At 40.8% G+C, this 70,659-nt stretch overlaps 5 protein-coding genes and 1 long non-coding RNA gene across 13 annotated transcripts; 5 read left to right on the forward strand and 1 right to left on the reverse strand.

Moving 5' to 3' along the window:
* The first annotated feature begins 1,348 nt into the window (after positions 1-1,348).
* On the forward strand, positions 1,349-6,848 carry LOC110950962 (uncharacterized). The gene is made up of 3 exons (XR_002595684.2): positions 1,349-1,638; positions 3,133-3,225; positions 4,459-6,848. It is a non-coding gene; the product is annotated as an uncharacterized LOC110950962 (long non-coding RNA).
* Positions 6,849-8,140: 1,292 nt separating this feature from the next.
* LOC110950964 (transcription elongation factor 1 homolog) lies at positions 8,141-10,777 on the reverse strand. Its single transcript, XM_022193847.2, has 3 exons — positions 10,647-10,777; positions 10,477-10,547; positions 8,141-9,463 (listed from the first exon to the last, which is right to left on the reverse strand). Exons 1-3 carry the CDS (start codon positions 10,760-10,762, stop codon positions 9,399-9,401), a joined length of 252 nt encoding a protein of 83 aa, XP_022049539.1. The 5' UTR covers positions 10,763-10,777; the 3' UTR covers positions 8,141-9,398.
* pld6 (phospholipase D family, member 6) lies at positions 10,712-20,218 on the forward strand. 2 transcript variants are annotated; one of them, XM_022193846.2, is made up of 4 exons: positions 10,712-10,838; positions 12,639-12,817; positions 16,365-16,594; positions 19,209-20,218. In XM_022193846.2, exons 2-4 carry the CDS (start codon positions 12,639-12,641, stop codon positions 19,448-19,450), a joined length of 651 nt encoding a protein of 216 aa, XP_022049538.1. In that variant the 5' UTR covers positions 10,712-10,838; the 3' UTR covers positions 19,451-20,218. The 2 variants fall into 2 exon arrangements, with proteins under 2 accessions (XP_022049538.1, XP_022049537.1); XM_022193845.2 differs by lacking the exon at positions 10,712-10,838 and adding an exon at positions 11,257-11,395.
* A 1,694-nt stretch (positions 20,219-21,912) lies between these two features.
* On the forward strand, positions 21,913-29,714 carry rab3da (RAB3D, member RAS oncogene family, a). The gene is made up of 5 exons (XM_022193848.2): positions 21,913-22,095; positions 24,359-24,592; positions 27,624-27,742; positions 28,627-28,751; positions 28,859-29,714. Exons 2-5 carry the CDS (start codon positions 24,359-24,361, stop codon positions 29,044-29,046), a joined length of 666 nt encoding a protein of 221 aa, XP_022049540.1. The 5' UTR covers positions 21,913-22,095; the 3' UTR covers positions 29,047-29,714.
* A 913-nt stretch (positions 29,715-30,627) lies between these two features.
* tspan34a (tetraspanin 34a) lies at positions 30,628-47,809 on the forward strand. Of its 7 annotated transcripts, none has more exons than XM_051945805.1 (8): positions 30,628-30,687; positions 43,549-43,628; positions 45,235-45,450; positions 45,781-45,855; positions 45,991-46,101; positions 46,225-46,362; positions 46,467-46,559; positions 47,316-47,809. In XM_051945805.1, the coding sequence occupies exons 2-8, from the start codon at positions 43,572-43,574 to the stop codon at positions 47,364-47,366; spliced, it is 741 nt and encodes a 246-aa protein (XP_051801765.1). In that variant the 5' UTR covers positions 30,628-30,687; positions 43,549-43,571; the 3' UTR covers positions 47,367-47,809. The 7 variants fall into 7 exon arrangements, with proteins under 7 accessions (XP_051801765.1, XP_051801766.1, XP_051801764.1 ...); XM_051945806.1 differs by having other exon boundaries at positions 30,644-30,687; positions 43,546-43,628; XM_051945808.1 differs by lacking the exon at positions 30,628-30,687 and adding an exon at positions 42,014-42,051.
* A 7,540-nt stretch (positions 47,810-55,349) lies between these two features.
* On the forward strand, positions 55,350-56,537 carry dand5 (DAN domain family, member 5). The gene is made up of 2 exons (XM_022190585.2): positions 55,350-55,805; positions 56,123-56,537. The coding sequence occupies exons 1-2, from the start codon at positions 55,350-55,352 to the stop codon at positions 56,420-56,422; spliced, it is 756 nt and encodes a 251-aa protein (XP_022046277.2). The 3' UTR covers positions 56,423-56,537.
* Positions 56,538-70,659: the final 14,122 nt, after the last annotated feature.

Consider the following 70,659-nt stretch of genomic DNA (forward strand, 5'->3'; position numbering starts at 1 on the left):
TAGCTCTGAGTTTTAAAGTGCAGCATCTTTACAGACCACCAAATGAGGAGAGAATTTTAAAAGGAATTAGTGCCAATCCCATGCAGCATGTCTGCTGAGGAAGATCATCTATCGAATACAGAGGTCCCATTAGCAGTAGGATTTGGAGTAGGAACACACACATGGACACAAACACACACCCTTGCACACCACAGGGAATATAGAAACCTCTGCTGAGACCCCGCAGGAAACAGCCTTAAAGACATGCAGTCCAATTTGAGTGTAATATGGTTTCAGTGCTAATGAACACGCTATTTCTGCATCTGATGTATGTATATTAATATATAATATGACAGTGTTACACAGACTCCCAGAAAATGCTCAGCTCTGCACAAGATAATCCCACTACCGCTAATAATAATAATAATACCTTTAATATTCTAACACAAGTCATTAAAAAGGAATTTGTAACACTGTGTGCTTGACAAAACATTAAATAGCACATAAAATAGCAAATGCTATCGGAGCATTACGGAAAAAATAGTTATTAAAAGAGATGAATTTCAATTAATTTTTTTAAACAAATCAAACAAGGAATAAATAAAGTAGATTTGATGTCAAATACAATAAATTGCAACAACCCAGCAATAGATCCTTAAATTACATCAAACAGCTGCAAAAAAAATTTGTTTTGTCCATTTTATGGTAAAAAAAACCAAAACAAAACAACACAAACACTACAGATATATTGTATTGCATTACACAGTAAGAGATTTTTTTCCTAAACTGATTCTGAGACCAACAAAAGTCCTTTACACGCCAAACTATGGATTCTAAAATGGTCACTGGAGTTGAAGGAATATTTTATTATATTAAAGTGCCTCAAAATAAAAAGAAAAAAAAAGAAAAGCAGACTTTGGTTATTTATTGCATGGCTGTTGCACAGGATTGCATTGTATTTTACAGGTCTGTCCACCCCCATTATTAAGAACACTGTCAGACTGTAGGAGTCACAGAGGAGCTATTAAGTCGGGGGGTGGGGGGGCAGTGTAAAACACCAAAAACATTATAGTTGTGTTATAATGCCTCCATCCTCTATCTGGCCCTGTGTGCTGTCAATGAAGCAAATGAATCACCCAAAATCTCACGCATGCTAACCCCTGAAACTCCATTTTATCATCATTGCTTTTTTTTTTTTAATAGGGCCTACCGGTGCTCCATCATGGACTCCCCGGACCCCAGCTTAGGAACCGCCGCACCGTGGGGGCATGCTCCTCTGGCTGGAAGGGCTTGGATGGAGGAGGGCATGGACAAGAAGAGGAGGAGGAGGAGGAGGAGGAGGAGGAGGAGGAGGAGGAAGAGGATCAGAGGAGGAGGAGAGAGGTGAGAGGTTGCAGATGAGTTGGGATGCTGATGCTGCTTGCTGCAAAGTCTCCATCGCTCCATCCCTCCCTCGGAGAGAATGGAAAAAACAAGGAGTGGTTATGTGATTCCCCACGAGCAGGAGGAGGAAGACGAGCGCATAGTGGAGAAAGGAATAGCAGGGAGGGAGGGGGGGCGTTTCCCTGCACAGCATCGCCTATTCTCACACTTGAGCATGGATACAATGTATGGCATATGGAAGCGGCTTCTTCGCTGACAGAAAGGGTGGACGCAGCGGTAAGTTCAGTGTTGTTATTCTCGCTGTTATTTTCCACGAGGTAGGAGAAAGAAAGGAAGAAAGAAAAAAAAACCTGATTTGGATACAGTTCAGAGCGCGGCGGTGCTCTGGGTCCAATCACTTTAGATCTATCTTAGTAATTAAGAGGTATTTGTTAATAATCCCTGAAGTGAAGATAAAAAAACAAGACTTTAAGCTTTAAGGGAAGCCGGTTCGTGGCACAGCCTGGCATGAGATTAACGCCCGATGCATTTGTCGTTGGCACGCTTTATGATTTGATAACTAAACAGGTTGGTCCCAGCAGCATCACTCCCAAGTGCCTATCAAATGACTTGATGAGAGCTGCACCTGCACACAGCTTCATATACAGCATGCCAGTATCTCCTTTGTATCCTGATGGATAAAAGAAAAAAAAAAGAGATGTTCAAATCTCTTTCACACTCCCTGCAAAGGGTTAAACATTCAATCCACGCTTGCCACTCTGAACTGGGTTCTCCTTGTCAGTGGAAAGCGGATGTATTTACAAACAAAGAAAGCTTAATATCCAAGCCTGTCACGTAGGGGACAGGTGCTGGCTATCTGCGATTTTTACAGTGGTGTGTGTGGTTGTCTGCTTATCTGGGCTAGTAGGCCAACTGGAGTCTATGCATTAAGGCCCTTGCAAAGATTAAGGAAAACCAAAAGTGTCTCTGAAAGTTTGGCCCAAAGGCAGACAGTTTCCTATTCTGCACTCTAAGGCTGAATTTGTTGCAATGGCCATCACTGGGTCATTTATTTTTTGTCTGTGTAGTGACTATTAGACTCCACAGTGTAGCCAAAATGACTGTAAAGATTTGCTGTTGCAGGCATAAGCATAAACATCCTCATAACAGCGCCTTTAGTTCCAAGCAATTAAGCAGTAATGTGCAAGCAGCAGCGCGGCATCAGCTTAGTCTTCGTCTCCATCTCCAGCCCCGTCTTGTCTTTGCCCCCTGGCACAGCCACTTTTGCTTCTGTATCCCATCTGAAATACCAGGTACATTAAAGGATTGATAAGTCTGTTGCGTCAGACATAAATATGAAACACAGACCGATTTTCTTTCATTAGGCCCTCCAGCTGGAGCCAGTTCACTTTCAATCAAGTCAATTCAGGAAATGGATTTTCTTATAAATGCAAACCAGATGTCTTTCGCCATGAAATGAACTTCTTACCCGATCTACGCGACAATTATCGGGGATGGAGGTATAATCATAAATATATGGATGTGGCAGCAGTTTACATTAAAACTGAGGTGACAAAGGTTCAAACTGCAACTGCAGGCACACCCATGTGAGAGTGCCGTGCGATCATAGCTTCCACATGCACGACTAAAACCACACCGAGGCATGTCTTCAAATTAGGCAAAGACATTTCAGTGACACTGAGCAGCAGACTGATCCTGTGTAGTGGAGAGGGCAGCAGCAGGGTGTATTTTTACACCAGATCTCTGACACCTACATACATCTCTTCACAGCTCTTGGTGAGAACAGAAGACATGTCCACTTGAGTTGTCATCATCCAGCCCAGACATGGACAGTTGGGATGGAGGAAGAGGCAAGAGGAAAGAGTAAGTGAGAGGGAGAGGGGGAGAGAGAGAAAGAGAGAGAGAGAGATGAGGACAGAGAACACTAGATGGGTGTAGGTAATGAGGGAGACGTCGAGATCTTCTTCACATGATGGCACCAGCTAGTTTTGACACTTCCCTTACAATGACAGCAGGTTAGGTAGTAGACTAGCGCCGGCGTGAGAAAGGTGAGAGGATTGTTAGTGGCAAATGGGAACTTTCAAGGGGTGTCAGGTTTCATGGTGTGCAGCTTTGATAGGGGAAGAGATGCAGGCAATGATATATGCATGTTTGCTCCTGTTTGTGTCTTAGCGGACCAACAAACTGATTTGGGGAGAAGAAAGCGGGGACAAAAGGGCAAACGCAGGCCAAGAGTGGATTGCAATGATTAAAGAGGAAGGGTTGAGAGGAAAAGTGAGAGAAACAAGGAGAGACGGTCAAGTCATGTTTGTAAACTAGCCTGAGTTTTCCAGGGGGAGCTGTCCGTGGTGCTGATGAGACCCCCCCCCCCCCCCCCAGATCTCCCCCACCCCTTTTCGCCCAATGGCTCTCCTTTCTCCCTCCTTCTCTCCTCCTTAGCTGTTGACTGACAGCTACTGTGTCTCTAATTGGCAAGTGTGGATAGGGGAGAGAGTCGGGCTTATTCTCAATGGGACAGACCAAGAGAGGACGAGAGAGAAAGAGTGTTGAGGTGGGGAGGACTTAGTGGGGGGAGACACAGCCGGGGAGTCTTCCAACAATAGTTGAGGAGACAAAGATATGAGGATAGATGGTGGGAAGGAGTGTGGGGGGGTGGGGGGTGGGGGGGTGGAGCGACAGTAGGTGAGGAGGAGGGGATGGAGGTAAGGGCTGAACATCTGTCTGGTAATCTCTCTCTCCCCTCAGCGCAGTGTAACACACACTGACACCTATTTGATAATTGGCGAGCCTTCCCTCTCCTCAGCGCTTGGCTAAATGGTTGCTTGATACCAGGGAGAGCAGAGGGACTAGCTGTTGGCAGTGTAATCTGTTTACTTGCTGCAGCTCAGGTAAAGACACATAACAGGCTGTCTGTGTACAGTAGAAAGGTGTGTGTGTGTGTGTGTGTGTGTGTGTGTGTGTGTGTGTGTGTGTGGCCACTGTACAAAGCTTACAACCGGGTTATTAGTCTGACAGCATGCTCAAGATGTGACTGCGTGTCCTGCTGCATTACCATTCATGGATATAATATGATCTCTTTTATCTGTTTTATCCTAGGTGTCGTCTGCAAAGCTTTCCCTCCGCACAGACCCCCGTCTTTCTGCAATTATTCAGAGTGCAGGAGCTGAAAGGATGCACACAACAAGACAAAACAAAAGGAGAGTGAGCACCAGAGCCGAGAGGAGAGAGAAAGGAGTGGAGGGGAGGAGGAGGAGGAGGAGGAGGAGGTGGGCATCTTTTGCTCCGGTCTCGACCACGGGTATTCTTGGGTTGATAATACAGATGTGGATGTTATTGCTTGAGAATACGCGTAGTCGAGTGGAAGCTTAATCGTCAACACTGGACCAAAAGCAGATCGAGATTCAGTACGCTACAGAGGCAGAGACTCGTGTAAATGTACAGCCAAGATGAGAACAGGCGTTTAGTGGGTTTTAATTAAGCAACCAGAGGTGACTTTTTTTAAATTTATTTTTTAATGGGAAAGGCTTATTTTGTTCAATCAGAGAGGCTTTTAAATAGAATGCAATCAGACCTAGCCAGGTGCCCAAATCAAACCCAGCCACTGAAAAGGTTTTATCATCGTAGATTTATCAACCATGTCGCTCTTTGCACCTGTGGAGGAAATGAGTTTGCGGCCAGATCCAGCCCCTCCTGCAGAGGCGCTGCTGGGGAAATCTTGCACCGTGCCACTAAGCTAAACCCTCAGGCATTAGTTCAGGGAGCTTAACACAAAAGTCTCCAGACTCAGACGTTAATTCCAAACCTTCTTGATTACATACCCTTGTCATTCACTCACGCACACAAGTGATCCTATAATCTTATCAGTTGATTGGTGTCTCTCACAGCCCTTCACACTCAGCACTGAACATTTTCCTCAAGCTGAAAGGAAATTTAAAGTTTGCAAAATTGGTGCTAGGGAGACAGTTTTTGGGTCTTTGGACTTCAATGACTGCGATGTTATGGGATGGTACATTATAGCTGCACACAGTCTCTCATTCCTATTTTTGACTACCCAGCTCATGCTAAAAATGTGTGAGAGTTTGATGCCTTTAGCAGCAACAGGAGACAGTAACACACGAGGACATGTCGAGGCTTGCTCCCGTAGCTGACATTTCAACATTCAACTGAGCTGACTGGCTGTCATGATGGAGATTCAGATCTATATCCACACACACACTCAACTGCATGAGGATTCACATAATCTGCATGCCTGTAGGGAAATAAGGGATTGATGAATATTATGAAAATAGGCGTAAAGATAGATCACGTACATGTGAATGTGCACACATTGCAGCTAGTAGGTTCACTCGGTCCGTGTGCCAGTGGGGAAATAAGGAATTGACTGATTTTATGGGTAGCTATTTTTAGTCAGAATGATGGATGTTTATGTCTTTTATTGATCAAGTTGAGGTGTGGGTTTGAAGAATTCTTGGACGTTAGGGCATGCTGATTAATCAGGTAGCATAGGTGTTGGAATAAAACATCCTGAATTACATTTTTGGTACATTAGCATTATTGCAAAGTATTATAAATTAGAAAATCAACATTTCATTGCAAATTCAGCACTACATTAGCATCTGGTTGTGTGCATGATAAATTGCACTCTTATCATTTACAATTCCATGATTTCTTACCCCTGTGTAAGCAAATCTGTTACAGTGTGTGATTATAATTCATACAAATTCCACTCCAACGTTGCATAAACTTGTTGATTGGGCAGAGCCATTCCTGTGGTTTTTGTGTGCATGTGTGTGTGTGTGTGTGTGTGCTTCCAAGCAACAAAATGACTATTGTGAGCACAGCTCCAGGTGCCTAGCAACCAAATCGCTGTTTCCTTGGCAACAGTTGCCTTGCACTCACTGTGTGGGTGATTGGCAGCCTTGACAACAGAGACGGAGTGACACTTGACCTCGCGTGCTGAATGGGAGAGGAGAAAGAAGGAGCGAGAAATAGAAGAGAGGGGGAGGCAGTGGGAGGGGATGTGCAGAGACAGAGGAGAGACTAAGTGATAATCACTCTCCATTGTAATCATCCTCCAGCATGTTTCATAAGGCGTCGTCAATACCTCTCCAGCTGGGGTCCATCATCAAACACAATGCACAGTGCAGTGCGCGCATGCACGGACACACTCTTCCTGGGTGGAGAGCCCAGGCCGGCACTCCACATCTCATCTATTATCACTCAGCTCTGCCTGGCGCACAACCTTGCTACACTGTGTCTTCTTTCATTTGTGATCTGCTACATCCTGTGCTCTGTTGGGGATGAATGGATACTGGACTCCTGAAAATGTGTCACAGCCGCAGATGCCACAGGAGAGTAGATCAGGAGCTGCATACAGAGACAATTTAATTTGTAACAGGGGTTGCCAGTGTCATTGGCACATATAAATGTAATTGCTGTAATTATTAAAATGTGTTTTTTGGGGTTCTCGATCTACCCACTGCCTACCTGGGGGTGTCTCATTGTACAGGGTTTTATCAAAAAGTGTTTTTCTAAATGGCCAACAGTCCTCTGTGTGTGGTGATGAATCAAAACTGGAACAGTACAAACACAAAAAATCCCGTATTTGGAAGCAGAGTCCCTTCTTTCATCTCATTCAACTTTTAGGATTCAATCTGTATTTTACTCAACAGTACATAGCAGTAGTAACAACTCAAAAGCACAGCAGTTTGAGCTTAAAATCCCAAGAATGAGTGTGCATTTTGTACTATTCTGTGCTAAATATCAGTTTCTCAGGTCATCTAAGGGTCAAGTGTCTTTACTCTGAGGATAAACCTCCATTTGTCACCATACTGCTGTTCAGTATTACATTAGGTTACATTAGAGCTATTTATTGTCTTTGATAAGAAAAGATTAAATTTTAGTATTACATCAAATTGAACACATACATCAATGTGTATTATATTTTAGCACAATGAAGAAAATGGGACAATTCTATTTTGTTGTCAACAAATCCTGTGAAAAGACCAATTCTGTGTATTTTTTGTACAGTCATACCATTAGCTTTCCCCACTTTATGTTGGAGAGCTGGAAGAGGCTCCACCCTGCTCAGGTCACCAGCAACAACCATGCATGGCCAAACTCACAGCTGAACTGTAAATCACCAATTAACCTAAAAGGCACGTCTTTGGGAAGAAGTCAGAGCATAGGGAGACCAAGCTAAACTCCTCAGTGAAGAGCCACAGCTGACCAGTAGGTTTAACATTGTTCACTTGTACCATAGTCACCCTTTGTTGAAACTATCCAAATCACATCTGTCTGCAGTTCTGTTGCACTGGGTGACTTGTTCCTTCCTCAAGAACTGGACAGTAATGTTTAAATGCACTATTCTGCTCCCTGAGCACACCAAATTACATGTGTGGCTAAAAAACATCCAGTATTCACCCGTTTTGGTAAGATGTACTGAAACTATAATGCCTTGTGTTTTTGTAATTTACTGAGCATTTTTTAAAAATATAACTAAATATCGTTGACCGGTTTGTTAGGATTTAAGCGTCAGTACAAATTAATTATATAAAGCTGAGTGCTATGAAGAGGGAAGCTATGTATCAGCTTAATGTTTTGTCTTTTCATCACATTTACTGACAGTAAAAAATACTGAATAATGCCAGTTACTGTTTAATCTTTACCAGTGTCAGAATAAAATATACTGAGTTCAGTATATAACAACCGAAACAAGCAAGATTTACTGACATTGTCAGATTTCCCCTTTACTTCTTCAACCACACTTGAAATTCCATACATTAAACAAAAAATGTTTTATTTCATGCAGAACAATGAAGGCTGCATAGAAAGATAATCACTCAGTGTTTAAAATAGATCATTTATATTTCTTGAAACGTTTTATTTCATGAACGTGTGAGCTAAACACATTCCATCAACTGAGAAACAGAATCCATTAAGACGAATTCAAAACCAATGAACTTAGCAGCTAAACATAAATGTTATCATTTTTGATCCTCTCTACAGTGGAATGACCTAATGCTGCCACACAACTCTCTTAGTGAGACTGAGCAGAGATGTTCGTAATTATTACTGTTAACAAAACCCGTAGCATTATGCTTGACTGAGAGTGAACAATATGGACTCTTTAACATAAACAGACTTGAATCAACTCCTGCATTTACATGAGATGCTAAAAACAAACTGCTAAGTGTGGAAATCATCCAGCATTACTGTTGGCTTGAACTGTGTTAACATCCAATCCAAGAAATTCACTCCTACCTAGACTTGGTAAGGTCTGACAGTGCAGCCTACCAGAAAACATTTTCCTCTCCAACTGGATCCTGCTGCCAGTGTCAGAGCATGATTGAGAATGAGTGTATGCAAAACTTAATGTTTTCAACTTTCAAGTACACCTACTCACTGTTCTGTTTTTAGACTCTTCCAGTCAAGATCAACATATTCATGTGTCTTTCTCATCATGATAACTAAACAGATACGCTACTGATTTCACATGAAAACTGTCAAGATGGGAGTCCATTCTCTCATCCCTCAGGAGGTCTTGCATGCGCTTAGGTTTGTACTTCGCAATTATAAGTAAACTAAATATCTGGAAAAAACTTTTTCTCTACAACACAAAACACTACTTTAACTTTTTAAAGCCTGCATCCAAAGCATCTGTAAGATCCATCCAAAAAAAAAAAAAAATTTAAAAAAAACAGACAGGCCTGCTGAAAGTGTGACGATAAATCTGGGTACACTGCATAGAGCAAATTATGTAATAAATCTTGAGAGTCAGAAAGTGGTCTGAAACCTTACACAGAAAGGGGAGAACTGAGAAGACAGCAGAAACATTTCACAGCAAGTTTGTCCCAGTGATATCATGAGTGAGACTTCTGTTCACATGGCGGTAAATCTCAAGTGGCCACAAAATCTGTGAATAATCAAAGTTCCAAAAATGTCCTCTGATCGGCTTGATCCCAGTGGGCTTAGACCCACCAACCACCTGCTCATCTTCCCCCCCCCTTCCCGAGAAGCATCCAGCTCCATGAGGGCTACTGGTTGGCTGCTTCACAGGCGTCTATCCAGTCACTGTACACATCAACCGGCTCCGACAGATCTGAAGAATAATCAAGGATAAAACGGACTCTGTTGCTTCAGAATAGGAGTTTACTTTGAAAATTATTATATGAAGGAGGAAAGTCACAGCACCTTCTCAGAAAGGTTAATGTTTGGTATTACACCGAGGGTGAGCAGTAATCCCCAACTGTAAATTCTTACGGTAAAATTCACCAGCACATTCTGAATGCAAGTCATTTATCAGGCAAAGGATAAAATGCTACAAATTCAGAGTCCTGCTCCTTTTATAATCTAGCTTTTTTTTCCACCAGCCTCTGTAAAACAACACATTTTTTCCTTATTTTGTTAAAATCAAACTGTAATCTTCTGATGAGTCTTGGAAAATGAGGGGATATCAAAGTATAAATTGAGCTGCAGTTTTTCCAATATAAACAAAATAGTTTGGGGACAAGGATGGCCGGGGGAGAATATGAAGAGAAACTGAGAGGAACAAATATAATCCACACAGGGAAATTAAACAAACAAGATTTTTCTGAAGCAGTAGTGCTGACCCTGATGGTGTTTTGTTTTAAGTTGATTCCACTATTATTGTTAATAATTGATTTTAAAAAAATGTTGTGTTGGGAATTCTGAACACTTTTTGGCAGGTGACGAGGGGCAAGAACCTTTTTTTTTCGGTTTTCATCCTGCATCCATCCAAAAGGAACTTGCCTGAAAGAGTGAATTAATTCTAAACCACCTGCTAACACCTTGTTGAAAATTCATGTCACTTGATATCATCTGAGCAGGCATCGTGACAGCTTGGCCCATTCTCGGCGCTGATGATGGCTTTGGAATGTCATTAAAAGTCTCCAGAAAACCACAAGTTGATATTATTTTGTCAAACTACTGTTCCCCAGATTAAGAATTAACTTTAATGCTCAAAGCTAATAAAATATTTCTTAAAAACGATGACACATTCAAATGCACCTTTACCGCTCTGCCTCATTACTATTTTATGGTTGTACCAGAAAGGGAGATGTCACCTAAAATTTAATACGTGAATAAGGATACAGGTAATGGGGGTCTGGAACTCCTCCAAGCAGACTGTACATGATATTATCCCAGTATTTCTGCTCCTTTCCCTGTTGAAAGACAAAGGAAAAGATAAGTTAGAACCCTGAGAAATCAAATGATGATATTTTAAACTGCCACGTTCAGAAGAGTAATAATTGGAGAATTACATTTTGACATCGCAGGACTTCTCGTGGTTGCAGAAAGGACAGGTGAATTGACTTTCCAGATCCCCCGTCATCTTCTTCTTAGGTGGAGGCTTTCTTTTGGACTTGCGGCGACCCATTGCACACAAACTAAGTCACGCCTGAGCGAAAGACAAAAAGCAAAAACTTCTTCAACAAAGACAACTCGTGATTTGAGTGAGTAACACCAAATATACTGACTAGAAAACAACTGCAGCTGGCAGGTACTGTTCATACTGTTAGCAGGCTAACGTTAGCATGTTTGTTGTTGATCTCTTGGAAAGCACAATGTACCTCACGGTAACAAACATACGACTCAAGTGGACTCAGCTGAGAAACCAACCCCATTATATCTCGGCTACCCGTTGTTATTAAACACGTTGTGGCTGCTGAACGTTATCTAGTAAAAGTTTAATCTTGTTTACCTTTCTTTGCTGAAAATACACGTTGCTAAAGTGAAGTGAATCGGCTTCCGGAAGACCCGGCGCCGATAACTGTTCGACTTCAATGATTGGAGGAGAACGGCTGCTTCTCGGCCTGCTATTGGCTACCTGACGTGTCAGTTAAGTCGATGACGAAACGGAGTCTGACGGAGCCTCCTCCCGCGTGGTGGCGACAGAAGCTAACTCGGGTTTCGTGGTGTTTCCTGAAAATTCCCACTCTTTTTGACGTTTTGTCTCTGGTTATCCAAAATCTGGAAACGCCAGCCTGTTAGCATCAACACTTCACGGCAGGTTAGCTCCACTTAAACGGTGGTTGCATCGCTCTTTCCTCAGTGTTTAGTGTTGATGTAGTACAATAACTTAAAAACCATCAACACTTCCTAGTCAGTGTCTTTGTTGAACATGAAAATAGTCTTAAGTGTTGGCTTGGATACTATTTAGATTTGGCCAGCTTTGATTAGCTTGGTTAACTGATTATATGAGTTTAGCACTAGTTAGTTAATGAAATTCAAGTCAATACCCCAATTCAAATTTTCCTAATCTGTATGTGTTTGTGGTGTCCCTTAGCTAAAGAAAGAAAAATGAGAGGTGATGTTTCTTTCTTTCTTTTTCTTTTTCTTTTTTTTACAAGAAACTAAACATTATAGCAATATCCATAGAGTTTTTGTGCACATATTTTGTAATTAATGTACAGCTTTGGAAATAATCTTTAGACCACCTACTGTCTGTATAAGGTATAACAGGCCTTTCTATCATATGAGTAGATATCCCAGGATGCTTTGGAAAGGTCTGATATTAATTCAGAACACACGATGAATTATGCTTGAAATATGATTTATTAAACTTAGACAATTTCAAACTTAACCCTAAATTTATTGTTCTGTTTATTTTGTGCTTCTACATTGTGTTTGAAGTCAATAGACAATACAATCTTAATTGTCACTCCACGATGCCTAAAAGAGATTTGCGAGATGATGAGAAAATAGACATCTGCTTAATAAAGAGAGAGGCAGCAAGAGAGTCATTGTTCATTGGCCTGGGATCACAAAAACTGCTGTACATTACAACCTTAAGAAAAGAAAGGCAGTATTGCTCCAACAAGAACTATAAAGGAAGAGGCAGAAATAGTGGTGTAATCTTTTTTTTTTCCAAAGCTGTACTTGGTAGAGCGCCAAACAATAATATTTTCAGCACAGAATGATCTGCTGATGTTTTGTTTTGCCTGTAAAATGTCTGAATATTGTGACAAAATCCCATTATCATTTCTCAAAGTGGCATTTTCGAACAGACAACAACAAAAAGATATTAAAGTTGCAAGAATCTGAATCCTCGAAAGTGAGAAGCTGGGCTAATCCATCATTCAGCTTTTTTTCAGCACTGCAGAGCGTTTATGCAAAGCAAATAGTGTGATTAGAATTTTGCATGAGATCTGTATGAAAATGCGCATAAGCACTAAGACAGAGCTAATTTTATGGTCATATAAAGACAAGGTTTTCGTCATGCCACATGTTAGGCTCATATTTTATGTTACTAGATGTCGATGATGTGGACAGTGAAGGTGGTCGGCCTGGGCGTGGTGGCCCTCTCTCTCAGTCTGGAGCTGCTTGGCTGGCTCTTCTGTCGCCGTCGGCCAGAAAGAACCCTCCACGAAGTCCTCTTCTTCCCCTCAAAGGTGGCTTGTGTGGAGCATATCTTCACTCCTGTTTCAACTCAGTAGGTGAAACATAATTGCTCTATTGCATAATAGTAAGCTATTCATTTTTTCCTCTACGTCACGTTCAGAAGTGTTGGGATCGTGGCCAATGATTCAAAAGTTCACGGCCTCAAGTGCATTCATTAAGTCATTCCAGTCAGTGCATTTACCGTTCTTCATACCACACTGTTTTTAACTCGGTAGGATCAACCTTTTCTCTACTAGAAAAATGTCTTTACATTAAATTACTAAAAGTAAAGCACGATCAACACAAGATTTTGATAAATCGCAGATATTCTTGTGTGTATGCATATATACACTGACTGGCCTCTTGATTTGGTACAGTGCCTATCATAAGTATTCACCGCCATTGATGTTTTACCCTTTTATTGCTTTCATAATCAATCATGGTCAATAAAATTTAGCTTTTTTAACAAAAAATTTCATTGGAAAAAACTCTTTAATGTCAAAGTGAAAACAGATTTCTATAAAGTAATGTTAATGAAAGAAAATTATATAAATGAAAATAATTGTTTGCATAATTATTCACCCCCTTCAAGTCAGTATTTAGTAAATGCACCTTTGGCTGTAATCACAGCAGTGAGTCTGTGTGGATAGGTCTCAATCAGTCTTGCACATCTGCCCACTGCAATTTTGTTCCATTCTTCTTTGCAAAACTGCTCAAGCTCTGTCAGGTTGCGCGGGTATCGGGCATGAACAGCCCTTTTCAAGTCCAGCCACAAATACTCTATAGGATTGAGGTCTGGGCTTTGACTCGGCCACTCCAGAACATTTACCTGGTTCTTTTTTAACCATTCCTGTGTAGCTTTTGCAGTATGTTTTGGATCATTGTCTTGCTGGAAAATAAATCTTCTCCCAAGACGTAGTTCTCTTGCAGACTGTAAAAGATTGTCCCCCAAGATTTCAGTGTATTTTGCAGCATTCATTCTGCCCTCTATCTTTACAAGCCTTCCAGGTCCAGTTGCTGAGAAACATCCCCACAGCATGATGCTGCCACCACCATGCTTCACAGTGGGGATGGTGTGTTTTTGGTGCTGTGCAGTGTTTGGTTTCCACTAAACATGACGTCTTGTCTGATGGCTAAAAAGCTCAATTTTGGTCTCATCAGACCAAAGAATCTTCTTCCACTTGACCATGGAGTCTTCCACGTGCTTTTCAGCAAACTCTAGTCGAGATCTAATATGACTTTTCTTCAACAGTGGCTTTCTCATTGCCACTCTCTCATAAAGCTTTGACCGGTGAAGAACCCGGCAGCAGTTGCTACATGCACAGTCTCTCCCATCTCAGCAGCTGAAGCTTGTAACTCCTTCAGAGTAGTTGTAGGGGTCTTGGTGGCTTCTCTCGCTAGTCTCCTACTTGCACGGTCACTCAGTTTACGAGGGCGGCCTGATCTAGGCAGATTCACACAAGTGCCATATTCCTTCCATTTCTTGATAATTGATTTCACTGAACTCTGGGGGATGTTCAGTGCCTTGGAAATTTTTTTGTAACCATCCCCTGAATTGTACTTCTCAATAACCCTTTCCCTGAGTTGCTTAGAGTGTTCTTCTGTCTTCATGGTGTAATGGTAGCCAGGAATACTGATCAACCACTCTCTGGACCCTTCAGACACAGATGTTTTACAACTCGTTTACTTGAAACACACCCACACCAATCAGGTGATCTTCATTTCACTAATTGTGAGACTATTGGCAACAATTTGATGGGCCTCTATTGAATTAGACCATAAAATTAAAAAGAGGGTGAATAATTATGCAAACAATTATTTTCATTTATATAATTTTATTTCATTAACATTATAGAAATCTGTTTTCACTTTGATATTAAAGAGTTTTTTCCAATAAATTTTTGTGTTAAGAGAGCCAAATTTTATTGACCATGATTGATTTATGAAAGCAATAAAAGGGTAAACCATCAAAGGGGGTGAATACTTATGATAGGCACTGTACATCTGTTCAGTTGCTTGTTAACATAAAGAGCTAATCAGCCAATCACATGGCCACAACTCAATACATTTAGGCATGTAGACGTGGTCAAGACAACTTGCTGAAGTTCAAACCAAGCATGAGAATGGGGAAGAAAGGGGATTTAGGTGACTTTCAGTGTGGCATGGTTGGTCTGGGTATTTCAGAAACTGCTGAGCTACTGGGATTTTCAAGCACAACCATGTCTAGGGTTTACAGAGGATGGTCCGAAAAAGAGAAAATATCCAGTGAGCGGCAGCTGTGTGGACGAAAATGCCTTGTTGATGTGAGAGGTCAGAGGAGAATGGACAGACTGGTTTGAGATGATAGAAAGGCAACAGTAGCTCAACTAACCACTCATTACAACCAAGGAATGTAGAAAACCATCTGCGAACGCATAACACATCCAACCTTGAAGGAGATGGGCTACAGCAGCAGAAGACCACACCAGGTGCCACTCCTGCCAGGTAAGAACAGGAAAGTGAGACTATGATTCACACAGGCTCACCAAAATTGGACAACAGAAGATTGGAAAAACGTTGCCTGGTCTGATGAGTTTCAATTTCTGCTGCAACATTCAGATGGTCAGAATTTAGAATAAACAACACGAAAGCATGGATCCATCCTGTCTTGCATTAACAATTCAGGCTGCTGCTGGTGGTGTAATGCTGTGGGGGATATTTTCGTGGCACACTTTGGGCCCATTAGTACCAGTCGAGCATCGTTTAAAGACCGCAGCCTATCTGAGTATTGTTTCTAACCATCTCCATCCCTTTTAGACCACGGTGGACCCATCTTCTGATGCTACTTCCAGCAGGATAATGCACCATGTTACAAAGCTCAAATCATCTCAAACTGGTTTCTTGAACATGACAATAAGTTCACTGTACTCCAGTGACCTCCACAGTCACCAGATCTCTATCCAATAGAACCTTTGGGATGTGATGGAACGAGAGATTGGTATCATGGATGTGCAGCCGACAAATCTGCAGCAACTGTGTGATGCTATCATGACAATATGGACCAAAATCTCTGAGGAACGTTTCCAACACCACATTGAAAGTATGCCACCAAGAAATTAAGGTGGTTCTGAAAGCAAAAGTAGGTCCAGTCTTTTACTAGCATGGTGTACCCAATAAAAAGGTCCAGTGAGTGTATTTGTTAGCTGTGCTTTGAGAAGGGAATATTTTAGACCCAGTTCATTGTCATTAACTTCACTAGCAGGTATATTTCACAAATCAGCTGGCATCTTACCATGAAGACACCATTTGACTCCGCACCAACTGTCTGCTCAGTTGTGATGTCTACTCTGCTACATGTGCTGCAAACACAGCTAAGAGAATTGTAAAAAAAAAAAAAACTGGATTTGGAGGTGCACTGCTGGAAAAACTGTAACACACATTTGAATTTAACTAATGCCTCTTTTTCTGCGTTATATAAGAAACACATTAGGTGGAAAATACAGCAATAGATATAGATTTGTTTTAGGCTAGACAATATATCAGTCTGCTCAACTATAAAGCCAAATTTTGGTGAAGTGACCAGTGAGTTAACTACAGTTTTTTGTTTTCTGTACTTCCAGTCCCTGTCTTTGCTCATTGCCTCACGGTGTAGAGACCTCTTTCTCCCGATTTCTCCGCCACCTCCTGTCCGCCACCTCCTCACTGGACTTGTGTGTTTTTGCCTTTTCCCACATGGCCCTGAGTAGGGCTGTCCTGACACTGCATAGCAGGGGTGTAACCATCCGAGCTCTTGCTGACAAAGATTACGCTGCCATCACCGGCTCCCAGATAGGAGTGCTCCGCAAGGCTGGTAAGGGGAACACATCCATTTAATCATTATTAAGAATATGTCCTCATGATGTGTGGCTCAAAAAAAGTAATGTGACAAAATGTCTCTATGTCATGAAATTTCATAAATACAGAGCAGGGAGCCATATGTAGCCCTCGTGGAGATATTATTAGTTTTCAAAAAGGTCACACCAACCTTTGCTATTTTATAGACACATCTCACTTGAGATACGGGAAGGATGACTCTGGTCTTACTCACGAAAAGGTGCTCACTCTATGTTCTTAGACTTCAAGGTTCATTGTCAGTAAGTCTCCGAGGGTTCTTTCATGGTGAATAGAGAGATGAAAGGAGGCGTCTGGGTGAATGGCGGTTGCCACTACAAGCCCTCCTATGAGTCACAGTAGTCGTGCTCTGAAAGATTTTGTGTCACGTGCCTGACTCATGTTGTTTCACTTTCTTGCTCAGTCATCTCTGCATTTAATAAATTACTGCCACCGTATATTGTTAAGTAAGAATTAACTTAAGTAAGTAGGAAATTGGCAACCAGACTGCAAATGTTATTAGGCAAAGTGTTTTAGAGTGTGTGTGTGTTTGTGTGTTCTGACTGCAAACCCCATGACAACCACTCTGCGCCACAGTCAACTCCCCTTTTCATACTCTAGCTGAGATATTTTGTCTTTATTGTGCAGAAACCTTTTATCCTGAAATTGCTGATTGGAACTGGCACCAGCACACTAAGCTCGCAGTCACTGGCTGAAGTAATCCCGAGTATGTTTGTGAAACTTGTCCCTCAGGAAGAAAAGACATTCGCTTGATGTGCCCAGACTCTGAAAATGATCTTAACGGTACATCTTCTGAACTGTCTGTGTTCTGGGGTCAAAATCGGAAAGACATCCACCTCTTATTGCCAGTTACATTTACTTTTTTTCCCATCATTTCTGTCTCTCTTCACTTTACTAAAAAGCCATTTACACAGAGCGATCAGAGAGGCCTCGGGGACATGTTCCCTGGACGAAAATTGCTGCAAAAATTGATTCTTAAAAACACATTTCTGGTAATTGTTTTTCACTTTTTTTGATCAAATGGGGCATGCACTTGCCCTTTCAAGAGAAATCTTGAATGTCTTATCTCTCTCTGAGATTAATCTGCGGTATAATCTACAAATTACTCGTCTGCAGGGTGATGCGAGCTGAAGTCAGATATTCTACTAAAGTAATGCTCTTGTTTAAAGCCCCTTTCAGACATGCACTCCTTTCTATTAATGCGATGGCAACCAAACAAGCTGGTTTCATGTCTGAATGAGCACGCTAGCAACGGAAATCTTATTACAGCACATCGACCCAAGTAGCGTTTATGCATCACTCTGAGCATGGCACAAGTCTGAGCTGCATAACATTAATGGATAGGCACACAGATTCAATGAGCAATGTGGTCCTGAAGGAGCAAGAAGAAAGTCGCTTAGGTAAGTTGTGTTGGTAGTGTTATTGTCGTTTCCCACTGGCACACAATTAACTAGACAGTTTGACAAGCTTGCTGTTGATTTAAGTTCAGTCTTTTGTTCATTAGTAGCTCCTTGAGCCTGGATGTGATGTCCAATCTTGTGCATATGGCTATTTTTGTGTGCATACTATACGTCTCCATCACTGTTGTAGATATTTCCGAAAGAATCTGTGAGAAATAGCAACTTAAAATTGATTTGATTTTTTTGTTGTTTGTTTGTTTGTTTGTTTTATTTATGGGTAATTAGTAGTCGGGAATAACACAACACCTGACACTCTTCAATTGTAATAGCACCACTTGTTAGATCCTATCCCTGCTCGTACTGCTTTGTCCTGTCCTGCCTTTGTTTCCCTTGCACATCACTGAGGTGTAGCACTGCCCTCCCTGGCTCATAATAGGGAATCCTAATAAAGAGTATCAGCTTAGCTTTCACGGAGGGCTGGTGATGGTCACACACATGCACTAAATATTACAAATATTTAGCTGCAAGTCTAAAATATGCATTAATCTCATAAAATGTTAACACCCCTTCTGTGGAGGTAAACAATGAGAATGAATGCAGACCGGAAAAAAAATTGACTTGATGACAGAATTCCGTCATTTCAACAAATTGCTGAATTCAGTAATGTTATGTCCCATGTCTGGAAAAAGCTCAAGATAGTTTATTTTCAATATAAATGAAGGAAGATTTGCGCAGAAGATTTGAGAAGACAGCACTCGTCCAATGCTATATCAAACTAATATTATTTACATGCTTAGTTCATGTACAATAGCTACAGACGTTGCACTGCCAAATGATATGAGTAAATCCACCTCAGTTGGGCTTTTAAAGCATTCCCTCCACAGACATTATCTTTGCATTTTACAACACGTCTGGGTTATCTGTGTCAGCAGAGTCCATTTAGAAGCTTTCACACATTATTAGCTTTTCAGTCATGTCAGAGCACCTAAAATATTCATTCGTTCTGTTACATTCTTTTGAACACCAACATTATTCTTTATGTGTTCACACGAAGCACCTTCCATCGCCGTGTGCAGAAGTTCATTGATATCGGTGCACAACCAAGTTCACAGAAGGGATCAACACAGATACTGTATCCAGTAAGACACTGACAGAATTTACCTTGTACTCCAGGAATCTGTGTGCGCTGCGACGTGGGCTCCGTGTGCATGCATCACAAGTTTGCAGTGGTGGATGGCCGGCTGCTCATCACCGGCTCCCTCAACTGGACGCTGACAGCAGTGCAGAACAACATGGAGAACGTTCTCGTCACCGACGAGCCGGAGCTGGTGCAACCCTTCATCGGGGAGTTCCACAGGTTATGGGAGCTCAACGATCCGGCCCGATACCTTCATTCAAGTGACCGAAAAACCTAACCAGGATGAGTCAGAGTTCATGAAGCTTTCAGGCAGAAGACGTATGTGTGTTATCTGTTCAGTCAGCTACCACAAAATGAGTCCAGGATGGATATTTTGTTGTTATCAAGATTCTATGTGAAGTTTTTCTCACGCAAGATTTACTGTAGAAGACAATACGAGGCTTAAGGCTTTTTTTATGTTTCTGACAACTACAACACGCTCATGTGATTTATAAGGTCATATCTGAAGCCAAGAGTTCTTGTTTATTACTCGTTTTATTGGTTATTGCTTTATTTTTCTCAAGAACAATGCCTCTGAAACAGTGTGTGTTAGATTAGCGTGAGGTAGTAGTGTTGCGTTCAACAGCCAGGCAGACATTAGCATGTAGGCTACACAGCATAGATCTGTTCCCCATCTCAACAGAAATCCTGTGTTTCTGAATGTGAAGTAAATGATGCTTATGTTTTGCTAGGTAAGAACATTTCTTAGTTTATGTTCAAGTTTGTGTGTTTTATGGTTTGTCACAGGTTGACAGAAGTTCTAAGGGATCTCCAGTTGGATGATCAAAGTGATATTTTTTTCTTTTACAATAATCTGACATTTAAGAGGAATAGATATAATACAGTTTAAGAGTGTCATTAATTCCTTTATTAAATCTACCTTGTTTACAGTGTAAGTCAGAGTTAAACTGGCTGCTTACATCCAGTATATTGTTTATTGTGTGCAGTCTCAGTGGCTGTATTTTGCTGAGCGCCAATAAAAACCCTCTTTCTCTGTGCACTTTCACCAGGTCTGTTGCATCATTGCCCCTGCAGGTGTACTTTTTCTCTTGCTCTAACATGATTTGTTTTGTTTTAGTTGCTCAGAAAGGGCTCACAGCAGTGCCATTATTTGGAGTTTCCGAATAAGGAGCCCTGATCTGGTTAGGACATGATTAATCCGTCTGGTTGCATGACTCCTTCAGTCGCTCCCGGTCAGGTTGACGCTTGCAAATGAAGGTCTGAACTTGTTTGTCTTACTTAAGACTTGTATTATTCCAGAAGTTAACACATTTTGAAACTCAGGGTTGTAAATTGCGATGTTACGCTTTATGAATCAGCTGCTAAAGGGAGCAGTGTAACTGAGAGGTCATGGGTTTTGGATGCGTAACTGCTGAGTAACTCCTGTGCCTTTCAACACATCTGAACGTCCAGAGAAGTTTACTACTGAGAGTGTATCAAGCAGCCCAGTGACTAAACAGAATTACAGAAATTTGTAACCTTCAAAATAAATGTCCAGTACTTGCTCTGAAACAATAACCTGTCTGTTGCAGGAAATTCAATCAGTAATAATTTTGATCATTACCCATTTAACCCATTTATGAGACATCCATGTCACATGTAATGGATGAAGCTTCTACTACATGAACATGTTCTCTTTTCTGTCACTGCAGATTGAAAGTGTCTTAGATTTTAGATTACTGGTCTGACCAGGCAATTTGAAGATGTCGTAGATAATAGATATTTTCAACTATTTCCCATCAAATTATAGTTTAAACAATTCATCCTGTAAATGGAATTTAAAAAACAGTGAGAGTATGCGATGATGAAAACCATTAGTTACAGTCCCGCGTCGTTTAAGTTCATTCTGCTTGGAAGCCTAAATTCCCCTGCTGCCTCAAAAAACTGCACTAAGGTTGATTAATTAGCTGAAAGTCATCAAAACGTAAAATTAGTGGAGTTAAATCAACTAAACTTAAGAAAATGAGACAATCAACTAGTCACATAGACAGTGATTACAGATTTGCTTTCCTTTTATATGTTCTACGTTTAAAATGTTTCTTTTCATTAAATATTAAGAACTGAAAGCCTTAAATGTGGATGTCATTTTTGACCAGAGTCAGCACAAAGATAATCCCTGATCTTCTCTAGGTTACAGTGAGATACATTTAAGGTATAATACTGACTTTTGCTATGGAATTAATTTAACAAAGACACAACACATTTCTACCAAATGTGTTTTCTCAAGCTACAGTAAAGAGGAATCTCTGGGTAGTTCGACCTCCCTATGCATGCTGGGATATCTGCTTATAGCTTTATTTCTTATAAACTTCATTTAATGATTGAGTGAACTCTCATCTGTTCATTCGTTCAACTCATCATTTTAAGTTGGGTATAGTTTGAAAACAGACAGATGTTTCAAGCTCAATCAACTAAAAATTAGTAAAACCTTTATATTTATATCAAGTAACTAAAAAAGAAGTCTTTAAAATAGCTTATTTCACAGTGCATGTATTCCCATAATAAGTGTTTTAGCCTTTTATTGTGGCATCATCATTTAGTTAAAAATGGAGAAGAATGAAAAAAATGAACCACCGGTAAGTATATCTGCTTCTAGTTGTGATTAATACGGTCTTCAATTGACAGGAGTGTTATTCCCCCCTCCCCAGTGGTGACTTTATATTGAAAGGTCCTCCTGGATGCTGCTGCTGTGCATTGTGGGTAACTTGACGGCTCACTCGGCGGACGTCCCATTGACAGACTTCACATGCACAGACTGGAGGAGATCCGGGAGCGCAGCACCTGAACAGGAGCGGCCGACAGCAGCACACACCCATCGGCTTCAGGTGGAGGGGAAGAACCGCTGGAAGGACGCAGGAGAAAGACTCATAAATAAGATCTGAGGTGAGCAGGACTGCAGCAGCGTTTAGGAGCGGCTGAGGGCTTGTTGTAGTGTTATCTGACTGTGTGTGAGTTACCGTATGGCAGGGCGGTGTAGGCAAATGAGGTTAACTGCCAAAAGAGAGCAAGCTCCAACTTCAGAAAATGAACTTTATTTTTGTGGCGCTTCAGGCTGATTTGTGCGCGAATAACTGGATAAAGTGTCAACAAGTGGAATAAAGTCCTCTCACTCAAACATGTGCTCTAGGCCTGGTGTCAGCATCTGCTCGCTGGTCAAACACTGTATTCTGATGCGTTTGCTTTGATGCAGATGACTTGTTTTCCTCCACACACCACTTTCTAGCTACTTTCGTGCACGTGTGTAGGCGCATGCGCGGAAACTGGTGTTTTTGCTGAGTGTGTGCAGCGGCCCAGTCCCTCTTTTTATGATCTCGGAGAGGGGCATAATGCTGAGCTGGTCTCTGGAGACACATCAGCAGCCAGCCAGGGAGGAGCAGGGACTGTGAAAGGAGGGGGTGAATGGATGGTTCAGCCTCCTTATGATGCACAGAGATGGAGGAAGGAGAGAGTGTGAAGTGGGGGGAGGTGAGATATGGATGGAGGATGGCAGGCAGGGATGCATAGATGGATTAATATGAGAGCGTAAAGGAAGATAAATGGGAGCGGGAGTGTGTTTGTGTGTGCATTTAAGTGGGAGTGTCAGCGGGTGGATGGATGACCAGCAGGGTGATGGATGGATTACACAGGGAGGGGAGGAGAATCTATTGCCCCCCCTCAGCCCACCACTCAGTGTCTACTGATCCTATAAGTTTTTAACGCAAGCTCATGTGAGGAATGGACGGAGGGGGCAGCGGGTGACCGATTGAGGGGGGAAACAGTGGAGGGAGCACACACCGGCTGTGATTCATAGTGCAGTGATGAGCGCTAAGAGGGATGAGAGGGGAAGGTGGACCATTTTTAAAATAACCCTTCCATTTACCAACATCAACATCTGCTCGGCTATTAGCGTGGATGAATTTCAGACCTGTGAGTGTTAAGCTGAATTCTCAAACAGCTCAGATTCCTCACTCTGACTTCTGACCACCTAAGGACCTTCCTCCCACATTTCTGTCCCTCCCTCTAAGTGTAACTGGTATCAGGCACCGAGGCCGATGGTGGACTCAAACCAAACTTGTTACCAACACAGATGTTTTATCAGCAGAGCAGGCGTTCACGTCTGTTGCTGCCTGCAAACACTGTAGATGATAAGCTGGCAAAGGAGTAACCTTGGATTCTGTAGTTTCAGTGTGTTCACCGTATTTTTGAATCAGCAAGACTGCATTCACTTTCCTTCACACTGATGTCTGATGGACTTTTTCTTAATTGAATTTTATTGGCAACTGTCAGTAGAGTGAAGAAATCCGGTGCTGGACATCTGCATCAGCTTGCTCCACCACAGACGCAGTATTTTTTGCTTTTCCATAGTCATCATTATACAGTATAAAGTCACCGCTGGCTGCAGGCCCCTTACCACGGTGTTTGATTTAGTTTTTCTTAAATGCATTTATTATGCCATGTGTAATGTAGCATTTAGCCAAGTAGAAACCAGCAGGTACAATAATTCTTCATCTTGCATGCATTCACATACCTGCTTGCCCAGTGCAAGCCGATGAACCTGCAGCAACATTTGTACTTATGTCTTGTTTCTGCACGTTCTGTACAACTGCAGCTGGAGTCTGCAGCTGTTAAAATGTTGCAACTGTGGTTTTTTTGGGGTTTGTTATTTTGGAGAGCTGCAACTATCAATCATGTCCCTTAACCCTCGTGTTGTCCTGCGGGTCAAAATTGATCCGTTTTAAAGTTTAAAAATGTGGAATAAAACACATTTTCAACATTTTTGGGAAATCGTTGAACTTTTTTTTGTTGGAAAAAAAGAAATGTTAAAAAATGCTTCTTAAGAACATTCACATTTGTTTGTGAATGTACTTAAAGAAGATATTTGAAGTTTTACTGATATATATATATATATATATATATATATATATATATATATATATATATATATATATATATATAAAAATAATCATTTTAGATATTTTTCAGATTTTTTAAAGATTTTTACTCATTTTTTGAAAATATTTACAAGAATTTTCTTGCTAAATTTGGGGGATTTTTTTTAAAATAAAACTTTTAAGCACTTGTCTTACTAATAAATGCAAGAATGCTAGTGGATGCTTTTCAGTAAATGGATTTCAAATTGGACCAATCGCTTCTCTCCTTTTGATAGATGGCTTTAGCCAAAGATCCAGGGGTGGTCCAGGAGCAGAGAGACGCCGCCGACCAAAACTTCGATTACATGTTCAAGCTGCTGATTATCGGCAACAGCAGCGTGGGAAAGACCTCCTTCCTGTTCCGCTACGCAGATGACTCATTCACTTCAGCGTTTGTCAGCACAGTGGGCATCGACTTCAAAGTGAAAACCATCTACAGGAATGAAAAGAGGGTCAAACTGCAGATCTGGGTGAGATGAGGAAAAGCACTGAAACATTCATCAGTGAAATAAGCTGAATCATCTACAGACAGAAGGAAGATTAAAGTCTCTATGCAGCAGATTCAACAGGACGGTCACATAATTCTGCACACATTTGCATCTTACTGCTACATTCACATTTAGACTCACTGAGATAAGTTTCTTGTTTATTCATCTGTTAAGCAGAGATTCTCTGCTACATACTCTCCCAACGGCCACTAGTAAGAAATGTGTTTTCAATATAAGGTTCTGAAGAGAGTATGAGAAAGAAAACGCCTCTAAGCTCTGTTTCTTCTAATATCCTTTGCTGCATTCTTGTTTTCTTTGTTTTCTTACCTCTTTACCTGCTGTTTGACCTCGATGAACAGGCTTTAGTCTCTTGGGGCACAAAGATATCTCGCACTCTGTTATAACCCTGCTTTATTTGAGAATCCTCATTGGAGTGCAACCACATTTACCCAAACATTTTGTTGCTCTTTTAGCTAATGAAAAAGTCCCATTTTCTTGCTAGTATCACCACATATGAGTAGTTCTTCTCTGCAACAAGAAAAGAAAGAAAGACTGATAAGGCCATGAACACACTGCACATTTTGGTGACTTGTAGGACGATGTTTGTCGATTTCAGAAGCGCATAGCTAAAAGGTAGCAGACAGATTTACATCATTTGGACCAGATTTAATTGTAATTCCCCAAGCTCACTAAAGCTTAGAATACCGAGTACTAAAAGCTAATATCTGGTGTTTAACACTCTGATTAGGATTTTCTTAATGAGGAGCTACCAGTGGAGGTGATTTGTGTTTAACTGGCAGAATTTCCTTATTTCACCCTCATTTTGTTTATATTCTTAGAGTCCCTCTCCAGCCGTTGATAAAACCCCTAAAAAGTAATCTCTGTGCACCAGAATTACATATTTTAGAAGTGTTTTTCAAAGTATAGCTCTACATCATTGCCTGTCCCTGCCTCTTTCTCCACTCGTTCCTCTGCTGCTCACTGCAGCTCGAGCACACCAGCTCACTTACAACCCTGCTAAATCACTGCACAATGGCACGTTGTACTATTAAAGTATTTCAGCCATTTATGTTCTAATTCTGTTGAAGAGTGATACAGAAAACCTCACTCTGCAAGTCTACAGGATTGGCTCCTTTGGTTTGTTACGTCAGAAACTCTGCAAGTCTGAATCTGTGTTTTTCAGACTGTCATCTGCACGCTGCGGTTCCAACACAGAAATGTGTGACCGTGGCGGTGACAGCTTGTTTTGCTCATGATATGTCTTCCAGCACATAAACAACACATTGGGTGTAATTTGTCTCTGTGTGTCTTTAGCGGTTAGCCTCGGGGCAGCTGCATTGAACCAAAGCCATTTATCTGCAAACTTTTACTAGCCATGCGGGTCATTTGAAATGGTTAACCAAACAAATGTATTTACAACAAAGGTGTTAATATTTGCAGGCTTTCACTGCTTATTTCACTCTGTCTTTGCTCCTGAAAAATACAGGGTCTAGTTAGCCTGCAGAAAGAGCTGTGACACTCACATCACTGCAGCCTGAAAAGCTCCCAATAATTTCTGGTAGAACGCTCAGGAAGCTTTTTCATTCCCCTTACTAGATTAAAAATTTACTGTACAGGGAGGGCAGGTTTGACAGACAATATATCAACAAAATTGAGTATAAAACGCTGGAGTCTCTTTAATGTCAGAGCTGTAATTTACTTGAGGTAATTAACGGCATTTACCTGCGGTTGAGGGGGTTTCAAAATACGTCTCTCACCAAAAAAGCACAAGAGCAGAGTGAATGGAGCTTTTCAAAGCAATGTTACACAACATAGACTGTTTATCCACATCTGCTTCTTTGGTTTACTCTCTTACATACTGCTGCCTGTTATGGATGGAAACTAATTTCTCACACTGTGGAGTTAATGACAGCTGATGTTTAACATTGTCCCCAGACGGCGGGGTTCATGAAAGATGCATGGCTTTGGGCTGCCGGAGCTGAATGTGCTTACTGCGCAGACTGACACCCAGGACAGATCTATTACTGAATGTTAGTGGAAGGCGAGGACTCACCCACAGTACTCCTGTTAGATGAAAGTAATACATCTTTTTTCATGCCGTCTCCGCTCTGCTTTACAGAGACACAGCTGCGTACTTTTACACAAGGAAGGTGCCAAGTGAAATGATGTAACTGTAGTATAAAAGATAACCATATTAAAATCCTGCAAAAATAACCATAAAATATTTTTACGGATGCTTTAACAAGCAAGCAGCATTTTAATGTCCCAGCTGGCTGACATGGAGTTAATTTTATATTCAGTGTGCACGTACAGTACAGTGATTGTGAAAATGGTGTGCTGCTGTTGCGCAAGGCAACGCATCGCTTCGGCGTTTGGGTTATTGGCTGCTGAGCAACTTGAATCGGTTTCATGGGAGCATTAAAACAAGCTCAACTCATTTAGTAAAACCAGGAACTAAACTAAAGACAAGTCCTAAATTTCATCTTCAGAATGCATGACACTAATATTGTACATGACAGATACTGGCATTGCAGTTCAGGGGAGACCTTTTGAACCTGTTACACTAACCAGTTAAGTCATAGTTCAGCTTTAGTATATCGACAGCAAGATTTTCACCTCATGATTAAATGTTTTTTTTCCCCAGATTAGACAGCGGCATATAGAAAAAAAGTGGCATCCACAGGACTTTTTTTTGGCCCTTCAGGTACAGCCAAGGGCAGCGTATCCTGCTTTACAGGGTGTGGCAATATCAACATTAGATGGGGGGGATTACTTCTGTTGCAAGGAAGTTAATGATTCACCTTTTCTTTTCTGCCAAGTTAACCATTTGCTTTCTCCTTTCAGTGATGTTAATTTTAAGTCTAATAGTTTTTTAAGCGCTTGGTTTTAATGTTACCTTCTGTTAGATATGTTGAACTTACAACTATTCTTAATTCACATGAGATGTTTGCGGTTTAGAACAACATTGCAGTCAAAGACGTCCCGAAATTCACCCAGGAACTGTGTTTTTCAGGACACAGCGGGGCAGGAGCGCTACAGGACCATCACCACAGCCTACTACAGAGGAGCCATGGGGTTCCTGCTCATGTATGATATCACAAGCCAGGAGTCGTTCTGCGCTGTTCAGGACTGGTAGGCGCATCTGTAAATGCAGCACCGTATTAACAAACCACCTGCAGTGTTTGTTATCTGGCAGGTGAAGGTGTTTGTAAAGGAGTGTGTCGTCCTCTGAAATTGATTTCCTGGTGTGTTTGACCTGGAAGCACCAAACACAACTTGAAAAAACTGTGCTATCGTAGCTGTAGCAAAATAGGAAAATAGAATGTATTTATAGAGACGGTAAATTTTTTTTTTTTTAGGAAAAAGTACATGTCCAGTCATTGTGAAATATTGGCTGTACTACAAGTATAAAGATAAAATAAACTGTAAAATAACAGCATTATTGCTAACTAAAGCAGAACTTACAAATATAAAAGTAGCAGTATTTTTCTAAATCTGTGCTGTTACGAATTAAAGAGTTGTGTTATCACCAAACTGTATTTAAAGCATCAAAAATGAAACTTCTTGTTGAACAGAAGTGTTAGTGTACACACTGGATGCATTAACAACTAAGCATTTTAATGTCACACCAAGTTGACATTGTGCAAATTTTCACTACTTCTTCCACTTTAGGATTGTTTGTATTAATGCATCATATTTTGGATGTTCATCACATTTTGTATGTATAATACAGAGTATTTGTTGTCAGAATAGTGGGTTAGTTGAGAGATTTACTGATATATTGAGTACAAGTGCTCTAAAACTGTACAATTAACGAGTAAATGCTTGATTAGCAGCACACAGTAATATACCATCACTGTCTTTAAACAAAGCAAAAGTATTGGCAATATGCTCTTTCACTGTTGGAAATATATATACAGCAACATAAGAACTTTTGTTTTAGTGTTGTAAAGAAACAGAGAATCTTTGTAGGTCGTACAGCAGAACTGTTGTGAAAATGTGTTGTTGTTTCCCAGGGCGACCCAAATCAAGACTTACTCATGGGACAACGCTCAGGTGGTGCTGGTGGGCAACAAGCTGGACCTGGAGGAGGACAGGCAGGTCCCGACTGCAGATGCCCAAAAACTGGCCACAGAGCTTGGTCAGTAACCGCGCACACGTGTTCATCACATGATCAACAAGAACACACAAGCCTAGCTTCACTTCATGATCATTCTTGACCTTTCTCTCTCTCCGCTCTCTCCTCAGGCTTCCAGTTCTTCGAGGCCAGCGCCAAAGACAACATCAACGTGAAGCAGGTCTTTGACAAACTGGTCGACGTCATCTGTGAGAAGATGAACAAGACCGTCAATGGAGATGTCAGTCCAGCAACCAATCCGAAGGGAGATAGCCTTAAAGACACGCCCAACAAAAGTCAGGGCGGTTGTGCATGCTGATGGATGATAATGGAAAAGAAGGTTTCTTAGTGAACACACACATGCACACACTCATACAGATTACCTGAATAGCCAAAAATCTGTCTTATGTCACTGAAACACTGTCATGAGTGCTTGGCTGCTTTTTAAAATTGTTTTCACTCACTTTTTCTCACCTCGGTGGCATTTGGAGTACTTTCTCATCACCTGAGATGCCAAAGAGCTGCACTGAGCAGCTGTGCCCTGTCTGCTACCTTTATACTGTGTAGTGACTGAACAGTACCTGTTGCAGGTGAGGATGTGAATGGAAGGCAAGAGCCACATGAGCAGGGATTCACTCTGATTTACTTGTGTCATGCTACCCCCTTGTGGGTGTTTCATGAAAATGCATCACTGTGACTCAACTTCCTCCATGCCTATCCCTTGAATGAACCCCATGTAACCCCGCTGAGGAGGCAGACTAGTTAAGTGTTCAGTGCAAAGTCAAACATACCTGGACGTTGAGGTCACACCTGAAGGTGCTGTGCCATTCCTGGTGTATGTATGTCATTCACTATTAGAGACTTCCTCATTCCCATTTAATTTATTTGTCTTTTTCTTGTATATTTAATGATTAATGTTACTTCAATAATTCCTTTGCCAGATTCATTGTGTCCCTCTAAAAATTGAGAATAAAAGATTTGAATCTATACATCACGTCTGTTGGTCTTCATTGGTATCAAGTAATTCCATGTTACTTTCCCACATGAAACACTTTTGGATAACATCCATCCATCCATTCTCTAAACACCACTTTATCCTCACTAGGGTCGCAGGGGGTGCGAGAGCCTATCCCAGCTGACTCGGGCGAAGGCAGGGGACACCCTGGACAGGTCGCCAGTCTGTCTGAGGGCTACATATACAGACAAACACTCACATTCACACCAACGGACAATTTAGAATAATCATTTAACCTCAGCATATTTTTGGACTGTGGGAGGAAGCCGGAGTACCCGGAGAAAACCCACGCATGCACAGGGAGAACATGCAAACTCCATGCAGAAAGATCCCAGACACAGGCCGGGATTTGAACCGGGGATCTTCTTGCTGCAAGGCGAGAGTGCTAACCACTACTGCACTGTGCAGCCCACTGTTGGATAACAGGCAAAGTTAATAATAAAAGTTCCGCCCAAGTTCCCATGCAGTGTTTATGCCAGTAATTAATCACTGCAGCAATAAATCAGGACAATCATAAAATTTATCTGCAGTGTGTTGTCCCATTTATTAGAATCACTAAACATTCATCAGGTTTGTGTTCATGTTGACCAAGGTTAAATTATTTAATAACTTATTTAACCTTGGACTGGCTGCTCTTTATGAAATGGTGTTTTTTTTCTCCCAAACTTAAAAAACAAATTTAAGGATCAATATTTTAGTTTGACCATAAATTGATTGGAAAGTTTGGGATCATAAAAGTTTCCATTTTTGGATGGACTTTGGTCACATGGAAAAAGTTACACATCGTAATAATGAAGTCAGTGACGTGTGGGGCATGAACTTCTACTCCTGTATCTGTGTGTGTCAAACCTGTGGGAAGATAAAAGGGCAGCAGAAAGCCTCGTTGAGCAGACACTCCTGACTGACCAGACCTTAGCGGACGCACGGACGTCACTGCAGTTACAGGTATGATCTTCATGCTTTCTCTCACTTATTTACATTTTTTACTTCAAATACCCAACTAGAACCCTCAACTATTCATGTGTTAGTCTTTATCTAAACGCACATAAATACAACTTGATCCAGTGCGGTTTTACCAGACAGAATTGTTCATGAAGTCTTCATCAAATTACTGTAAAATAAAAATTAGGAACAAAGAGAGGTGTGCAACTCGTATTTGCCTCGTTCTTGAAAGTTTATTCCAAATTCAGGAATTTACTTACATAATGTCCATTCCTCAATAATATCTGAGTATTATCATTTTGTGTATTTAATATTTTGTACATATTTGTCTTCACCAAAATAGATTCATTTGTAACCCTGTATTGTAGCTGCCAGCAGACTAAATAAGCCAAGTATTGTCCAACTCTGTTTTCAATAACTGTATATTAAAAAATAAATAAAAAATCTTTGACTTGGCTCCTTCAGCTGCTATATTAAGAGTAAAAAAAAAAAAAAAGCTGATGTAGAAACTGTGAAATTGTCTTTTGCTTTTTTCTTTACAAGTTGCATTAAATGCTGCTATTAGACCTGTTTTGCTATGATCTACTTTTAATTTAATCAGATACAATGCAATTTGATAAATTTTTTTTATCCCCGAAGCAAGGTCCAATATTCAGATGAACAACAGGTGATTTTTGCTTATGTCATAGGAGCTTTTTATTCCTGTATGGAAACAAGATAACACGTCCCACTGTGTAATTCAAGCTGCAATAAGGAAGTAAATTGCATCAATAAATATTAAACTGAGCTCATCCCTCTGATACTGAGAACAGAAAGTTGTGTGTTCTTTTGGGACAAGAGTAAGTTTAGGTGTGCACTTGTTTTATGGTTCTTCTGTGCTATTTGCAGTGGAAACCAATAAAATGATAAAATAATCACAAAACAACTGGAGGAGATCTGAATAATGGGAACAAAGTGTTAAAAACATCTTAATGGCACCTTTTAAGCTCGTATTTCTTACATTTTCTAGCATACAGCAAGTTAAGTAGTAAATTATCAATGCAAATGACAATGTTTGAAGGAACTCTTTTTTTCTCTGCTGATGTAGATAAGAGCTATTATTCTGATAAGAGACTGTAGAACCACACGATAAAAAAAGATGAGTTTTCCCCTTTGTACCAGATGGAGACTCACATGTGAGTTAGATAAACCATGATTCAGATGAATGCTTAAGATTCCTACCAAAAAAAATAACTTGCAGGAAAAACTGTTTTAAAAAGCAAGTCTGGATGAACAAACTAGTTGTGTGATGCTTCAACTGAAACTGTGTATCATGTGTTGAGCGATACCATATTTAAAGATTAGGACCCCTTCTCTTTCCCTGCCAGTAACTGTGGTTAATGTGTAACCAAAGCAAATGCTGATTGACCCATGTTGCTGCTCGCTTGTGTTGTCAGTGGTACCAATGATTTTCCGGTCAGTTATACAATACACTGTTAGTTTTCAGCTCAACTAACCAACTTTTTTCTTCTCTTTTCTTCAGCAGAGTAAAAAAGCAAAACAGACAAGATGTGTTGCTCCGGCTTTCTCAAAATTATGATGTTTATCTTCAATGGCGCCATCTTTGTAAGTTGTACATCTGAGTCAATGAGAAAACAAACCACATATTACAGACAGTGATGCATCAAAGAGGGAAAACTATCTCCTTTGTAGATTATTCTGCTTTACAGGTGTATTTCCTATATTTAGTAAGTGGATGCCTAAAAGGAAGAGCTTTGGGTGATATGCTCATTTGCTTTGTTGGCATGAGTTAGATGAGAAGAACGTACTACTCTTATACACACGTGGACAAAATTGTTGGTACCCCTCAGTTAAAGAAGGAAAAACCCACAATTCTCACTGAAATCACTTGAAACTCACAAAAGTAACAATAAATAAAAATTTATTGAAAATTAAATAATCAAAAACAGCCATCACTTTTGAATTGTTGATTAACATAATTATTTAAAAAAACAAACTAATGAAACAGGCCTGGACAAAAATGATGGTACCTCTATAAAAGATTGAAAACTATTTGACCAGAGTGACATGATTAACTCAGGTGTGTCATTTAATTGACATCACAGGTGTTTCCAAACTCATAATCAGTCAGTCTGCCAATTTAAAGGGAGACAAGTAGTCACCCTGCTGTTTGGTGAAAAGGTGTGTACCACACTGAACATGGACAACAGAAAGCGAAGGAGAGAATTGTCCCAGGACATCCGAAAAAAAATTATAGACAGACATCTTAAAGGTAAAGGCTATAAGACCGTCTCTAAACAGTTTGAAGTTCCTGTGACAACAGTGGCTCATATTATTCAGAAGTTCAAGACCCACGGGACAGTAGCCAACCTCCCTGGACGTGGCCGCAAGAGGAAAATTGATGACAAATTGAAGAGACGGATCGTTGGAATTGTATCCAAAGAGCCCAGAGCAACCTCCAAAGAAATTAAAGGTGAACTCCAAGGCCAAGGTACATCAGTGTCAGATCGCACCATTCGTCGTTGTTTGAGCCAAAGTGGACTTCATGGGAGACGACCAAGGAGGACACCACTGCTGAAAAAAAGTCATAAAAAAGCCAGACTGGAATTTGCAAAAATGCATGTTGACAAGCCACAAAGCTTCTGGGAGAATGTCCTTTGGACAGATGAGACCAAACTGGAGCTTTTTGGTCAGGCACATCAACTCTATGTTCATAGACTCAAAAACCAAGCATACGAAGAAAAGAACACTGTCCCTACGGTGAAACATGGAGGAGGCTCAGTAATGTTTTGGGGCTGCTTTGCTGCATCTGGCACAGGGTGTCTTGAAAGTGTGCAAGGTACGATGAAATCTGAACACTATCAAGGCATTCTGGAGAGAAATGTGCTGCCGAGTGTCAGAAAGCTTGGTCTCAGTCGCAGGTCATGGGTCTTCCAACAGGACAACCATCCAAAACACACAGCCAAAAACACCCAAGAATGGCTGAGAGAAAAGCGTTGGACTATTCTAAAGTGGCCTTCTATGAGCCCAGATCTGAATCCCATTGAACATATGTGGAAGGAGCTGAAACATGCCATTTGGAGAAGACACCCATCAAACCTGAGACAACTGGAGCTGTTTGCTCATGAGGAGTGGGCCAAAATACCTGTTGACAGCTGCAGAACGCTCATTGACAAATACAGAAATCGTTTAATTGCAGTGATTGCCTCAAAAGGTTGTGCAACAAAATATTAAGTTATGGGTACCATCATTTTTGTCCAGCCCTATTTCATTAGTTTGTTTTTTTAAATAATTATGTTAATCAACAATTCAAAAGTGATGGCTGATTTTGATTATTTAATTTTCAATAAATTTTTATTTATTGTTACTTTTGTGAGTTTCAAGTGATTTCAGTGAGAATTGTGGGTTTTTCCTTCTTTAACTGAGGGGTACCAACAATTTTGTCCACGTGTGTACACCAATGATCCGCAACATTAAAACCACCTGCCTCATTATGTGTCTGGCACCAACACATTGTCAGTGATGTGATGCCCACCATCTCATCTTGAATGTTCACAAACTAAAGAGATGGTCTTAGACCCAAGATCAGTGGGGGACTACTGTCCTGTTGTCATACATGGCTCACCCATTGAGCAGGTCATTCATATAACTATCTCAGAGTTCACTTAGACAGCTCTCTTAGTTGGAACATCCATATGGAAAGCATGTGTTCCCATTTACAGCAGAGATTGTACTTCCTGTTGAGAGTGTATGGTGTGAACAAAAGCATCATGTTCTTATTTTATCAGGCAGTACTAGAGAGCTTGGTCCAATATCAGCCTGGTATGGCCACCTTACTGTAAAGTTGAAAACCAAACTGGCTTGTTTGATGCACACAGCCGTGAAGATGATGGGAATGACTACCAATCCTTACAGTCCATTCATGAACAAACTGTACTCAAGCAAGCCCAGAGGATAGTGACTGAGCCGTCACATGTCCTTTACTCAGAATACGAGCTGCTGCCCGCGGGCTGACGATATAGAGTCCGCAACTGCAAACTCAACCGTTTTAAGAATTCATTTGGTCCAACCTCCATCAAATTCCTGAACAATGCTGCTTGAGGCCGAAGTTCATGCAATCATTTTTTTATGGTGTTTTTACTGTGGTGATTTTTTATATGGTGTATGTATGAGATATGTGCAATACTGTTATGTAATTGTTGTTGAGATATCATTTAGGGCACAGTTGATTGCTGAGTCCAAGACAAATTGTAGGGGAAAGTGTATTGTATTGTGTTGTATCGTGAAGATCAATGTTATTTACTTCATCTGTTAGTGGTTTTATTGTTGTGGCTGATTGGTGTACAGGTGATTGAGTATAAAGCTGGAGCACAGAGATGTTTAGCTTAGCATACAGACTGTAAACTTGGGGAAACTTTTCGCCTGGCTCTGTCCAAAGGTAATAAAATCTACCTGGTACCACCTTTAAAACTAACAAACCTTTTCTAACTTCACGAAAGCATCACACTCGCAATGACAACACGACACCAGGAAGTCACACAGCTTTTGTCACAATGTCACATCTAAGTTAGCTTTTGTTCTTCAGGCTTAGTCTTTTCTTGATGTCTCTGAAAAAGCTGAGGAATGTTCCTGAGGTTTACTTTCCATATTCAAAAACAAACTGACATCCACTATAGCAACTACAATGAGAACTTGACAATTTCACAAACTAAACTACAGCTCCATTAGTACCAGCGAAGGATCCTAAGTCTTTATCTCTGATCACAGGACTAGCACGGGTACATATCAACTTTTTTTCTCCTTGCAACTCCTTTCATTTATTCCTGCTTTGTCTGCATTCTGCCCATGTATCTGATCATTAATGCCACATCCTGACATTATCTCTCTGCTTTTTCCTTTCCTTCCTCACCCACCATACAGGTGGCAGGTGGAGCCATTCTGGGTGTGGGAGTGTGGTTTCAGGTGGACAGCAGTTCTGTGCTGGGTTTCACGGAGGAAGTGAGAGATGCTTCCGCTGAGATAGCCCAGCTGATCAACGTCAGCTACCTGCTCATCGCTGTGGGCGCTGTGCTTCTGATCATTGGCTTCCTGGGCTGTTGTGGAGCAGTTATGAAGAACAGGTGTATGCTGCTGACGGTGAGCAACATGGGGTCAAAGCTGAAGAGAACAAAAAATGGAGTGAAGGATTATTATTGGTACAACTGGAGAGAAGAGGGAACTGTGTGTCAGTTGGTGGAATGTTTGGCGTTTATTTCACCACTAAAGTGTGTGAGAGAGACTTTATATTTGAGCAGATATTAGGTTTGTTCCCTGCAGTGTTTACAGTGTTCTGCTAACTTTACATCTCCCTAAATGAATGTTTCTCCCTTCCTGTTTGGTGATTATATGTAATCAATACACTGCTACCTCTCAAATCTTTCACAGTGAGAGCTATGCAGTCTAACTGACCATTTTCTCCCCCTTCAGTTCTTCATCATTGTACTGATTATCTTCATCGTTCAAGTTGCAGGAGCCATTGTGCTGTTTGTCTTCACGGATGTGGTAAGTGACAGCGAAAAAAAGCAAAAACAGGTTCTTCAATGCAACAAAAGTCTCTGGTCAGATTCAGAAACTTTTGAAAAGCTGAAGGACTTTCTCCAAAAAGTTCAAAGTATGATGATGTGATGCCGTCTATTTCTCCTCCTCAGGCTGAAGAGCCTCTTGGAGATCTGGAGCAAGAAGTTAGGGAGAATATTGAGAACAGATATGGAATTGAGGACAGTAGCGTGACCCATTTCTGGGACACGACTATGGAGGGGGTACTGTATTTACACATCTTTATGATCACAGAAAATTATTTGATCCAATTATTCAGGGAAACTTTGAGCATTCAGTTTTTGGATTTAATGCTCTGTGGTTTTCTTCTAGCTGCAATGCTGTGGATTCAACAACTACACAGATTTTGATGGCTCCCCCTTTCATAATAACTCCAGAGGTCTTTATCCACCTCAGTGCTGCAATTCAAATGTGACTGTTTGCAGTTCAAGCGAAGCACAATCATCGGTATGAGACCAACTTACTTTTGACTTAACTTGGTGCATGTCAACAAAACCAGTAACATAATATTATTTTCTGTCCTCATCTAAAGTCTATTGTCTTTCTTGCAGAACATTAGTGGCTGCTTTATCATGCTGGTGAAGCTGATCGAGGACAACGCATTGATCATTGCAGCTGTGGCAATAGGAATCGCTGCTATTGAGGTACAGTGTCAAACAACCTGGTTCTTTGTATTTTCTCAGCCGTAAGAGTAGAAGAGTTCTGTGCGCTTTGGTCACACAGTTACTGGGTTATACACACGTGGACAAAATTGTTGGTACCCCTCAGTTAAAGAAGGAAAAACCCACAATTCTCACTGAAATCACTTGAAACTCACAAAAGTAACAATAAATAAAATTTATTGAAAATTAAATAATCAAAAACAGCCATTACTTTTGAATTGTTGATTAACATAATTATTTAAAAAAACAAACTAATGAAACAGGCCTGGACAAAAATGATGGTACCTCTATAAAAGATTGAAAACTATTTGACCAGAGTGACATGATTAACTCAGGTGTGTCATTTAATTGACATCACAGGTGTTTCCAAACTCATAATCAGTCAGTCTGCCAATTTAAAGGGAGACAAGTAGTCACCCTGCTGTTTGGTGAAAAGGTGTGTACCACACTGAACATGGACAACAGAAAGCGAAGGAGAGAATTGTCCCAGGACATCCGAAAAAAAAATTATAGACAAACATCTTAAAGGTAAAGGCTATAAGACCATCTCTAAACAGCTTGAAGTTCCTGTGACAACAGTGGCTCATATTATTCAGAAGTTCAAGACCCACGGGACAGTAGCCAACCTCCCTGGACGTGGCCGCAAGAGGAAAATTGATGACAAATTGAAGAGACGGATCGTTGGAATTGTATCCAAAGAGCCCAGAGCAACCTCCAAAGAAATTAAAGGTGAACTCCAAGGCCAAGGTACATCAGTGTCAGATCGCACCATTCGTCGTTGTTTGAGCCAAAGTGGACTTCATGGGAGATGACCAAGGAGGACGCCACTGCTGAAAAAAACTCATAAAAAAGCCAGACTGGAATTTGCAAAAATGCATGTTGACAAGCCACAAAGCTTCTGGGAGAATGTCCTTTGGACAGATGAGACCAAACTGGAGCTTTTTGGTAAGGCACATCAACTCTATGTTCATAGACTCAAAAACCAAGCATACGAAGAAAAGAACACTGTCCCTACGGTGAAACATGGAGGAGGCTCAGTAATGTTTTGGGGCTGCTTTGCTGCATCTGGCACAGGGTGTCTTGAAAGTGTGCAAGGTACGATGAAATCTGAAGACTATCAAGGCATTCTGGAGAGAAATGTGCTGCCTAGTGTCAGAAAGCTTGGTCTCAGTTGCAGGTCATGGGTCTTCCAACAGGACAACGATCCAAAACACACAGCCAAAAACACCCAAGAATGGCTGAGAGAAAAGCGTTGGACTATTCTAAAGTGGCCTGCTATGAGCCCAGATCTGAATCCCATTGAACATATGTGGAAGGAGCTGAAACATGCCATTTGGAGAAGACACCCATCAAACCTGAGACAACTGGAGCTGTCTGCTCATGAGGAGTGGGCCAAAATACCTGTTGACGGCTGCAGAACGCTCATTGACAAATACAGAAATCGTTTAATTGCAGTGATTGCCTCAAAAGGTTGTGCAACAAAATATTAAGTTATGGGTACCATCATTTTTGTCCAGCCCTATTTCATTAGTTTGTTTTTTTAAATAATTATGTTAATCAACAATTCAAAAGTGATGGCTGATTTTGATTATTTAATTTTCAATAAATTTTTATTTATTGTTACTTTTGTGAGTTTCAAGTGATTTCAGTGAGAATTGTGGGTTTTTCCTTCTTTAACTGAGGGGTACCAACAATTTTGTCCACGTGTCTATCTGTCAGTCTGTTATATTTCTACTGTCACCTTCTAGATGTTCATATACAGTGCCCTCCATAATTACTGGCACCCCTGGTTAAGATGTGTTAAAATTTAATTTTTATTGCAGAAGCAAACTCTCACACTGAAAATTGTTGAAAAATGTATAGGAGAAGCTTAGGTGCTGTTTTGTTGGCAAAAGGGGGTTGCACAAAATATTAATACCAGGGTTGCTAATAATTGTGGCACATATGATTTGATGTAAAATAATTATTTCTTGATGTGTGATTTCCCCCCCCCCCGCTGAATAAATGCACTTGAATGAAAGTTTGGATTTAACTCTTTTTTTCATTGTGGACCTATATTATTTAGAAAAAAAAATGAATTTATTAGAAGCTAAAGAACACCTCTTAAGGAGTGCCAATAATTATGGAGGGCGCTGTATTTTTTGCATTAACATAATATGTTTATCATTGATCATTATTACTTTCAATAAGAGCACAAATATCTCATCATGTTTGGATATTTTGACATACCGCTGATGTTAAAAAACATAACGCATAATCACACTCTACAGATAAATACATAGAGCAATCTCCACAATATAGTACAAGTAGTATTAGGACTAATAATAATATTGGCTATTTTAGAAAACATTATTCAAAGTTTTACAGCTGTGAAGCAAAGTATTAAATTCTAAATTAGATTCTGAGTTTAGCATGTTATGTAAGGTTAAAGCAAAAAGGATTGCGGATTCTGATTGATCAGTTTTATAAAAAAAAAACATTGATTTTAATCAAAAAAAGCCCTACTTTGTAGTCTTGTCATTGTAATTGCATAGCAATTTGTCCTATTACCGCAAAAAACAACAGGAATAATAGGATGTGGGATTTCATCATCAAATAAACTGTACATTTAACCTCTTATTGAGCTGTTTTTCCAAATTTATGCACCGAATAAACATAAAAACGGTTAATTTATGACTGAGCACATGGCTTTTTGTCTGATATTTGTAATACTGCAGGACATTTTCTACAGAGTTTTAGAGCTCGTTCAGTTTGTGAGCTGTATCACCGCCCCAATCCCTGCGTTTAGATGCAAAGCTAATTAACTCTTGTCTTGTCTTTACAGATTGCTGCCATGGTGGTTTCAATGATTCTCTACAAAAAGGCTGGAAAAAAGGGCCGTTTGGCATGATCTAGCAATTTTGTAATTGTTGGAAAAAATTTACAAAGAAGTTTTCTGGATATAAAGTGTTTTATTTAATTCAGAACAGACAGTTTGACAAATAAATGCTCCATGTAGACTGACTTGTAGAGCTTTAAAATCAAAGATGAAGACGTCATTAGTGGATCTGATATGTTCTTCGTTTCATGACTGTACACATTTACTGTATATTACAATTTATTTATGTTGGAAGAATGGCTGTCCTTAGCTGACGTGCTGATGCATTTATCAAGTTACGTGAAATGACGCACTGTGCAGTGAAATCTGGTCACATTTTCCACGTTTGTTATTCCCTTGTCTCTGTAATTATATGATACATTTATTTTTGTATGTTTGATTATATTGAAAAATGCAATATTAAAGTTTTGGAACGTGTAAATTTTACACATTGTCTGTGTTTTTACTTGGTAAATGTAAGCATAAGTTATTTTAGGCAACATGCAAATCTTTATCAAGATTAGAAGGAAAAGTAAATCGAATGACAACGCTTCATTTATGACCCACATAAAACGAGTTGTAGACTGAACGAAGCAGGAATAACTAACCAAACCACCACATGTAAGATCTTAAACTGTGGGTCCAACAGTGCATTTATTGTCAATAGACACCATGATCATTCCAGAAGGAACTAAAAAAAAATATTTCCAGTAATGAATGCATGTTGTAAACAAGCGTGTCACCTTTGAAGGGGAACTTTGTTTTTTTTCAACCTGGGGTCTGTTTTCATATGTCTTTTCATACATGTGAGTGATGGAGAAATGAATTTTCGACATAGCTCCAGTATTTAGCCAGGCAGGCAGCTTAGTTGGATTCAACACAATTTCACCCGTTCCCATCGTTTGCTGGTTTGTTTTTGTAAATAACTTTCTTAATGCTGCACTGAGTTGCGGTCTGCCTGTTTATTTGAGCTTTGTTTTTGTGTCTGACTTAATGTACTGTCGGGCCATTTGCCTAGTTTCGAATTGTTTGACAATTTGACCATTTTCTTTTCCTTTTCTTTGACGTCATTTATTTATCAGTGTCAGACCTGCTACACATAATTAGAACTTGTAGATAACAGTAGTCAACATTGTGGAAACATCCCCCTGCTAACTCGGTGGCGTTTGGAGCACTTTCTCATCATTTCAATGTGACCTGAGATGCCAAAGAGCTGCACTGAGCAGCTGTGCCCTGTCTGCTACCTTTATACTGTGTAGTGACTGAACAGTACCTGTTGCAGGTGAGGATGTGAATGGAAGGCAAGAGCCACATGAGCAGGGATTCACTCTGATTTACTTGTGTCATGCTACCCCCTTGTGGGTGTTTCATGAAAATGCATCACTGTGACTCAACTTCCTCCATGCCTATCCCTTGAATGAACCCCATGTAACCCCGCTGAGGAGGCAGACTAGTTAAGTGTTCAGTGCAAAGTCAAACATACCTGGACGTTGAGGTCACACCTGAAGGTGCTGTGCAATTCCTGGTGTATGTACGTCATTCACTATTCGGGACTTCCTCATTCCCATTTAATTTATTTGACTTTCTTGAATATTTAATGATTAATGTTACTTCAATATTTCCTTTGCCAGATTCATTGTGTCCTTCTAAAAATTGAGAATAAAAGATTTGAATCTATACATCACGTCTGTTGATCTTCATTGGTATCGAGTAATTTCATGTTACTTTCTCACATGAAACACTTTTAGATAACAGGCAAAGTTAATAATAAAAGTTCAGCATAAGTTCCCATGCAGTGTTTATGCCAGTAGTTAATCACTGCAGCAATAAATCAGGACAATCATGAAATTTATCTGCAGTGTGTTGTCCCATTTATTAGAATAACAAAACATTCATCAGGTTTGTGTTCATGTTCAATAACGTTAAATTATTTAATACCTTGGACTGGCTGCTTTTTATGAAATGGTGCTTTATTTTTCAAACTTAAAAAACAAACTTAAGGATCAATATTTTAGTTTGACTGTAAATTGCATGGAAAGTTTTGGATCATAAAAGTTTGGATTAACTGTGGTCACATGGAAAAAGTTTTTCAGTGCAGTAATGAAGTCAGTGACGTGTGGGGCATGAACTTCTACTCCTGTATCTATGTGTGTCAAACCTGTGGGAAGATAAAAGGGCAGCAGAAAGCCTCGTTGAGCAGACACTCCTGACTGACCAGACCTTAGCGGACGTCACTGCGGTTACAGGTTACAGGTATGATCTTCATGCTTTCTCTCACTTATTTACATTTTTTACTTCAAATACCCAACTAGAACCCTCAACTATTCATGTGTTAGTCTTTATCTAAACTCACATAAATACAACTTGATCCAGTGCGGTTTTACCAGACAGAATTGTTCATGAAGTCTTCATCAAATTACTGTAAAATAAAAATTAGGAACAAAGAGAGGTGTGCAACTCGTATTTGCCTCGTTCTTGAAAGTTTATTCCAAATTCAGGAATTTACTTACATAATGTCCATTCCTCAATAATATCTGAGTATTATCATTTTGTGTATTTACTATTTTGTACATATTTGTCTTCACCAAAATAGATTCATTTGTAACCCTGTATTGTAGCTGCCAGCAGACTAAATAAGTCAAGTATTGTCCAACTCTGTTTTCAATAACTGTATATTAAAAAATAAATAAAAAATCTTTGACTTGGCTCCTTCAGCTGCTATATTAAGAGTAAAAGAAAAACAAAAGCTGAGAGAGAAACTGTAAAATTGTCTTTTGCTTTTTTCTTTACAAGTTGCATTAAATGCTGCTATTTGATCTGTTTTGCTATGATCTACTTTGAATTTAATCAGATGAACAGCATGTGACTTTGCTGGCGTCATAGGAGCTTTTTATTACCATATAGAAACAAGATAGCATGTCCCACTACGTAGCTAAAGCTGCAATAAGGAAGTAAACTGTGTCAAATATTAAACTGAGCTCATTCCTCTGACACTGAGGACAGAAAGTTTTGTGTTCTTTTGGGACAAGGTTAAGTTAACAAATTAAATTGTTTTATGGTTCTTCTGTGCTATTTGCAGTGGAAACCAATAAAGTGATAAAACAATCACAAAACCACTGGAGGAGATCTGAATGACGGGAACAAAGTGTTAAAAACATCTTAATGGCACCTTTTAAGCTTGTATTTCTTACATTTTCTAGCATACAGCAAGTTCAGTAGTAAATTATCAGTGCTAATGAACTCTTTTTTTTCTCTGCTGATGTAGATAAGAGCTATTATTCTGATAAGAGACTGTAGAACCACACGATAAAAAAAGATCAAAATGTTTTTCCGTTTTTACAATGACAAATACAGCAGCAGGAACAACTGAGTTTTCCCTTTTGTACCAGATGGAGACTCATGTGTGAATTAGATAAACCAACAAACATATCGCATGATTCAAATGAATGCTTGAGGCGCCAACAAAATAACTTGCAGGAAAAGTAGTTTTAAAAAGTAAACCTAGTTGTGTGATGCTTCAGCTGAAACTGTGTATCATGTGTTGAGCGATACCATATTTAAAGATTAGGACCCCTTCTCTTTCCCTGCCAGTAACTGTGGTTAATGTGTAACCAAAGCAAATGCTGATTGACCCATGTTGCTGCTCGTTTGTGTTGTCAGTGGTACCAATGATTTTTCTGGTCAGTTATACAATACACTGTTAGTTTTCAGCTCAACTAACCAACTTTTTTCTTCTCTTTTCTTCAGCAGAGTAAAAAAGCAAAACAGCCAAGATGTGTTGCTCCGGCTTTCTCAAAATTATGATGTTTATCTTCAATGGCGCCATCTTTGTAAGTTGTACATCTGAGTCAATGAGAAAACAAACCACATATTACAGACAGTGATGCATCAAAGAGGGAAAACTATCTCCTTTGTAGATTATTCTGCTTTACAGGTGTATTTCCTATATTTAGTAAGTGGATGCCTAAAAGGAAGAGCTTTGGGTGATATGCTCATTTGCTTTGTTGGCATGAGTTAGATGAGAAGAACATACTACCCTTATACACCAATGATCCGCAACATTAAAACCACCTGCCTCATTATGTGTCTGGCACCAACACATTGGCAGTGGATCCTTTGGGTCCTGGAGGTTGATGGGTTGGGCCTCTCTGGACTGGGCTTGTTCTGTGGGTGCTTGATCAGATTGGGATTTGATGAGTTTTGAAGCCAGCTCAACACCATGGGCTCTTGGTTGTGTTCCTTGAGCTGTTGATGATTGTTTTTTGTAGTTTAGTGTTTTTCTGGATCCTCAGTAACATCTTTTAAAGGGCAGCACCCAAGATTTCCCAACCGAACACTACGTTGTATCATGATGATCAACATTATTTACTTCATCTGTTAGTGGTTTTATTGTTTTATGGCTGATTGGTGTACAGGTCATTGAGTATAAAGCTGGAGCACAGAGATGTTTAGCTTAGCATACAGACTGTAAACTTGGGGAAACTGTTCGCCTGGCTCTGTCCAAAGGTAATAAAATCTACCTGGTACCACCTTTAAAGCTAACAAACCGTATCTAACTTCACTAAAGCATCACACTCGCAATGACAACACAACACCAGGAAGTCACACAGCTATTGTCACAATGTCACATCTCAGTTGGCTTTTGTTCTTCAGGCTTAGTCTTTTCTTGATGTCGCTGAAAAAGCTGAGGAATGTTCCTGAGGTTTACTTTCCATATTCTAAAACAAACATCCACTATAGCAACTACAATGAGAACTTGACAATTTCTCAAACTAAACTACAGCTCCCATTTGTACCAGCGAAGGAGTATGATTTCTTGTATTATTGGTTTAATATTGATTTAGAAAATGTACCAACTCTTCTCCAAATTAATTTTTCCATTTTTTCCCCTAAAAACTTCTAAACAGCATTCAGTCCTCTTAGCCTTCTTCTTATTACAGACATAACCCTTCACATTTAACTTGTTAAAGTGCAGAAAATTGCATTTACCAAGGTTGCTAAAAAAGCAGAAATAGTGAACATAAAAAGCTCATGTAATGAAACACAGCACACTGTGCCAAGGCTGCTTTACAAATGTTAGTGGGATTTTGAATGGTAGAAAGTGAGTGGTATCGATCTTCTCAGCTAACACTTGAAGACAAGAGAAGGTGAGAAACTGAATGAATGTATTTCTCAAAATGTTCCAACTCTTCTTTTAACAAAAGAGATTTTACTTAATGCAAGTCACGTTTTCTAACAATAGAATAAACAGCATCTATCCTAAGTCTTTATCTCTGATCACAGGACTAGCACAGGTACAGATCAACTTTTTTTCTCCTTGCAACTCCTTTCATTTATTCCTGCTTTGTCTGCATTCTGCCCATGTATCTGATCATTAATGCCACATCCTGACATTATCTCTCTGCTTTTTCCTTTCCTTCCTCACCCACCATACAGTTGGCAGGTGCAGCCATTCTGGGTGTGGGAGTGTGGTTTCAGGTGGACAGCAATTCTCTGCTGGGATTCCTGGATGACATAGAAGGTGCTCCGCCTGAGTTATCCCAGCTAGCCAACGTCAGCTACCTGCTCATCGCTGTGGGCGCTGTGCTTCTGATCATTGGCTTCCTGGGCTGTTGTGGAGCAGTTATGGAGAACAGGTGTATGCTGCTGACGGTGAGCAACATGGGGTCAAAGCTGAAGAGAACAAAAAATGGAGTGAAGGATTATTATTGGTACAACTGGAGAGAAGAGGGAACTGTGTGTCAATTGGTGGAATGTTTGGCGTTTATTTCACCACTAAAGTGTGTGAGAAAGACTTTATATTTGAGCAGATATTAGGTTTGTTCCCTGCAGTGTTTACAGTATTCTGCTAACTTTACATCTCCCTAAATGAATGTGTCTCCCTTCCTGTTTGGTGATTATATGTAATCAATACACTGCTACCTCTCAAATCTTTCACAGTGAGACCTATGCAGTCTAACTGACCATTTTCTCCCCCTTCAGTTCTTCATCATTGTGCTGATTATCTTCATCGCTGAAGTTGCAGGAGCCATTGTGCTGTTTGTCTTCACGGATGTGGTAAGTGACAGCGAAAAAAAGCAAAAACAGGTTCTTCAATGCAACAAAAGTCTCTGGTCAGATTCAGAAACCTTTGAAAAGCTGAAGGACTTTCTCCAAAAAGTTCAAAGTATGACGTCTATTTCTCCTCCTCAGGCTGAAGGGCTTCTTGGAGATCTGGAGGATGAAGTTAAGAGGAGTATTCAGGCCAATTATGGAAATGAGGACAGTAGTGTGACCACTTTCTGGAACACAACTATGGATGAGGTACTGTATTTACACATCTTTATGATCACAGAAAATGATTTGATCCAATTATTCAGGGAAAAAATAGTGTCACCTTGAGCACACACTTCAGTTTTTGGGTTTAACACTGTGCTTTTCTTCTAGCTTAAATGCTGTGGATTCCGCAACTACACAGATTTTGATGACTCCCCTTTTAATAACCGTGCAGAGCTTTATCCACCTCAGTGCTGCAATTCAACAATCACTGAGGGTGGCTGCGATTTACGCGCAGCACAATCATCGGTATGAGACCAACTTACTTTTGACTTAACTTGGTGCATGTCAACAAAACCAGTAACATAATATTCTTTTCTGTCCTCATCTAAAGTCTGTTGTTTTTCCTGCAGGACATTGATGGCTGCTTTGACAAGCTGGTGAAGCTGATCGAGGACAACGCATTGGTCATTGCAGCTGTGGCAATAGGAATTGCTGCTCTTGAGGTACAGTGTCAAACAACCTGGTTCTTTGTATTTTCTCAGCCGTAAGAGTAGAAGAATTCTGTACACTTTGGTCACACAGTTACTGGGTTATATCTGTCAGTCTGTTATATTTCTACTGTCACCTTCTTGATGCTCATACATTATTTGCATTAACATATATGTTTATAGTTGATCATTATTACTTTCAATAAGAGTACAAATATCATGTTTGGATATTCTGACATGCCACTGATGTTAAAACATAACACATAATCACACTCTACAGATAAATACATAGAGCAATCTCCATAATGTAGTACAAGTAGGAGTAGAACTCATAATAATATCGACTATTTTAGGAAACAGTGAGTTTAGCATGTTATGTAAGGTTAAAACAAAAGATTGACGATTCTGATTTGTTAGTTTTATTTAAAAAAAAGATTTTTTTTTCAAAAAACAACTACTTTGTCGTCTTGTCATTGTAATTGTACAACAATTTGTCCTATTACCACAAAAACAACGGGAATAATAGGATGTGGGATTTTATCATCAAATAAACTGTACATTTAACCTCTTATTGAGCTGTTTTTCCAAATTTATGCACCAAATAAACATAAAAATGGTTCATTTATGACTGAGCACATGGCTTTTTGTCTGATATTTGTAATACTGCAGGACATTTTCTACAGAGTTTTAGAGCTCGTTCAGTTTGTGAGCTGTATCACCGCCCCAATCCCTGCGTTTAGATGCAAAGCTAATTAACTCTTGTCTTTACAGATTGCTGCCATGGTGGTTTCAATGATTCTCTACAAAAAGGCTGGAAAATAGTGATGTTTCCAATTTGGGATGTTGTAGCAACTTTGTAATTGTTAGAGACATTTTGCAAAGCAGTTTGATAGATAGAAAATGTTTTTTTTAATTCAGAACAAACAGTTTGACAAATAATTATTTAATGCTCCATGTAGACTGGCTTGTAGAGCTTTAAAATCAAAGATGAAGACGTCATTAGTGGATCTGATATGTTCTTAGTTTCCTGACTGTACACATTTACTGTATATTACAATTTATTTATGTTGGAAGAATGGCTGTCCTCAGCTGACGTGCTGATGCATTTATCAAGTAATGTGAAATGACGCACTGTGCAGTGAAATCTGGTCACATTTTCCACGTTTGTTATTCCCTTGTCTCTGTAATAATATGATACATTTATTTTTGTATGTTTGATTATATTGAAAAATGCAATATTAAAGTCTTGGAACGTGTAAATTTTACACATTGACTGTGTTTTTACTTGGTAAATGTAAGCATAATTTATTTTAGGCAACATGCAAATCTTTATCAAGATTAGAAGGAAAAGTAAATGACAGCGCTTCATTTATGACCCACATAAAACGAGTTGTAGACTGAACGAAGCAGGAATAACTAACCAAACCACCACATGTAAGATTTTAAACTGTGGGTCCAACAGTGCATTTATTGTCAATAGACACCATGATCATTCCAGAAGGAACTAAAAAAAAAATATTTCCAGTAATGAATGCATGTTGTAAACAAGCGTGACACCTCTAAAGAAACAGATGAATCATATCATAAAGCTTCTATAATCAAGATTATATGAACAACAGAAAAAATACTACATATATGTAAAAGTTGTGGCTTGCAGAGCTGAGGCCACAAGTCAAATCTGTAGAATGTTTGAGCTATTTCAGCTCTTCGTATGTTCTTTAGATGCTGGCCTTCAATTTTAATGTTTTACAAATTATTTCATTTCATATTTCATTCCCATAATGTTCTTCTTAAAGGCAGAATAAAGACTTTTCTCTAAAAAAAAAATGTACCTAAAAGGTTGAATGTTACATTGATAACTTAATTCCTTTACTATCATGGAGCATTTTAGGAATGTTTTATGAAAGAATGTTGTATCATGTATTGCCTCGACAACACCTCCAGAACATCCTCAGAATACTGCAGGAAAAATGTTCCACCTTTGCTAATGCGTCACATTACAGGAACATTTTAATAAAAACACAATATCTTGCAATGACATTTTATGGAGGTTGGTTCAAGAATTTTTGTCTTTTGTCATCATGCAACATAATGTTAAACCTTCAAAAACCCTCTGAATTTTCCAGTTAAAACATTTTGAAATGGGAAATTTTCTTAATACCTTCTTTGAACATAAGATTAAAGTGTTTTCTTTAAAATGTTTGTAGCCACAGTGTGAACATGTGTGGAACAGTGTCAGAACATCAAAGGATACACTTGCACCGTTTGTGGTGTATACTGATGAAAGTGAGATGGGTCTTGGGGCAGCACTGGTCCAGAAATGACACCATGGAACTGAGGAGATCCTTACATTGGTTATCCACAGCCTAAATCCAGCTCAGAGGAATTATGCTGCCACTGAGTTGGAATGTTTTCTGTTGTGTGGACAGTGGAAAAGTGAAGAACTGTGGAAGGCCAGCCCTTCACCGTGGTCACAGATTATGCCTCTATTTTGTGGGTCTTGAAAACCACCAAACTCAGCACTTGACTCATCAGGCAGGCACTCAGGCTTCAAGAGTTTACTTTGACTGTGGAATATAGATAGAGAAAGTTCAACACTGGGCCAGATGTCCTAATGTCAGCCCACTTCACCTGTGTGTTCTACCCTCATGTCTGCATCCCCAAGACCATCGAAAAAGCTCCTCATCTCCATCGAGACAGTGTGGAGAGCTCAGCAGAAACCTATATGAAAAGGTGATAGAAAAACGAGGGTTTTCATCAACTCAACTACTTCACTGATCATAATGGAGGACCACATTTACCGTGCTGTCATGCTTCCTTACAAAACCATCTACCAACTTTAAACCAGCCAACCAGCCAGCTTCAGGATGCAACTCTCCGGTCATCTTGGGCAGAATAAAACCTACCTACTGAATCTGAGTTGGGATGTCCGAAAACATGTTCAGACCCAGAGTATATCACGATACAAACCTGAAATAAGAAAAATGGCAGGAAAACCTGAGCAAACTGTAGTAAAATGCCCTTGGAAAATGATTGAGACTGATTTGATGGATCCATTTTCCAAGAGCACCGAACAAACCTTGGTTGCTTACTGACAGGACCTCTGCCAGTTTTGCTGCAACCCCAGAAGACATCTCCAGATGCCCCTGTTTATACCAAGATGGCATAGTTAGAGCATTTATGTTCCTTTGTTTGCCAAAATTTGGACTCGGCCTGACACTGTCAGAAAAGGAACTATGACAAGCATCAACGAAACATGACATTTAAGGAACTAACCAGACTCTGGGGGACAACCTCATCCACTCTCCAAAGCTGAAAAATCCTTTGCTGCCAAATTGGCCCCTAAATGACAAGGACAAAATCGGGTGGTGCAACACGTTAGGCCAGTGAACTGTCAGGTGGTATTACAGGCTTCCGATCAAGGATGTTCACATTTTCCAGCTAATGTTGTGTTTCCACTGTGAAGAGCTGCAGGATCAAGAAAACAAATGTATTCTGGAGATCGTGAATGAAGGAATGATGTGCAGGACTTGATTTCTGAGACACCAAATGTTCTAGTCCCAATGGCAGACACATGAAAAGGTCTGCACTGACTCATGGAACCCAGTTCCAAACCCAGCACCTAATAATCTGCCATAGATGTAATTCTAAAAAATAAAAATAAAGACATCTTCTAATCAACTACAATGCCCAAAGGTTGTCCACTAGATGAGTTTTTCCCAGGCGTAAACTAACCGTGACGTCACCTGTTGGTTTCAACGCCGAGAAAATGAAGCCCGGATTTTGCTACTTCCTGGTCGCCGTTTTGGATTTTTTGGAGCCAGTGATGTAAAAAGTGTCATCAAACAGGCTGGACCGGAGAGCAACTAGGGGCAGGATTGGCTGAGGACTCTCTTATCCCGCCCACATTTTACCGCAGAGGCTTCTGTTGCTGTCTATCAAGTATAGCCACGCCCCTGACTCCGCCAACTTTAACAATTTATTTAAAATTCAGTATTGATTTATTTTAAGATCGGCCACCTAATCTCTCATTTTGACCATGAAAACTAACGGGAAAAAAATCCTGAGCAGTAGAAAATCAGTCTATCAAATTTTATTTTTTCCAAAAATGAATTGGGGTCTATGGAGAAAAAACTTTTTGGAGCCAACCCTAGCGGACGGCGTGATATTTCAAGTTTTTGACACTTCCGGGTTGGCTTCAATTCTGGAGCCAGATGCTACGTCCACTATATACAGTCTATGGTTTTTCCCACATGTAAACTTACAGCACCTGAAAATAGCACACATGGTTGGCGGCCACGAGTCACAACATTGTCACGTGACAGCTCTCGCGCTTCATCAGGCCGCTATGGGGTCACGTGACAGCGCTTTCAGCTTGGACTTGACAGTCCAGCAGATGAGGCGGATAAACAGAGGGGCTTGGCCGCAAACTTTCTCTTTTATTTCGAAAACAGCTCTGTGAAACGTATTTCTGAAAGCATTTCAGGTGAGAAATAAGCTGTGCAGCAGCTGAATATTTCCTCCTTTTAGTTAACCTACGGCTAGTTTAGACGTTTGAGGACAGTTTCACGATGTGTCAGATCTCCATCGAATTTGCATAAAGTAGAAGTCAAGTCTACTTTATGCTCCAAGGTAACACACCGCATGTTGCATGCTGGCCCGGTTGCAGTGCGCTACCGGTAAAAAAAAAAAAAAAAAAGCATCTAGTGGACACATGGTTGAACAATGTCTGCTTCTGCTAAGTGGAAAGGACCTGTTACAATCATCCAATTGTCCAATCAAAACTTTCCACACAGCCCGCGCAGCTTGAAATCAACCTCCAGGAAAAGAGTCAGTGGTGCAGTGGCATCCAATCATGCCTGAAAGTCCGCGTTATTGCAGCTGTTCTGGATCTTTAAAAAAGCCTTTTTGCCGTCGGGTGTCAGCAGCAGGACTGGACGTAGATGGAGGATTTCTTTGACAGAGTTTTCCAGGAGTTGGAGCCAAAGCCCAAGCTGTAATCCTGACCTCTTACTGACCAGATGTCCGCTCCATGGCACCGTGAGTACAAAAATAATGAACATACTGTCACTGGGTTAAAGTTGTTCAATATTTGATTTCCTATTTGGGTTTTTCTGTTAAAAGATCCGTGATAAAACCTGGAGCGGAGTTTTAAGTTGTGATTTGAGTTGAGTTTCGTTGGACTGAGCTGTGTGGGAAAACGGAGGTGGAATTTTACCGGACTGGAATGGACTCAGAATGGCAACACATTCACTCATTCCCATTGCTTGCTGGTTTGTTTTTATAAATAACTTTCTTAATGCTGCATTGAGTTGCGGTTTGTTTGTTTGAGCTTTGTTGTTTAGTTTTTGTGTCTGAATTAATTTACTGTCTGGTCACTTACCTAGTTTGGAATTGTTTGACGATTTGACTATCTCGTTGTAGACTCTGATTTGCATCCTTCATTATTAATCGGTGTCAGAGCTGCTACACATCATTAGAACTTGTAGACAATAGCAGCCAACGTTGTGGAAATATCCCCTGCTAACTGCAGTTTGTGGAGTCATTTGTCAGTTTAATGTTTACAGCTGGTATCTGCTTCCCACATGTGTTTAAAAAAAAAAGAAAAATCACATCATGCAGGTTTTAAAATGAAGAAAATACAATTTTAAAGGCTTTGTTGGCAGTTCCTACCTGTATAGTTTCTCATCTTCAAAGGACGGAGCACTGATTTAATGAACAAATAAAAAAAACTTTATTGTTTGGAGTTCGTTTCAGTGCTATTTCAATACACTTCCTCACTGTGTTGAGAGTTCTGCATGTTTGGCAGGTGATTAACATTACATTTAGCAAAGTTTCTGAGGTTGGGCCTCAATATTAGCTAATATCAGGAAGCAGGTGTGTGACTGCATTAAGGTATATGTGATCAGTATGGTGCAGCCATATGGTCAGACCTGCTTTAATTTGCTTTATGCAGTGTGAGTAAATGACATTTCAGCAAGTTAATTTCTTCTGATTTATTTCAGTTTATATTAGACAGGGTTGATTAAATTGTATACTGTGTGTGGTCTAGTTGGACAAGTTTAATGTGTTGCTGGATGCTGAAGCAGCAGGTTCTCCCGTCACATGCTGTGCCATAGTTACCTGACCTCTTCAGCGCCGTCATAATCTGAAAGTATTCCCTCTCTTACAGTCAGCATAAAACAGCTGGAGCTGCAGTTAAACGCAACATTTGACATCTGTTTTGCTGTAGAGAAGCAGTGCAGCATGAGCCACTGCACAGACGAGTATAATTAAGAGTTTCAGTGAGTCCTCCTTCCTCAACCTGTAAACGTGACAAATACATCATCATGTGACTGTTCTATATATCATGTAATGTGGTCTGAACACGGTGAAAAAATATTGTAAAACAAAAAACAACAACAACATGAAGCTCAAGATGCAGTACTATCATGGATGGATTAGTGGAAAAAGTGTATTTGTTTTGCTACATGTACGATTGGGCCGCCCATATTTATTCATCTCTGACAGAAGGACAGATACAAATTATATAAAATGCTCAGGCTCAGAGTTGGTTTGGCCTTCAAAGTTTCACATTCGTGGTTGATTTCTCTCACAGGATCCAGCCTGTGTGGTCATGATTCACACTACTGCTCCTTTTACAGTTTTTTTTATTGGCTGTGATTCCATTGGCTGTGTCAGGGCCAAATGTAGAAGGTTGTGCAATATGAAGTCAATAATCGAGAGGTCTTGTGACATACTCAGTTTCAGTTTATCACAAAACCGACTTAACGGTTCCTAAAGCAGTTTTTCCTCTCAGAAAATGATTGGGATTACAGCTACCTGATCTGTGTTTATTGCTGCTGATTTATCCAAACGTTTCCGTGTGTCTTTGCACAATGATTTGTTGTGATAACCTTGCAATGCAGGTTTTTGGAACAGTGAACCTGAGCTTTGATTGTGTGAGAGGAACAAGGATGCATAATATCAAAATGTTACATAAAAATAGTAAAAACTTTATAAAATGTCATGTATAGCCCACCATTGCATGTCTGCTTAAGCAGTTGTGGAGTCAGAAAGAGACCATTCTTTGTAAACTCTGCCCTCTTGTGGAAAACCTTTACTCTGCAGTTAGAGGAGGCGATAATCACAAAATTATAATCAAGACCCCCACGTCAATACATGCAACATTACCACTAATCTTGCTCAATGAAATTAGTGCTACATATCCGACCAGCCACTGTGTGACTGTAACTAGATCAGGAAAAGTGAAAATCTTCAGAATAACTCTCCTGAGCCTTTTACTTTCTTGTTCTTTTATCTGTAATGTTACGATTCTGGGAAAAAGAGTTGGCGGGGAACGTTGCCTTTCTACACCCAGGTCTGTATATGAGAAAGTCAAACGCTGGTTCTATTATAACGCTGTCAGCCAGTCTGCCTCAAACAGTCAGTGTGTGTGATCCGGTCACGGGTGACAGAGCACAATGAGGTCTAATGGTGCAATGATGGGACATCAAGGGAGAGGCCGGGACGCTGCTTGTGGGAATAAAAGGTCAGGAAACTGCATGTTTACACAGAGGATATAAAGTCCTTATTGCTTTACAGTCCATGTTACAGGAACACCTGATGAATGAGCAACCTGGTTGATAAGAAGGCAGTTTTAATGATGGTAGTTTTTCCTGAAACTGTGGGACGCATAGTTCCGGGTAGCAAATATTAACCAACTATGCTCTTCATTTCTGTCTGATAAAAATGATCCCTGGTCTACAGATTTCAAATGGAATGGCATCATTTATATTTGGTGATATATATTTCATTCTAGCAAATTCCCTTTCCTCACGTTTTGTGGCATTTTCTACATTTTTATGATACTAAAACTGTTTCCTGAACATCTGGAATTCCTAGAATACAGGGAAAAAAATAGATGATCAATTACTTGTTGACTGTACTTTTAATGGAATGCAAATGTGTATTTATTTACTCCCTTACAGGAATATTTAATGCCCTTTGCTTAAACACCAATGGCAGAGATTGGATGCACCGGTTTGGCAGTAAAACAATAAATATTAGATTATCTTTTGAAAGAATAATGCTCATACATTTCCTTGTAGAAGCTACAGTAAAGAGTACTGAAGCTCTTCTGTCCTGTGATAGATACTTCAATAATCCTTTGCTGGAAAAAACAGCGTCACAGCAATTTCAGGTCAGACAAAACACCACACATTTCCTTAAAAAAATCTGGACATAATACATTAGAAATAAACGATAAATACTAAAAACAATTAAAAATCTTCCTATGATTTTTCATTTGACTGTTAAAATTCTTTATCCATTAATGTTTTGATTAAAAGTATTGTAATTAACTAAAGCTTCAACATAATTTATCTCAGCACAGATGTCAGTATTTTGAACATCAGAGATCAAACTAAACCTTTGAGATGTAAAGTTTTTATGACCAACGTTTACCTTGAAACTGGAATCCTCTGTCTGGCATCCATCCACGACCTGGACTTTAAAGCTTGGTGTGATGTCTGATCTTTTGTGGGAATTGTGACACCTTCCTTGCATTAAAACACAGGTGAGAACTGGCAGCTACCTACATAAATAGGCTCCCTCCGACACACCGACAAAGCACTGACAGCAAGGTTGCCATTTGGAACCTTGGACCTCAACCCACCAGAGAAGAGATTTTTTTTATCTACATATTCTTTTAAGACTTGTGATAATCTGCCAAACAAATTAGTTTTGCTCTTAAATCTGGAGTTCTTTTGCCAGATTTGAAAACCCCCCATAAATTTATCTTTTTTTATTTTTGTAGTTTCAAGCATGTCTTACCTTATCGGCTTCATCGTTTTGTCGAGTTGGGCAGCTGTAGCTGTGGCGGTTCCTTTCAACACTTTTGCGAAAGAGCCGAGGCTTGAATTTGAGTCATCTGGCAGCAGACCCGATGAACCTGTCCGGGGAATAGTGAATGTTGTGCGGATGGACCCTCATGCCTCGGCCCAGTCGGGGTTCCTCAGGAGAGGACTGACCCCCAGAAGAACCCACAGCTCCAGATTGCCTTTCCCTGCCTTCCTGTCTCATGGGCGTCCAGGTCAGGCCCTCAAGGCCCCTGTGAGTTCACTACACAACCTGCGCCCTAAAAACCCTCCTGAGATGGAGCTGAAGAAGAAGCAGGGCCTGCAGATGTGGCAGAGAGCTTTAGGTAAAGGAGGGAAGACGACTCTGCCAATCAACCTGAAGGACACTAAACAGACTTGCACAGCAGTACCGTTCACTCAGGTAAGCTTCTGATGTGTCTTCTGACTGAATTTCATTTTTCTTTTCTGTGCATGCATTAAGATGAAGGATTCTTCATTAAGCTAAATAGAATATTGCAAAATTCCAATTTTTTTGAAAGCGTTGATTTTTCAGTAACAATTAGAGAGACGTCTGTTTACTCATAAAGCTGACTGTGGCTCTGGTGGTGCATTAGCTGTAATGATATGGACTTGCATGAATACAGAATGTTGGTTTTGTTGCACTCTCAGAGGTAAAGTAACACTGATTGCTATTGCTGCTGTGTTTGTCCTGAGCTTCACCCTCTGTCATCCTCACAGCATGTGACAGCAGATGGATGCGAAACAGTAACGGTCCACAACAAGCTGTGTTTCGGCCAGTGCAGCTCCCTCTTTGTCCCGTATGAAGGGGAGTTTGCCGGCCTGAGTCCTGGTACTGGGGCCTTTCAGCGCCGGGCCCCCTGCTCCCGCTGCGCCCCATTCAAAGCTCGCACCGTCACCGTGCCTCTGCGCTGTGGAGCTGAGCTCAGGGAGAAGAGAGTGATGCTGGTGGAGGACTGCAAGTGTGAGATGAGCCGAGAGGAAAGGAGCACCGAGACTGCAGCTAACACTCACCTGTAAATGTGTTACCGTGACGGGATTACATGATGCTTTTTGTTTTCTGAATACAGTCATTTGCACCAGTTAAAAAATTGACATAAAAGGGCGGGTGCTTTTTTTTTTTCACTTAGATTAACATCTTAAATTACTGCCAAAACATAGCTATATTTTTTTCATAAATTGTGTAACATTTTTTCTGGCAATTGTAACCAATATTTGCATGTAACTGCATGTATCTGTATTTTTGCATGAGTCTGAATGTGTTATTCAGAGTAAAATATCCTGGTGGCTTATTCCACCATCGAATATTTGACAAATTGACCTGCATTTTGGTCATGCAATTTTCTGTTGCAACAGATAAAGTCGTCCATACTGGACTTGTGTTCGAAAGTATGTTTAGATTCATCTAAACTGAAATATTGTGATCTGTAATATTGTCATTAAATTGTCCTCTTTGTGCACACTCCCGTTTGCCTGGCATTGATAATTAGTTTTCTGCCAACACTGTTAGATTTGCAAGTGCAATTTAGTTTGCATGCAAAAACACGAAGAGCATTTGTTGTTTTGTTTTTTTTTGTTTTTTTTCCACCCACTCTTGTATTCAAGCATTCAAGTGTCAGCTCCTATATTTTATTAAAAAGCCATGTTCTGCCGAGTTTTAGCACATAGCACTTACATCTGAAAGCACCAAACTGGAGAGCAAACGAGCTATTGAGCACGGGTACTTAGCGGTAAGCAAACATAATTGTTCCAGCATGGACCCCTGAATTATGTATAGGAACCACCTATTCTCATGCCCAGTCTCTTTTCAGGGTAGTTGTGGGAATTTGAACATCATTCACCGCAGATGCACTTGAGCAAGAGGGCATGTGTGATTATGTGCTTTTTTTCAGTTAGGGCCCATAAAACCTATTATTCATTTATATCCTGGCACCTGGGCCTGGTAAAGTGAACTCATCCCACACATCCCTACATACGTTCCCAGAGGAGCATAAAGAAGGGGCTCTTTACATTGCCTTGGCATGTTGTCAAAATGGCTGCTTAGATGGCCATTTGCATTCACGTGGGCCTTCTGAAAAATGTGAAAGCGTTCATTGCGCTACGGGGGTGCATTGAGTCCCTTGGATTCCATTAGCATGTGATTAACGTCTTGGGTTGATGGCTATATTTTCCAAGATTGATGGGACAAATATTTGCTCAGGTCTTAACGGTGAAGAATTAGGGGCCACTTTTAATCAGGCACTTGGTTTTTTTTTCTTTTTTTTTTTTTTTTTTCTAAATATGCAGAAGCTGGAGAGGTTGGGAAGCTTATGAAGCAGCGATCAAATTCTGCGTCTTCAGCTTTCACTGCTCAGTTAATAAGGCTGTTTGAAAAATGTCAGAGTCTGAATAATGTAGAATTAAACCTGTGCAGCCCTCTTTGTTATTATGTAATGGCACACTCACTATCCGTAGTAATCTATCTGAACTGAGTGTGCCATGATGTTGGTGGAGGGAGAGTCCTGATCTCACAGTCTTCTTCCTAAACACTCGCCTTCTAGTGTTTAGTAAAATAAAAAAAATTGTAAAAAGAAAAATTGAGATTAAAAAGATAAATGGGCATAGTGACGGGAGGGTAGGAGGAGGAGGGCAGTTGTTGATTGAACAAACAAGGTGCACAAGAGAGTGCAGCACTTAGCAAGACAGATGTCAGCCCCCTTTGCATTGTGGGATCCGGCGGAGCACTCCTGTGTCATTAAGGATGGCCTGGTTCCCATGGCGAGGGGAAAGGAAGGAGCGAAAGGAGGAGGGCCCGCTGCCAAGTTCAGCGCCTCGGGGATCAGATCAGCGTCACGGGGTGCTAAGTGGCCTAGTTAGCGCTTTAAAACGCACAATGAGCTGCCTGCTCTTTCTCTCTGTGTGTAGGCCTTTTAACTGTCAGACATGGACATGGTTGGGAGGTATGTGTGGTGGGCCACTCCAACAATATCGCTTCAATCAAGGTGTGTGAAGGGAAGTTATAGATGAAAGATTTGAGGCCTATTTTTGCATTGGAAAATGTACTTCTAGGTTCGTAGGTAGAGTTAGTTATTGTGGTTCTGTGGGCCTCATATATAAATATGACCGCGGCAAATCATTTCAATGCCGAAGACCTCCTACCACTGATTTCTTGTGTGTTCATCTGTGTTTATAGCTATGGCTAAGCAGTCCAAACAGTGCTAAGCTAACTAACCAGCTGAATGGTGCTGGAAGGGGGAGGTCCACCAGATTTTCGTCAGCCGCTTGGGGCTCTGTTGGAGCTAAACCATCATGGTAGTTTGGACCAGACTGGACTACGGATCAGGCTCCTAGATCTGGCAGCAGCAAGTGAGGGTTGAACAGGGGTCCATCAGGCACTCTCTGCAAATAAATCTGGATGGTGACGGGTACGCCGGGTGGGGGAATAAATCGCAAGATGACCTGTTAAGTCACAGGCGAGACGGCGCGTTCTCACCTAAATCCCCCTGCTGCAGGTATACTGCTGTAGGTGTTAGGGCTCTAGGTGAGAGGGTGTCTGTTCCACGGCTAACATCTACCTCCCCTCTGATACGGTGGTACATGCTCGCTCCGTGGTGTTAGTCTGGACCAGCTGGTCAGGGTTGGCTCTGCTGGAGATGGTGCCCCGGGCTAAGCCTGCCAGCCTACTGCCATTCTGCCTGGCTGCCAGCCCGCCTGCCAGGCTGTCTGTTGGGTGCCGAGGAGGAGAAAGATAGGTGTAGCCCTATCCCAAGTTTGTCACTGCATGCAATCCAACTGTGGCTTTAGTGTGTGGTGCTGCTACAACTGGTAGAAGTGACGCAACTAACGTTGAGAATAAAATAAGTAAATACGTACACACAGTTTTCATCTTTCTCTTGCTGATCTGACACCAACAGTCAAACCACAACCAAAATTAATTTCTCTAAATCAGCACGTGTATAGCAGAGATCCAGAGCAAGGACATCAGGTGATAATAGTTATTTTTTTTATATTTTCATATGGTTTTACAAGAGGTTTGGCCACAGTTGCATTTAATTAAAACTTGATTTAATGTGCAGATGGTTACTGACTTCATTCAGTAATGTTACTTGAAACTTAAAATAGCATCACTGCCCACTACTACTTTCTTTGTCTTCAGAGGCGTTTTGCTTTTTTTTTTAAAAAAAGCATCTGAAAAAATTTTAGTGAGATAACTGCAGAATGTAGACTTAGACATTGATGTGCTATTTTGGGTTGTCTTCTTATGACTGGTATGAACGCTTGAAATATTTTAATTAACTGTAGATAGACGAAATGTTGTGTTATTGCTTATTAGTGTCTGATGTCTAGTCAAGCAGCATTTTCCAACTGGGTTACATCATCATGAAGGATATGCCTAAAAACAATAGTTGGGTATCCATACGCACATTGCAAAGGTTTCTGCTTTTTTTTTCTTTTAAATCATTGTTTCTGGTCATGGTTGACATTGAAAGATCCCTTTGTGATGCATTACCAGTCACATAACCACCAACTGTATAATATTTTTTTTATTTAGGCTTTTTTCACTCATATTACTTGATGCTCCCAAAGCAACAACTTAAACATGTGCCATGTTTCTGTCTATTCTCTAAAATAACTTAGTTTGGAATACAGATATTTGACCCAGTGCCCCCTGCAAATGTACACATGATGATATCTGTGCGTCTTTGTATTTGTTTGCGAATGACTGTTCTTTTGAAGCCTCCGTGTGGCAACTTTAGCGTGGCTGAGTGTCGAGCTGTCAGTAAACCCTCTGCTGGAGTGTGATGATGATAGCAATGCCGCTGTGGCAGGTGCGGTCCTGCATGCCATGCAGGTGATGTCTCTCATGCTCACTTAGCTAATGACTCCAATTAAAGTAATTAAGAGCTGGCACGGTGAAACCTGTTCAACCTCCCACTGCCAACCCATCCATTCCCCTTCCTCTTCACCCGCACACATCGGCACCCACCTCCTCATACCACTACATGCAGTTCGCTACTTCGGCTCTTCTGCTCTTCTGCCCTCCCTTTCATTTTTCTCTCATGGGCACCTCACCCTCTTCATTATGCCACAACTATCCTCTGTTCCTGCGGAAGGCCTTTTAAAGAAACATGAAGCCTAAAATCAGCTAAACGCTCCACTCAAGGAGCACTTAAGAGACCCTCAGCTCAACTTATTGTCACACAGGCAGCTATGAAGAAGGGGGAAGGAGTGAAGGCCACGTCCAGCAGGAGACAGAGGGGAGTTAGAGAGCGAGAGGGGATGCAAGCCAGGTCCTAACGAGGAGAGAGATAATTGTTTTGTTTTGTTAGGGGCCCTTCTTCAGTGTGGAGGGAGTTGAAATGACACGCCACACATGGTTTTTGGATGAAGTGGGCAAAGGGAGGGTGTTTGGGGGTTGGGGGGAGGATGCAGGCTTGATGCAAGAGCAGTGAAACTGTAGGGGAGGTGGGGCTGCAGCACAGAAAAGCAGTCATACGTAGCACAGAAGAAAGGGCTCTAAAAAGCTGCTGACAGTCCAAAACTGGAGCCTGCTAAGTGATTTTTTTCTTTTTTATTGTTTTTTTTTTTTTTTACACTAAAAGATTCAAAAGCTACCATGAAACTTTGATTATTTTCGTGAACATTGTTGTCTTCCACTTACAGGACTTCCATAAGACTTCAATGTCAAAATACACATTAATCACAGAGTGGTTCAATATCACAGTCCACAAATTCCAACAGTGGGAAAGACCACTCCGGGCCAAGTTGGAGACACAACTTTGGCTACTGGGCATGGTCAGATTTATCAAAATTTATGAAACGGCAAACATATGAATCTCTGGTGTCTTGGTGTTCTTTCAACACTTGGAATCCCAGCCTGACAGACGATGTGCCTGGATTTGTAGCTGGCGTGGCGGCGCAAACACTTTTCCAGAATCTCATCACATTTTCTGTGAGAAAAAGACTTTGATGTGAACCCTGGTCTCACCTCCCTCCCGTGTTCTTCATGTGTTCACCCTCTCCAGCGCATTTCCCCCTTTTTATTTCTCTGCAACATTTGACATGCAGCTGAAGTGTATTTTAAATCATCAAATATGAGTTTAACTGTATCAAACCATTTCACGGGAGAAGCTACAGTCCTTTTTGAGTAGTTTGCATAACGACACAGTGAGAAACACCAGAGCTGACATTAAAGGCAGTCTTTCATGGTGAGCCTTGTGAAAAACACCATCATCGAATCTACAGCTGAGCACACTTTCATAATCTGGCTAGTAACAGCATCAAGCAAATTATCCTGGTGGACTGTCTTTTTGAGCCAGACCAGCGAATCACCTCCAGAAGCCTGTCACCCCTTCCATGAAGATAAATGGTATCATTACACAGTCTCCATCATGCATTAGCTAATCTGGAATCCAGTTTCTGCTCAAAAGTGGAAATGGCCATGGCTTCCCGTTCAGCCGGCCTGATAACACCGTCAGAATGTGTGACAAACATTGCTAACTCATGTTGTTACGGCGCTTGTTGGGATTTTGCAGCGCACTATTCACAACAAAGCACTTTCTTCATCCTGAATTCTGCCCATGAAGCACTTATTTCTGTTCTTACTGCTAAAGGATTGATACCAATACAGACGCACTTTATCCAACACGTTCTGCCAGTGTCACAGATATCTGTCCGTAAACAGTCATCCTCACAGCGGGCAGAGGATGAGGAGTATCATGCCAGTGTGGGAGAAAGGGAAAAGGAAGAGTGATTGAGAGAGAGACTGACATACACATTGGAGGTGGGGGTACAAAAAGGGGGGAAACAGTGCGCCAGTGTTCAAGAGAGATAGGCCAAGTGAGAAAGCGAGGGAGCGTGTGCATGTTTGAGTTTGTGTGGAGGGGTACAGAGGAGGGGTGCAGGTGGCATGGAGCTGGCGCAGGCCTGGCCCACTGTCCCCTGGCAGTGCCAGGCTCCATCTGTCATCAGCAGGAACATCTGCAGCCCAAGGTGCCCTTGTCACCCAGCGTTAGAGTAACGAGTTTGGCGTTTCCATTAGTCCAGGGCCCTCGCCCGCCCGGCCGGCGCTAGCCAAAACCATGGCATTTTGGGTGTGAGCTTGTGTGTGTTTGCCTGTGAGTGAGTGTGTGTCTAGATATGAGATGGGGAGAGAGAGAATGAGGAAGCGAGCTGGGGGTAACTGGATTTGTTTGTCAGTTTGTGTGCCTGTGCACGTATGTGTGAGTGTGTGTTTGTAGGAGAAGTGAGCACCAAGCCAAAACAACATGGCAGCGCAGAGCGTTGACCCAGCTGGGCTGAGCCGGCATGTCGAGTCATGTCCCCTCCTGATGTGAGCGTGCCCAGTGCGCTCACACCGCTGCCAGGCCCAATCTCTGCTCCTCATTCCCTCTCACTCTCCTCTCTCTCGCTCTTCCTCCCTCTCTCTCATCTTTCTGATTTCCATCTGTCCACCTCCCTCTTATCTGCCCTTTCTCCCTTACCTCTCTGTGCCCCTTGTAGTTTCCTCCCCCCCTCCTATACGCGGAGTCCTCTCACACCCAGAGTCTATACTAACATTCTGCCTCTGAGCGCTACTCACATTTTTATCTTCCTTGTCCCTAAAAAACAGATGGCACTTCTTTCCCGGCTCCCTCTTTTCATCCCTCTCTCTGAGCTCTCCTCCTCCCTCCCTCTCGTCCTGTGTTTCTTTCCATCCAGCCGGTGTATCACTGATCCTAACTGGCAGTCCACCTGTTTATTCCGTTTTTTCCCCACTTCCTAATTTAAAAACCTGAATCTATTTTGTCTCCCTCAAGGGCAATAACCGGATTTTATTATTGCTTATTGTAGTTATTACTTTCACATGACATTTTGTAAGGACTAAACATGGTTTACACAGTTATCAACTCCACCTTCAACAAGATGGCTGCTGTTTGTGTCTGCACCACATGGTGGCTCTAACGAGCAGCAATCTTTCTTCATATTAATGAATTCGCATTTGGCTGCAATTGTGTCAGTTACCCACAGAATACTAATCAGACAAACGTGAGCCCATCAGAATAAGATAAGATTGATTACTCTTTTTCATTTTCTGCACTACAGGCGTGCATCATAAATCAGTTTTGACAGCATCTGTGAGCTTTTAGCCTAAAGGTCCGAGAGAAACTAGACACTGCTTAATAAAAGCCCCACATTCAGAGCTCATAGTGCGAGTTAGTTGGACTTTCCAAGAGTCTCTGACACGTGAACTCACGCAAACACACACTTTAATGCACAAACTCTTTTTAGATGACATTTACTGCTACTCTCCTCTCGGACACTTAAACTCCAGGCACGTCCCCTGAAATAGCAGAGTTATATGTTATAGTTAAGATTTTTTTTTTCTCTCTGGGTTTTTTTTTTTTTCTTCTTCTTGAACTGTCCTATAAAGGTTTCTCATCCCCCCCATCACCACTTACAAAGTGTGTGGAGGTAAAGTGAGTGAGATAGAAAAAGGAGAGCCATAGTGAGATAAAGAAAAGGGAAGCGACAACTGCTAATCAATAAGATTTCTCCAACCTCGTTTTTTTTTCTCTCTCTCTCTCTCTCTCTCCCCCTGAGGCCCGCGGCATTCAAGACGAGCCAAGACGAGCTTGGCATTGTCGAGCACGCCTTAAAAAGAAACACCTGCGAGGTGGAAGACTTAAAAAACCAGAAGAAAAAAAAATCCTGCTTTTCGCAGCTCTTAAAAATGTTGGCAAATGTTCCATGGGTTTTCTGGGAACAAAACAGTAAAAAGAAAGAGCTTCCATGCAAGTGAAGACAAAAGGGGATGGTTTTCCATAGAGATGGAGGTGTCATTACACTTGAGACGGTTGCCAGATTTGGACTTATCTTACCCCCCTCTCCCCCACCCTTGCGCCCGTCCTTGTATCTATACCATCTTAGTTTATTATCAGTGTTCGAACAGTGTTCAGAAAACAAATGATGAATAGTAATATTTAGCTGTTGACAAAATATGTTTGTGGCTTTAGCGGGAGATGGGAACGGGGGAATGTGCAGGGAGACAAAGATGGAGAAAGCCGGGGAGGGATGGGAGAGGAGAGGAGAGAGAGGAAACTGGAAAGGGGGGTAACTAAAACAGATGGCACTCTTGGCATCCACCTCTCTCTTAAATCTGTTTCTGCTGTTTTTCTCATGTGCATGAGGCTTTAACCCTGTGGTAACCTGTGTCCCAGCCTGACCCTGAACCTAACTGCTGTATGTAACAAGCCTGCGGTGTGTGTTTGTGTGTATCCATGCATGTTCACCTCCGCTACGTCTCTGTCTGCGCGCTCGTTTAATCGGCACCCTATGGAAGCGAGTATCAGCAGCTTCAGGACTCGTAAGCCTCACTCCCCGACTGCACTGCAACCTTTACCTGAGAAAGCTGTTCTTACATGTGTGTGGTGAGCGTGGCTTCTTCCCACCTCGCTCTTATCTCCAGGTCTTAAATTAACTTTGCTTCACTACATTACCGCTAGCTTACACTTCTTGTTTCACCTCAGATTCCCTAAAGGCATCATTTTCAAGTTTAGATTATTTGATTTCGACAATTTTGCTCAGTTTAGCTACACATAGAATCATTAATCAATCAAAGATGGTATCGACAGATTTCAATTGATTAGCAGTGAAATGTACAAGTACAGTTTGGATATGCATCATAATCAATTTTATACTATTTTCTAGCTGTACTTTACAACAGTTCAGAAGGAAATGATATCCTTTTTACTCCACTACATTTATCCAAAAGTGATAGTTACTTTGCAGATTAAACTATAACACGTAAAACACACATGATCAGTTTATAAACCATGATGTACACCATATGAAGCAGGTAAATGGGCATCAACACAGCATTTGCATATTAATAGATCAATAATAATGTTCCAATATTAGCAATATAACACCAACAGAGGCACTTTTACTTAGACATTTTATACTCCTATTTGAACTTCAGTAACTTTTGAGTACATGACTTGTATTTTTGTTCTGTGGTGTTGCAGTTTTTACTCTCTTAAATTGCTTTTACTTCACATATATCCCACATTTCTGACTGTACTCGTTCAATTACCATGCTCCAAACACCATGCTCTTAGTGCCATCAGTCCACCCACTGCCGATCAGATAAATATCTTTTATTTTCCATCTCTAAAGATTCGCCTGCAGGCTGAAGAACTGCCTTTACTGGCGCGAGCAGAAATTTCCAAAGCATGTCTGAGGTAAAAGAATTTTTTTCAGCCACAACATGTAAACCAGCAATGAAGCACGTGCGCCGTGACAGAAGAAATGTTCTGACACCTGGGATGTCTGCTGCGTATTTAGGCCACATCCACCTCCTCAGTGTGCAGAAACATCCATGTGCTGACTCCCATACATGCTCCCATAGACCGACTATAGACTTCACTGAATGCACATCACTTATATGTGGGGTGCTGCTGTGGTGTGAGCTCATTTGCATAATCTCCCATTTAAAGAGGGATGTGCTGGAAGCCGTTGGGGGGGAGTGCGGGCAGTAGTGATGGTAAGGGTTGGGGTGGGAGGGTGTACAAAGTGCCCATTGTGCAGTCCCAGGATAGGGGAAAATGCCCTGTAGGGTCTGGTTTGTGTGTATGTGTGTGAATGTTTATCTGTGTGTGTCTGGGAGCCACACCTGTCAGGAGAGCCTGAGGGAAGCAATGAGACCACTATAATGAGTGTGTACATGTGTGTGTGTGTGTGTGTGTGTGTGTGTGTGTGTGTGTGTGTGTGTGTGTGTGTGTGTGTGTGTGTGTGTGTGTGTGTGTGTGTGTGTGTGTGTGTGTGTGTGTGTGTGTGTGTGTGTGTGTGTGAATCAGATCGAGTCAAAGGGATTTCATTAAACAGACAAGAGCATTAAAATCTGTGGGCCATATCAATCTTTTATGTTCTAATTGTTTCCCTTTATTAACTTGGCTTGTTACCATGCCATTTTCTCTTTTTCTGTCGCTGTCAAACACACACAGTCTCACATACTCCCACTCACTTTCTCCCACACTCAGCAGTAGACACACTTAGCAGCAGCAGCATGATTTGATTACTTCTCCTCCTCATGCCAAATCATAATCTACCCAAGACGCAGCAGGCCGATAGGATCAGACTGGAGAAATAATGGTAAAATCAGATTTTTTTTTTCTTTTTTTTTTTGGTGGTGGTAGTGGAGGGGGGGAGGCTTTCGAGGAAAAGAGCCCAGAAGTGCTGAAATAGCTGGTGGCTGTGTCTCTAATGGTAAAACGTAATGCTCAGCAATCTGCTTAATATCCCCGCCGCTCTCGTTAGATTAGTGAACATTAAGGAGATTGGAAGATTTGCACTCTTTTGTTTTTCTATGGCAGCACGGGGGCAAAGGGACTGTACTGCTAATGATGACGAACAAAGAGGTATGGAGGGGTTTGAAATGATGGGAGAGTCAGTGGAAAGTGAAGCTGGTGTCACTTCAAGTGAGGATTCTGCAGATCAACTGACAGGATTGAAGAAACAGAAGAATTAAAGCAAATATCCTCAGTGGAGGCAGAGATATGGTTACCACAGATATTCGTAGACACGCACAAACCCAAAAACACAGCGAGAATCATTCCTGAACCCCCACAACTTCACAAAGATCACAGTAAATTATATTCTTTTTTCCACCAGCATGAGAAACAGTAGCAGCCTGAAGTTGTCCCCCTATTAATGACTAATTCCTCGGCTGGTTTGGCTCAGGGCAAGACAGAAAGCAGTGTGTGACCACCACCAGTTAAAGCAGGGCCGTGCTGGGATTCAGGAACGTTATCGGAGCTCAAAGTCCTAATTCCACACTGGGAATTCTGCCATCGGTAACATAATAAGTCCACTTTGGATGTGAGGGAGAGAGAGAGAGAAAGGTTTTTTTTTTTTTTTTTTTAAACTCCGGAGTCTTGGCTCCTTCGGCGGTAAAGTTCCTCAGGCGAGCGTAAATAGATCAACAGAAAAACAGCTATTTTATTTTGCAAGGCTCCCAGCAGTTGTACAGGCTAATAAGAATAACTATTAAACTCATGTTCTGGTTCCCAGGGAGGGATTTTTTTTGAGAGAGAGAGAGAGAGAGAGAGCAGGCAAATTATATGACCTGAGCTCCATAGGGTGTTTTATACAGCTGGGGTGAACCATTGCTGAGCAGAGATTAGTACTGCACATATCCACTGCAATTGCAGAACTTGTCAGAAGCTTATTTTCCAAAGCCTTTACAATCCTCCGTTTCTTCGTATTGGCCTGCTCCGTGCTCACAACTTACACAGAAAACAGAGCTTGTCTCATTTTAGGAAAGAATTAGATCGAACCAACATTTTGTTTTTTTGGACAGAAATCATCTGTAAAATCATTTCATCCTTAGTGGTATATGTAAAGCAGCATTTCTTTGTCGACTGAGGCAAACTTTGGCAACAACCAACACGATCCGTGTTCCTCGTAGCCTGGAAATGTCACACAAGGCTTTGACAGAGTGGAAAAGAGAGACGGTAAACTAGTACACAAGATAATATTAACATTTGCTTGTTTTTATTTCCTAAATATTTCAAAAACTGCTTTGGTGCATCCCAGGTGGCATGATTGTTTGAATGCAGAAGCAAAAAGAATTTTCTGGGGATTGTTTATGGCAATGCATTGATTTTTTTTAAACATCAAAACTGCTTTCCATTGTTCATTATGTGATGATTTCGGGCCTGTATTTGTTATAAAATGTCCCTCATTTCTGATGAGCTTTGATTATAAAATGCCTGAGCGATGTTTTTAGAGAGGCAGATTTTATGAGGTGAGCTTCGACGAGGATACAGTTGTTTTTGTAATGTGACATGCAGGAAGTAATGCTGAAGTGCGACTACTGTTTCATTATTGCTTGTGTTGAAAAGGACACCTGTATATACATTACATAGTTAAAAAAAAAACCAAGTGTTTGTTCAGAGGCAGAAGATGACATATTAGAGAATGTGTAATCTAACATCTCCCTCTTTACAAAACAACCCCTCATTCTAAGCATTTTTTTTTTACTGTAAACGCGACAAAATAAGGTATAGTCAAACCACACAGAATCCACATTAAATGCGATTGATTTCCAAGCGTGCTGCTCATGAACACATTTCTGTCACAATGCAATTCACAAAGGGAAAAGAGGAGCTGCCCACAACTGACAAAAAATTGTGGGTGGTGGTGAAACAGCTCCAAAAACTCTTGGAAAACAAAAAAATATCTATTGAATAATAGGGACATCATTCAGATGTCTATTTTGAAGTTTAACCGACAGTGCTGCAGTTTGACTCACTTCTGATGTCACATATGTTGTATAATTTATTAGTAGATAAACGAAGATAATTTATCTTACAATACTGAAGAATGCTGATACTTTTGTTTACCAGTATTGATATGATGATTAGTATGTTGGGCGTACTGTGTGAAATCAGTTTGTGCTGCGGTTTTTGGGACACAGCTGTGTGCGGAGTCCAAAGAATCAGTTGATGAAATGCAGCAACACAGTAACATCATATAAAAACCACTAGAGGCCACTAGAGGGATAAGATTCCATAGGATTGCAGGGACGTATGTGCCAAGTGAGAGGGCAAGTGGAGTCAAATTAGGCCTGAGCAGGCTTTTGTGAGGTTTTAAAAAATCTTTAAAGCTTTGCAATAATAATCAAATTTTAGGTCATGAGGTGTTTTTAGAATTTGCTCTGTGTAAACTGATACAAAGAACTGACCAAATCACCACTTTTATTTCTGTTAAAGGGCAAAAAAAGGAATTAATAGTTAGACGTTGCACAATTCAACAAAGGGCGATGTTTTATCTGCTTAAATGTGAATGAACACAATCAAATGAGAGATGCAAATGAGAGATTAGCGAAGGCCGAACTGCCCCGAGGTGTAAGAAAATACAACTTTAGGGTCAAGGAACCATCTGAGCATCACAAAAAAACAACAGCAGCGGTCATATACTGCTCATACGGCTCACAGCCCTCTGACCTTTGCATTCATCACTCTCCGTAGCGAGTATGTGAGGAATTACAACTCACTTCTGCACTCGCTGTTAATTAAAGTGCACAAAATAAATGCGCACACACACACTCAAAGTCACACACACGCAAACATTAGCAGAAACAAAGAAAGATGCCAGTATGAAAACATTAACCATCAGTGGAAATCCAGAGCCAATTTTAAAGTTAGCACTTGGATTTGAGACTCTCACGGGTAAGTTTAACCAAAACAAACACAGGATGTACTTGCAGAAAATGCATGTATGCTGCTTACTCTTAGCCAGTTCTTTTGTTGTTGAGTTTATTAATAATATGTCAAAGCCAAACACATGTTATATTATGTTTTTTTATCTAATGTTCAGCATCGAGACGGTAAGATTAAATGCAGACTTCCAAGCCTGACACGTTCATTAAATTGTCCAATATATATTACAATCATCCACACAACAGAAGAATAGATTACAGTGTTTGCATGTGTGTGTATGTTGGGGGATAATATAGCGGTCTGTAGCCATGAGTTGCCCGGTAAAAGTTGAACTCACTGGCATTGCCGCTGGGTTTTCTACAGCAACTGAGCATTTAGCTGAAGTTGGCACACCATGTCCATCAAGTCCGCGCACGCTTGTGCACGCTCACACACACGCATACCCAATTGTATGCTTTATAAGGTGCCCACCGATGTCATGGCAACCCCATATCCTCAGCAAGAGGGAAGATGCAGTGTGCCAAAAAAATGCCATGGTAACTTTTTTTTTTTTTTTGAAAACCATGTTGCCCAGAAACCTTTGAAGCTTGTTAAGTGAAACCAGTAGGGAGACAAATGGACAGGGAGAGAGAGAGCGAGAGAGCATGGAAATAAGAAGTGGGGACAGGGAGAGAGAGAGAGAGAGCAGAGAGGGATGGGAGTGCGTCATGTTCCAGGGCCAAAGTGGGTCTTTGTTTTAGGGAAGGGAACATTGTGAACCTGCAGCGAGGAGGGGCAGCTAACTCACTAATGGCGCCTCCAGTAAGTTTCTGCTGTCGAGATGAGTCCACCTTAGCTTGTTATGACGGTGCATCAAATTGTGCTCATCACAAAAGGTTAACATCGCTGTTGAGTTCTGAATTTTCATTTACTTTTTGCACCAGTCTACTAGCTGGCATTACGTGGTGTTGGCAAGATGTGGCTAATGGGTAATATTTGGGTGTGTGTGTGTGTGTGTGTGTGTGTGTGTGTGTGTGTGTGTGTGTGTGTGTGGACACTCTAGCATTTGGCTTTCTAACTTTTGCTCGTGTATGT

The sequence above is a fragment of the Acanthochromis polyacanthus genome, chromosome 3 (assembly GCF_021347895.1).
Source record: "Acanthochromis polyacanthus isolate Apoly-LR-REF ecotype Palm Island chromosome 3, KAUST_Apoly_ChrSc, whole genome shotgun sequence".
NCBI lineage: Eukaryota > Metazoa > Chordata > Actinopteri > Pomacentridae > Acanthochromis > Acanthochromis polyacanthus.

Coding starts and splice junctions, on each gene's coding strand:
- tspan34a (XM_051945804.1), top strand. CDS start 32,233: ATGTGTTGCTCCGGCTTTCTCAAAATTATGATGTTTATCTTCAATGGC. Junction 32,290..35,604: donor TCTTCAATGGCGCCATCTTT/GTAAGTTGTACA, acceptor CCCACCATACAG/GTGGCAGGTGGAGCCATTCT. Junction 36,483..36,591: donor GGGACACGACTATGGAGGGG/GTACTGTATTTA, acceptor GTTTTCTTCTAG/CTGCAATGCTGTGGATTCAA.
- dand5 (XM_022190585.2), top strand. CDS start 55,350: ATGTCTTACCTTATCGGCTTCATCGTTTTGTCGAGTTGGGCAGCTGTA. Junction 55,806..56,122: donor CAGCAGTACCGTTCACTCAG/GTAAGCTTCTGA, acceptor TCATCCTCACAG/CATGTGACAGCAGATGGATG.
- rab3da (XM_022193848.2), top strand. CDS start 24,359: ATGGCTTTAGCCAAAGATCCAGGGGTGGTCCAGGAGCAGAGAGACGCC. Junction 24,593..27,623: donor GGGTCAAACTGCAGATCTGG/GTGAGATGAGGA, acceptor TGTGTTTTTCAG/GACACAGCGGGGCAGGAGCG. Junction 27,743..28,626: donor TTCTGCGCTGTTCAGGACTG/GTAGGCGCATCT, acceptor GTTGTTTCCCAG/GGCGACCCAAATCAAGACTT.
- LOC110950964 (XM_022193847.2), bottom strand. CDS start 10,762: ATGGGTCGCCGCAAGTCCAAAAGAAAGCCTCCACCTAAGAAGAAGATG. Junction 10,548..10,646: donor AAGTCCTGCGATGTCAAAAT/GTAATTCTCCAA, acceptor GTCTTTCAACAG/GGAAAGGAGCAGAAATACTG. Junction 9,464..10,476: donor GTTCCAGACCCCCATTACCT/GTATCCTTATTC, acceptor ATTATTCTTCAG/ATCTGTCGGAGCCGGTTGAT.
- pld6 (XM_022193846.2), top strand. CDS start 12,639: ATGTCGATGATGTGGACAGTGAAGGTGGTCGGCCTGGGCGTGGTGGCC. Junction 12,818..16,364: donor TTCACTCCTGTTTCAACTCA/GTAGGTGAAACA, acceptor CTGTACTTCCAG/TCCCTGTCTTTGCTCATTGC. Junction 16,595..19,208: donor AGGAGTGCTCCGCAAGGCTG/GTAAGGGGAACA, acceptor CTTGTACTCCAG/GAATCTGTGTGCGCTGCGAC.